This window comes from Anas acuta, chromosome 27, assembly GCF_963932015.1.
Source record: "Anas acuta chromosome 27, bAnaAcu1.1, whole genome shotgun sequence".
Taxonomy (NCBI): domain Eukaryota; kingdom Metazoa; phylum Chordata; class Aves; order Anseriformes; family Anatidae; genus Anas; species Anas acuta.
Genome location: NC_089005.1, coordinates 1,533,086 through 1,602,324, shown reverse-complemented (window position 1 = coordinate 1,602,324; position 69,239 = coordinate 1,533,086). Strand labels below are relative to the sequence as shown.

General features: G+C 53.1%; 2 protein-coding genes and 1 long non-coding RNA gene across 7 annotated transcripts; 1 reads left to right on the top strand and 2 right to left on the bottom strand.

Annotated features, from left to right (window-relative positions):
- Window positions 1-18,038: 18,038 nt before the first annotated feature.
- On the bottom strand, window positions 18,039-30,261 carry LOC137845191 (uncharacterized). Of its 5 annotated transcripts, none has more exons than XR_011090122.1 (3): window positions 29,824-30,258; window positions 27,686-27,794; window positions 18,039-19,630 (listed from the first exon to the last, which is right to left on the bottom strand). It is a non-coding gene; the product is annotated as an uncharacterized lncRNA (long non-coding RNA). The 5 variants fall into 5 exon arrangements; XR_011090120.1 differs by lacking the exon at window positions 18,039-19,630 and adding an exon at window positions 21,757-21,922 and having other exon boundaries at window positions 29,824-30,255; XR_011090121.1 differs by lacking the exon at window positions 18,039-19,630 and adding an exon at window positions 24,508-24,822 and having other exon boundaries at window positions 29,824-30,257.
- Window positions 30,262-38,979: 8,718 nt separating this feature from the next.
- LZTS1 (leucine zipper tumor suppressor 1) lies at window positions 38,980-53,989 on the top strand. The gene is made up of 4 exons (XM_068662153.1): window positions 38,980-39,139; window positions 49,229-49,719; window positions 49,934-50,755; window positions 51,523-53,989. The coding sequence occupies exons 2-4, from the start codon at window positions 49,369-49,371 to the stop codon at window positions 52,189-52,191; spliced, it is 1,842 nt and encodes a 613-aa protein (XP_068518254.1). The 5' UTR covers window positions 38,980-39,139; window positions 49,229-49,368; the 3' UTR covers window positions 52,192-53,989.
- Window positions 53,990-58,257: 4,268 nt separating this feature from the next.
- ATP6V1B2 (ATPase H+ transporting V1 subunit B2) lies at window positions 58,258-66,958 on the bottom strand. Its single transcript, XM_068662270.1, has 14 exons — window positions 66,801-66,958; window positions 64,966-65,021; window positions 64,485-64,583; window positions 63,741-63,834; window positions 63,563-63,640; window positions 62,956-63,095; window positions 62,733-62,834; window positions 62,274-62,371; window positions 61,904-62,027; window positions 61,322-61,472; window positions 60,871-60,953; window positions 60,667-60,771; window positions 60,066-60,195; window positions 58,258-59,943 (listed from the first exon to the last, which is right to left on the bottom strand). The coding sequence occupies exons 1-14, from the start codon at window positions 66,916-66,918 to the stop codon at window positions 59,801-59,803; spliced, it is 1,521 nt and encodes a 506-aa protein (XP_068518371.1). The 5' UTR covers window positions 66,919-66,958; the 3' UTR covers window positions 58,258-59,800.
- Between the last annotated feature and the right edge of the window lie 2,281 nt (window positions 66,959-69,239).

The window sequence follows — 69,239 nt, the reverse complement described above, 5'->3', positions numbered from 1 at the left end:
TCAGGCAGAATGCCCCCATTGCTCCTGAGTGAAAGGTGAAACAGTCTCAATATAGTGAGATTTTTGGTGGATTTTGGGGGGTTTCAGACCTCGGTGCTGCTCCTCTCCCATTTCTCAGCATTGGCTGGGCCCTCAAAATACGAGAGGAATTTATGGCAGGCAATCCATTACCCAGCTGTAACGACGACTCTTATTAAATATGAATTGTGAGATAATGAACATTTTAATTTTATGTATCCCTCTCTTTCTCTCTCTCTCTCCCCCCCGCCCCAACTTCTTTTTAAATAAATATTTAAGCATCCTTCAAACTGCGTTGGCAGCGCGGCGACGAGCAGGTTGATTTAATCTGCAGCTCCCCCCCCCTCCTCGCCAAGCAGGAAATCTCTCATCTGCATCTCACAAATCTCTGCCGAGGGAAGGAGGGGGGATTAAAGCACGCGAGGAGCCCATCCAGCTCTTACCTCCTTTCTCACGTTTTTTGGAAGTCCTTCAAGGAGTGCTATGAAGATGTGATTCATGCTTTTTAATCTCTCTTGTCCTATTAACTCTTCATAACCTGAGCCTGATGGAGCTGCCCTCGATGCTTTTTTGCAGGGTTTCCTTGCAGGAAGCATCCCCCCAAATCCCACAGTTTGGGGCTGCTTAACCCTGAGCTGGCACGGAGCCCTGGGGAGCAGGAAGAAATTAAATCTCTTACAAATCTCCCATTGCAAAGCCTGGTGAGCACTGGGGGGGGTCTGGAAAGGAGCCATGGGGGCCCTGGCTAAGGTCACCTGCAGGGTGGTCCTGAAGGAGCAGAGCTTGGGGCTCAGCACCGTGCCCGGAGAGGTCTGTGCCTGGGAAAGGTTGCACTGAAGGAGAATGATTTACGCTTAATCCTTGCAGTGGAAATAAATAAATAAATAGATAAATAGCAACGGCAATAGCAAGCTCTTTGTGGAAAGAAAAAAAAAAAAAAAAAAAAGGCCTGGAGATCCGTACAGAATAAACATCAGCGGAAAATCTAAATAATAACCATGCGACTTGAAAAAAGCCGCTGGAAAGCCCTAACTCAGCAAAGCCCTTAAGCCCTCAAGTGGTCGGCCGAAGCCATCCGGATGCTTCGTGAGCTGCGAGCTCCTCTGTAGTGCCAGCCAGCTGCCAAGCCAGGATGAAAGCAGCGCACCTGAGGATGCAATGCAACCTTCCAAGCTATTTCCTTGGCTTCAGGAAGCCTTCCGGAGAACTGCTATCCATTTTCTCTCCAATTCAGCCAAACGTTTTTTTTTTTTTTTTTTTTTTTAATTTTACACTTACAGGCCTGACCTGCCTGGCTCTGTCCAGAACTGGAGGATCCGCAGCCGCTCGGAGCCGTGCTGCAGTAAATTGGTGCCATAAAGCATCGGCTGCGGTGCTCGTGCTGATATACGGCTCTCCTGATTCTCAGATGGAGAGCAGACACGATTTCCTGAGCAGAAAGCTCCCCGCTTCCAGCTGGGATGTGCTGAAATCGGGTTTGGGGAAATGTTGGAGGGAGCATTTCCCAGCCTGGGCATCCCCCTGCAGAGCCACCGCGGGCACGGGGAGCTCTTACACGGGGATTTGGCTCCCTCTGTGGTGTGGCAAGTAGGAAAAGGAAAAATCCCTTTCTTTTTGCTACACTTTTTTAGGGTGAACCCGCATCACACCACGCTGAGATTTTGCTAAGGCCAGCCCTCGCCCAGCACAGCATCGCACTTTTGGGTTAACAGCACCAAAACAATGGGGTTTTGTGGCCCAAGCTGCAACAACTTGATTGCGTTCGGTTGTGTGTCCGTATCTGTAGGTCGTTTTGGTTTCTCCCCTTGTTTAAGAAAAAATATTATTGTGTTTAATACAAGTTATTTCTTCCTTTCAGTTCATGCTGATGAGTTCCCATTCAGTTCCTGTGGGTGCTTTCGCCCAAATGAAAATTACAATATCAAAATCAAAATCAGCTAATGTGGGAGAATAAATGGCCCAGAGAGCATCAAAGAAAATGTACGAAGAGCGAATAATAAACTATCATAATTTCTCAATTCTATCTGTCCATCCATCTAATAACTATCTGCTCGCCAGGAGGAATCTCAATTAGCTGTTGGGAGGGTTTTTTTGGGTATTTTCCCTGCCCCAAAGCTCTCACAACTCTTCCATACCAGCTAAGCAGCCAGAGGGAGACCTGGCCAAGGAGAGCTGAGATCCTAACAAGGGGCAGGAGAGCAAACGGAAGGCCCTGCCCGTGGGTTCTCTGGAAAAAAAAAGAAAAAAAAAGCGGGTTTCTGCCCCAAATCTCATCTTCACCTCTGATCTCGAAGCATCCCCCTACCCCCATGTATGAAATCCCCCCGGCAGCCACGTGGGCTGACCTCCTGGCCCCAGCTCCCGCTGCTCAGAACCACCAAATGCCCCAGGCAGCTGTAATTAAGCAGGATTATAACGAATTTACCACATGCCTTTTCACCCACGCCTATCAACCCCCCCGATTTTTTATTTACAGTCCCCACGCAGACGTGTGTGCGCACGAGGAAGGGACACAAAAGGAAAAGGCTTCTTTTTTTTTTGGCCATTATTTGTGTCAAGCCTTTACATCAGGGCTTTCTGTCTGCAGCTGATTATAGGCGTCGAATTGAATCCTAACGGGAGACAGAGAGAGAAATTAAACCCAAAAAAAAATAAAATTACAGGGGCTGTAATCCCCACCGAACAGCCTCGCTGGGATCGCCGCGAGATGAATCCGTCCTGGGCTGCCATTCCTGGCTTTTTGTTTACCTAGCAGGTTGACAAAGCATATTTATGCAAATTGGAGCCCGGCTGCTTTTTGCTGTTTATTAATTAGCATCTCATTCCGGCCGTGCAAACCGGGCTTGGGGAATTTGTCGGATTTGATCAATGGTTTGATTTCCCCCCCCCTCTCCATGCGCACACACAGGTCTTTAACAAGGTTTTTAGGTTGAAGGCGAAGCACCTCGCGTAACACGGACCTCGTGGGGCTCCTGAGCTTGCTTCGTGCCACAAACTTTTTATCTCAGGGGTAAATTTTTGCCTTTTACAGCAGAGCCAGGTCCGTTTTGGGCTCCCAGCAGCCTTCCCCTTCTCCCCATGCCTCTGCCTTCCCCTGATTCCTGCAGGGATGTCTCCTTTTGCTCGATTTACCCGTGTTTTTACCAAGACCTGCTGCCTGCGGGGACACCCCTCGCCCACCGAACACCCGCACGCCTTTCCAGCCGCCTCCCCTGCAATTTCTGCACACACGCGGCCCCGCCAAGCGGGCCTAAACACTGCAATTTGCCAACCGCTTTCAGCCCAAATTGCCGGCAATTTCCCCGCGGCACCAAATTGCAAGGCGAGCATGAGGCCGGGGTGGGAGCCGGGGATGCTGCGGGTCCCGGGCGGTGGCACCGTCCCCCTGCCACCCATCCCATCCCATCCCATCCCATCCCATCCCATCCCATCCCATCCCATCCCATCCCATCCCATCCCATCCCATCCCATCCCATCCCATCCCCCAGGTGCACTTTGGATACAGCAAGTCTCCCCGGATGGTGCGTAAAGGCGGCTTTTTGCGGTGCCAAAATAAACCAGGATCCCAGTTTAAACTGGGACGCTTACTGGGCTCAGTGCTACGGCTTCCAGGCTGCTTTATCCTGGCATTCAGGCTCCCCTGAACACCGATTTTGTGATATTTGTCGTGATACTGCCATGGGCAGCCCTGCTTGGGTCCATTTTATTGCCCTAACACCACTCATCCCCGTCCCTCTCCCACCAAATCAGCCTGGTTCTTCCCCCGCACCCTCTGCAGGATGCTCCCCTCAGCCGGTGCTGGGATCCTGTGATTTATTTCACTTTATCACAACTGGCCTTGCTTTCAGAAAAAAACACGCTGCAGTCGGAAAGAATGTATTAATAATTACAGAGCGCATGATAATTGCTTCCAAGGCAGTCTGAAGGAAATCTTTTCTCCCTCCTGCTCTGATTACACAGTTATTTCACCAGCAAGTGGAAAAGTCAACAAGTGTCAAGTGTGGTGGTTAATTCCCGGGCCGATAGCATTTATTAAAATTGCTAATGAATCTAATAATTAAACACATAAATATAAGTTACCTCAGGTATTAAATCTAATTACTGGGACGGCAAAAATCCATTTTTGGTGCATATGCATAATAATGTATGGGCAAAGTTAATTAGAAATGTCCAGATCAATATTTGAATAATTCTTTCACCAGTGGAATCCCTGTCTGAGGAGCGGGGCTGAGCCCTGCAAATAAGTTATATTTTAGGAATGAATGCGTTCTCCTGATGGAGTTTGTCCCGGTAAATTAATAATACTCCAGTAAAGCTGCAAAATAAATGACAAACCTGTTTGCCTGAACATTGCCCTCGGGGAAACCATCAATATCCTCGGTCGGCAGCCTTGGAGGGCAGACCCGAGCAGCCTCGTGGCCAGCTCCTGGGCTCACAGCTTTGGGGTCTGGGATGGTTTTGGGGCTGCATCGTGGCATTTCGGCACAGGCAGTGCTGGCACAGGTCTGTTTCAGCACAGCCCAGCTTTTCCTGGAAATACGACCTTGGTGGTGATCCAAGAGCTGTGCGGGTGGGAGCCGGTGCTGATTTACACCGCTCCGGTCCTGCTCCGACAAAACCAGCTTTAAACTCAGGGGTGCAATTCCCAGGGAGATTTTCCAGCTCCAGCAGAACATCCTCACCGGTTTTAAGGGCTGGGACCCCGCTTTGCAAGGAGCAGGAGCCATCCAGAGCCTGATGCTCAAGGGAGGGCACAGGAGGGGATTTTATCCCCCCATATCCCATTCATCCACCCGCATCAGCCCCATGCATCTCCTCTCCTCTCACCAGCCAAGGATCAGAAGGAGAGAAAAGAGCAGAGAGCCGTGTTCTGCCTGCAGCAGCTGCCACACGCCTTGCTCTCCGCGCTGCTAACAGGAGCCTCCACCTTTTCCCTCGCCCCAGCACGCTCTCCCCTTGATTATTCATCTCGGCTGACGGGAGATAAAACAGATGTAAGTCGGCGCAGGACTCGAGCACACATCTTAAATCATCTTGTCTGCTCGGCACACGCTGGCAGAGCAGGAGCGATGCTCGCAGCGCAGCCGGCCGCGCTGTTTCGGTGCACATGAGTGATTTGATTGCCGGGTTTCTCCCGTGTGTTACTGGCCCGGCGAAGGGAAAGTTATTCAGTCATGGGTGAAATCGTTATGGGTAAATCTCTGCTCTGAATTACACGGGGGTAAACCCATTGAAGGGTAACTCAATTGAGATCAATGGCCCAAGTTTTTCGCTTGCCTTTTCCTCCCAGTAACGGGCTGTGTAATATTGCTGAAGTCACAAGTGATACCGCTGATGCTCACAGCTGACAGGCAAATCTGATCCACCGCCTTCCCAATATTTTGCACCATGCATTTTACGAAAGCGGCGCTTGGGTGAGATGATTAGGACCTAAACCATCCCCACCACGGTGCCAGAGCAGCACCAAGGGCTGGATCTGAATCCCTGCTGCCCCCTGCGTGCCCCCAGCACGGCGCTGAGCACCCCCTGCCAGGGGTTTCGCCCAAGCACGAGCATCCCTGCGATGCCCCATGGCCATGCAGGGACAAGGGGGACAGCAGGGACCTTCTGCCTTGTCATCGCGGTGGGAAAAGTGATGTGAGGACTGCTGGAAGAAGAGAGCCACCTTCCCCCTGAGGTGGCTGCTCAGCACCTTTTTGGTGTGAGATGGCGTTTTGTTTTTAGAGCTGTGCAGGAAAATAAATAGATGAATGAATAAATAAAGAAAACCTCTCGTCCCACAAGAAATATTGCGTAAATAGAGAAGACAGGCAAAGACGCAGAGGGAAAAGGAGAAGCAGCAGCGAAAAGAGGTGCCTAAAGTCGCCGAGCTGCAGTTTCTCAGGTCCCAAAAAGAGGCACAAAGCGAGGGCCTGGCAGGCTCTGGGGACACGGCTCTGTATGGGGTCAGCACCCGTGTCCCCAAGCACTTCTCCCTTGAGTGCCACTCGCCAGCTACGTGGCAGCGATTCAAGCCCGGTGCTCATTAAGAGAGAGGAGCGAAGGTGGAGTGGAGATGCTGCTAATTGCATTAAGCCCACGGAAAGGGGTGGTGGGACACTGGAGACTGCTAAATTGGAAGCTGTTTGGAGTGCTAAGCAGCCTGGAAAGAGCCAATTGAGCAAAGCCACCAGAAAACGGGGGTAATCCAGGACCGCTTTTTTTCTGAAGTGGATTTTATGTGCTAATCAAAGGCAGAGGCACAGCTGCTGTGGCTCCGTGTAATTACAGACACAGGAAGCAGGTAATTCACGAGAAAATTGGAAACCCCAAGGATGTTCCTGCTGCCAAGTGGATATCATGGGGGCTTGGGGGAAAAGTCTTGGGGAAGGGTTTCGGGGCGAGCTGCAGGCAGGCCCAACCCAGGGTCGGAAGTTTAATTGCCCGTTTTGATGACAGATCATTGAAAAAAAGAGCTACGAAGGCAAAACCACCCCTGCACGGATGCGCCAAGCACGCAGGAGGCACGAGCAGGGCGGTGCAGGCAGCCAAGGGGACAGAAGCTGTTGAGAGGTGACAAAAAAAAGCCATGGGGTTTGAGCCCTGGTAGCCCTTGGGGTTACAATATCTTACCCAATTTGAGCCAGGATCCATCCCCAGCCCCTACCCGACCCCTTCCCTGCAGCGAGGGCAGCCAAATTCGGGCAGAAACCAGGCGGGATTTCTGGAGGTGGCAGACAGCGACCACCCCGCTCCATCACCGCCGCATCAATTCGACTCCAGAGCTCGAGAGAGCTTCCATTTAGTTGTAAATTTATATGTTTTAGATTATACGCTGCAAGTGCAAATAAATTCCATGTATTACCCAATACTCTTTGATTTAGTCAACAACGAGCAGGTATACTTCAAAGCAATATGCACCGCGAGAAACAAGAATTATGAACAGGTCTGCGGCTTTCCTTTTTCTCCTTCTTTTTTTTCCCTTTTTAACCTGTTACAGGCCATCCAGACACCATTATCTCCTAATAAATATCCCCCCTGACACAGCCATCACGTAGCTCATTATGGCCCCCGCAGTGCATGAATTACACGGCCGAGGTTCGTAGGACTATGAGGATATTTATGGCAGGCCGTAGCGTTTCTTAGGAAAATATCGATTTGTTAACAACCGAATGACTGGCTGCCCATTAAATCAGAGCGCTCTGTTGCACACCCCCGGTGCTCGCAGAAGCACAGGTTTTACTTTTTTTCCAGTTTTATGCCTATTTTGGTTGTAAAGTGCTGCTGGAGGGAGGGGGGGGGGGAGAGGAAGGGCAGAGGCACAAAGCGGTCGGCGGCTCCTGGGGTTTTATCCGAAGCCCGTGCAGGTGATTTATTTGTGTTCCTGAAACCCATCAGAGATGAGAGGTGACGTCCCCCATTTGGGACAGCAGCGGTGTCACAGAGATGCAGAGTCCACCCCATCAGGACCACGCTGATTTATGGCAGCGGGGCTGCTCCTTGCCCTTGCTGCAGCCCCCCAAAATCTCCTTGCAGGACCCCAGGTTTGTGCAGCTCTAGGGGAGGGAAGAACCTGTCCCACCGGGGATTTTTTTGTAGATTAGGAGAGACAAGGGGCTGGAGCACCATCTCGGGACTTTCCAGCTGCTAAAACAAGCTTTGCATTCATTATTCTCACGCTGAGGCCTCGGATAGAAGCACAGGCAGCCGTGTATTTTTATTTTTTTGGATATACAGCTTTCTCCTTTTATTGATTGCTTGCTTTTCATTTTATATCCTTTCCCCTTGCCTGAAATGAGAAGAAAAAAAAAGCCCCTGCCACCGGCCTTAAACTTTATACTCCTTCACTCTTCTCCTTTACCTAACGCCAAGGCAGCCGGAGCTGGCACCAGCCCGAAATAGGGGCAGGGGGACGGGGCTGTTCCCAACCTCTTTCCCTCAGGCAGCCTCCTCCAGCCGAGAGCTCATAAACGCCGCCAGCAGATATCGCAGCGCGGGTATTGATCTCTGTTTGGTGTTCTTCTCAGATCTAATTGCTCCCCTTGATTAAGGCATTTCGTGCCCGAGTGTGCCAGGAGAGGGACGCGACTGGCATGCAGAGCAGTGCCCTGCTAAAATCCCCAATGCTGCCCAATCTGCCCACCCCCTGGGAAATTGGGGGGGCTCGGGGCTGGGAACGGGGGGGAGAAAATGTCCTTAGGGGGAGGACAGCGAGAGGACAGAGCTGGATTAGCTCAGCCCTGGTATTTACCTCTGGCTACTGGGGCATCGGAGATAAGAGCGCACCCGCAGGAGGGTGGGCAGAGGGGGGGGATATTTTGGTGCTAAACACGAACCTGACCCCAAAAATCCCTTCCCATACAGGTAACCCTCAGTGACCCGCTGCTACACACAGATGTGGGAACCACGGGCATGGAGGGGATGAGCGAAAATCCCTGCTGGGGACAGGGAGCTCTGCGGGCACAGGGAAGGGGCCAGGCAGGATTCCCCAGCAGGGCAGAAGTTGGGAAAAGCAAACCCCAAAATGATCCCGCTTTGTTCCCCAGCTCAGGGATCAACCCCACAGCTCCGACTTGCCCCCCAAGTTTTGGGAAGCAGCTGCCCAAGATGCCGAGCACGCTGAGATCACTGAGATGCTGAGCACCAAAATCACTGAGATGCTGTAGATGCTGACAAAGGTCAAAAGTGATGCTCTGCAGGGTTCAGACTCCCTGGGGTCGGGTTTGGAGCTGGGCGAGGGGCCGCACATCCCCGTGCAGAGCTCCCACTGCTCCATCACAGCCAGGCTTTAACCCGACAGCGATGTCAGCAGCACTCAGAAGTGAAGTTTTCCAAACACGCGCTTAATTCAGAATTAATGGGATGATTTTTTTTCCCCTCTAAGTTAATTGAAAGGAAAAAAAATGATTATTAAACGCAGAATTTGAGCTTTGACAACTAGGTAGTAAATATCCATCCAGCACATGGCTGCTAATTCCCAATAAATATGTTTCTTTCAATAACCAGCTGGTTTTAATTTAACAAACAAATAGCTGTCTGGTAAAATCCAAATTAATTGACTGTTTGGAGACCTTAATGGAAAATAGCAGTTGTGTTTCAGCCCCCACTCTGGCCTGCGTGACCCCCCCCCATCACAGCACAGCAGAAATGCGGGGTTGGATGCTGGCAGGGGAAAGCAAAACCCCGTGGGTCCCCCCAGAGCCCTTCCCGATGGCCACACGTGGCTCGTGTCCATCTCACGGCTGGGAGCAGCAAAGCTCTTTTTGGGTGCTGGCCAAAATCAGCTTGCTCACACCACATTGTCTCTTGGTCTCATTTCTGGCTGTTCCATGCTTTTGGGCAACGACAACGGGAGAAAATTAGCGGCGTGTGATTTGCAGGGACCCTGCCTCGCTCGGGAAGCCACGTGACGGTTTGTAGGTAAATAGAAAGGAATAAAAAAAAAGCCAAAACGTGAGTTATTTCCCATAAGCTGATAGTTCTCAGGCTGTCCCTGCGTGGATGTGGCACCTAAAATCTGAGCAAGTTGCCAGCTCTGGTGCAGTGCCTCCACCCTGACCCCTTTTGGCCCCGAGCAAAATTGGGGACAGCGTCCATCTAGAAGGACAGCTGGTGCAGTCAGGATGATTTAGATCAGTCAGGGATCTCTGAGCCCTCTCCAGATGATTTTTTGACTTTCCCTCAGTTTTCCCACTATATTTTTATAGCAGCCATATCAAGACCTGTTGATGGGCCAGCACCACCAGCAGAAGCAGCACGAGGCGCGTTGAGCCCTGGAAGATATGCACAGAAGAGGATGGAGGAAAGAGCCCAGAGCCGAGGTGACCGTGGTAATTCTTCGTAATCCTCCTGCTGATGGTTTGGCTTCACCTCTGAAGCTGCAGCAGAGGTGAAAGGGAGGGAGAGATGGGGCTGAGTGCGCCTCCCGGCCTCTCTCGCTGCTCCAGCACAGGATCAGCGGATTAAATGACGGCACAAAAGACTTGCCAGACATCATGCAAAACTGTTTAATCAGAAAATTGCCTCTTGACCAGCCCGAGACTTTCCAGCTGCCATGGAGATCCCCCTGCCTTTGTGAAAGGGCTGCGGCAGGGCAGAGTTAAATATCTCTTTATTAAATCCTAGTGGCGAGGATACAGTGCCAGCCTGTTTGCTTATTGCACAGAACAAGCCGTGACCCCCGAGGTCCGGAGGCAGTGACAGAGCCGAGAATGAATTGCAGACACTTCAGAGAGGAGCGATGATTAGATGTGGGGTCAGCCCGCGTGCCCCCGCGTCCTCCCCAGGCTTTCGGCTGCAGGGTCCCCACGGGTGCGAATGGGAAGGGTCAGAGCCAAGGGACCTCCTCGGGGCTGCTGTGCCCAAGCTGCTGCTGTCAGCTGCAAACCCACCAGGACACGCTGCCTCCTGCCCCAGCACAGAAAGGAATGCTTTGAAAGAGAAAAGCTTCATGGTTTTTCTCTAAAATCACAAGAAAAAGGAGAAAATTGCAATTACGTTACTGATGTCCCAGGGAGGGGAAAAAATCCCCCATTTCCTTTCCAGTTTCTGGAGGTGAGCTGGTAGAGGGTGATGCACAGAAACACAAACCAGCCCTCACCTCTCTGCAGGTCCATACGGACCTGATCCCGGCCAACAGATCGGGCTGGTCGGCCACAAAAACTCCTGTACCTCCAGCACAGCAAGGCTTGGAAACCTGGTATCTGGGAGCAGACCCCAGATTTAATCACATCCCGTTTCACAGCTGCAGTCAATTCCTGCCACGGCTAAACAAGCAGGTTGCAGCAGCCACGAGTGCGTTCTGTTAATTTTCCTCGGGAAAATTGAGTTTTTACTATCGTTTTGGCAGAGATGCTGATCAAAACAATTACAATGAACTGGTGAGAAATTGAAAACGCCTGCAACGAAACTTTGGGACAGAAGGACACCACTCTGGACACGTCCAAAACCATGCTTTTCGGCAGAGGTAGGTGCCCTGTTGTTTTTTCTCTATTAAGCATTGGAAAAAGTAGTTCAGAAGCAAATCATCTGAGCTTGTGGAAGGCTGAGCTTCCCCTTACGTTTCGGTATCCCGACAGTCATGCAGCCAGGCAATTATTCAGAGCAGGAAGGAGAAAAAGCCCAAAAGAGAGTGAAGACGCTTCTGCATTAGAAATAATGGACTAATGCATAAAAATAGGAATTTAATTCCCCCTTACCTATTTGACTTTGGACAGTGCCCTCAGGAAAGAAAAAAATAAGTCGCACTGCAACAAGTTCGGCGCTGATTTATCTTTCTGTAATGCAGTTTTATTTTTTTTCCCACCTTTTTCTTGTCTGGAAGCTTTCGAGCTCCTGGTGGTGCCATACACAGACATAAGGCCTGAGGTAGTGGTGCCTGAGCTAAATTAGCCCGAGCTTTATTATAACAAAATGAATTAAAATAATTGCTTGTTCCCTGCTGAAGTGCTCATTCTGGACTAGCTCAGTAGTTACACAAATGCCGTTCCCACTTGTTTTTCATCAGAATCGTGATATTAAACATCCACACAGCCGTACACCGATACACCAAATGCCTTTTTTTCCTAGAAAAATCTGGTGTTTCCATGAATTGTTCACAGTATAAGGAATTTTCCACATCTGCTGAGCCTTGTCCCTGCCTGGGGGACAGGAGGAAGGTCCCGTTTGCATGGCTGTGGGGCTGCAGAGCACCGCATCCCACCCTACTCCTCCCCACAGCAGCTTAAGGCTCATTAATGGGGTCCTCATTGAAATGAAACCCCAGTGACTGGGATTCAAACAAACTCAGCGGTGAAGGCTCGGAGTGATCAAAACAAATCAGTCAAGACACGAAAGAAGAAAGGGCAAAGCAGAGGTGTGGCGGTACATGAGTGATTTCCGTGCTTTACTTCCCCCCCCAATCCTCTCCATCATTCCTTACGAGATGATTAAGTTCAGTCAGAAGCAACATTGTGAGTTTGATGGCTGGGAGATCTGAGGTGTGGAGCTGTCAGGAGACGCTCTGCATTTAGCATCTGTAATAACTCGCAGGCACCGTGACACGAGGCTGCTCGGCACGCGCCGGTCCCCGAAAAGACGCCGACTGCTTGTCGAACACGGGGACGCTTCTGCAAGAGCAGAAAGCCCCGGGTAAGGGCAGAAGACCAAGGGTGAATGAAGCCTCACCAGAAGGACAGACAGGTAGGAGCCGAAGCGTGAATTTGCATCCATCTAAATGCAAGCCTGGCCAAGATTTTCAGGAGAAACAGGCAGAAATATGGAAAAAACAAGGACGAGGCGCTGCCTTGGAGCCTCAGCACTGCATCAAGCAATGGCCAAAGCCCTGTCTGGGAGCCGGGCCAGCTCCCCAAGCAGACACACGCAGACACAAGCTCAGGTTTTCAGCATTCTGTTCACACCCAGCCCCTGTGAACATCAAGCAATAACATCCACTGCAAGCAGGAGCAGGAAACAGGCTCTGCCGAGCGGGTCCTGCAGCGATTGCCTTCAGAAGATTTACTCTATAGAAAGAGGCTGGTGCATTGGCTTTACAAGCAAGGAACTGACCTCGCCGGGATATGAATTTAATGCTGAAAAAGTGCAGACGTTCCCTATAAGCTTTTTCTGGCGGTCAGACCTTTTGCTCACCTGTTTGGACCCCAGAAAGTGACTCTTAGCATGCATTTACCGAGACACAAAACCATTACCGCCACCACAGCTTCATTCCTCCGAACAAACCAAGGTACACGCACAGCAGGACCGCACACGAGGAGCTCTGCTGGGACAGAAACACAGCCTAAAAGAAGAAACGATGCCCTCTGCCAGCACCAACATCCCAGGTTTGTTTTAAGCACCATGTCCCAGAGGAACTCAAATCCTTCCTTTCCTCTCCAAAACACCTCCTCGTAGGCAACAGCTGCAGGAGCGAGCTTTATGGACCCATCCACTTAAGATGCAATCTGGTTTATTGCCAAAATTGTCCTCGGCACTTTGACAAAAGTAGAACTTGCCCGTTTAGTGTTGCAGGAGGTGAGCGAGCACTGAAGCTCAACCGCTGCCCACCCCGTGTCGGGACCAGCACCGCGCAGCCACCCCACGGGCTCTGCTGCAACACTCACCTGCCCCGTGCTGGGAAGCAGGGTTGGAAATAACCCCAGGATTTAACAAACCATCACCCCCAAGAGCGTGCCCATGGAGGAGACGTCCCACTTGCAGGTGCCCTGGGTTGCTCCATCTCTGATCAGGACCGAGGATAAATCTGAAGGATAAAGCTGAATGTCAAACCAGTCCGGACAGAAAAAAAAACAATTACAACACTTTCTAACTTCACTTCCTTGGCACCGGGTCATCTTTGGTGGCTTTTGAAGAAGGCAGTTATTTCATCACCCCATCCAAGCTGGCACTAAACATAAACTGCTCTTTTCCTACAGGTTTCTCAGGTACAAATCAGCAAAAGTGCTTTGTAATTTATTTGAAAGAAAAGAGTTATCTTATTTTTTAATGCCCTAAACAGCATTTTCCCCTTCCGCAATGTGCCAAATAGCTAGGATATTATTTATTATTTTTTTTTAATTTCAGAAAAGAAATTAATGCATGGAACAAATGGTTATGGTTATGGGCAGAGTTACGTTTAGGATTGTTTGGGAAGAGCGAAGGCACAGAATCCATTTTCATGTTCTGTTACATGAAGGCTCCCCAGGGGAGTTCTGGTGCATGCACCCCCAGCCTTGGTGTCCTGCAACCCCTGGCTCCCTAAAATCCTCCCTGCTCTCATTTCTCACCCGGGCAGCAAACAGTCCCTCGCCTTGCGCGTGGAGCTGGGGATGCTGAGAAGTCTTTAGGCTCTATTTATGGCTCTGCAAATGATTCAGTGAGTGACCTCGAGGAGAGTCCTTCCCCCCAGTGTGAGTCAAATCCTGTGCGCACTCACAAGTGCATCTGCCATCAGCATGAGTGCACTTATCCTGCGCCCGCGCTGGTGTAAATATGAAGAGAACTTGGTTCTCCTCTTCAGTCCTACCCTCTACCCTGCTATAAAATGTGACTCATACTGGCAATTCTCCCAGCGGAAGGTTGTAAGGCTAAATTAATGTGTGCAGAGTGTGTTGAGATGCTGAAAATTGTTTTATGAATGCAGGGTATTAATAATATTAGTGTAGTTACCGTAGAAGAGGAAGGTGATTTAGTGCTATTTGTGTCTGAGAATTGCCATGCACAAAAATGATGCCATTACCATAATGAAGAGGGGAAAAAAAAAAAAAAAACATTATCAAGATTTATATGTAGCAAAAGGTAGCAAGGTGTCCTCACAAACTACCTCTTCCTCGCCCCTTGTGATTTGCACACCGGAGTGGTGCCAGGAAGCCCTGCTGGAGACCGGAGCCCCGGTGGGCTGAGTGCTGCGCAGGCGTTTGTGAGGGGCAAGCTGCTTCAAAGAGCTGATAAAAGGCAGTGACAGGGCTGCACATCGTGCAGTTCGGTAGCACCTCGCTTTCCAGCCATGCCCAAGACTGCTGAGCAGGATTGCTCCCAGCCCCGAGCATCACCCACGCCGCTGATCCTTGAAACGTCCTCGGTGTCTGCCCCGGGGGGGGGTCAGAAGGTCAGAAACCCCCTGAGAAGCAGCTAGGGACTCAGAGCCACGTCTTTTGGCCAAGGATTTCACTGAGAAATCAGCGTTCAGCACCAGAGCCAAACACAGAGCCGGGGTCTGCCGGGTGCCCACACCTTGGGGATGCGCAACCCAGGCTGCGGGAGCGCCTCCGGCTCGGCAGCTCTCGGCTCGTGGGCGCAGCTCCTGAAGGTTGATACCAGAGCTAAAACCTACCCACACCACCAAGAGGAAGCAGCTTTCTGACCGCAGAAGCCGTAGCAGCTTGCTGAAAGTTGGAGCAAACCACCAGGATGAATCAGCTGGGGAAGTTTGCCCATCAATAACGGAGAGCGGGAGAAAATTGAGCCAGGAGATCCATCTCCTCGTAGCCAGCTGCTTCTGCCCGTGGCCTGGGGACTGCACAGCAAAGAGGAAACGTGAGCTCACATCATCTCACAGGGGAGCAGCGAGCCATTATTTATCAAAGCTGAGCGAACAAATACATTTGCATCCATTAATAGTTCCGTGATCAATTACTGATAAGAACAAACCGCTCCATCCTTCTTGATCTCCGAAGGCTCGCTGCTAATTTGGTCTATAGCACATTTCAGCTAATGAAGCCAAGCAAATATGAATCAGTCCACTCAGGGAAACAATAATGCCTAGACTTAAAGTGGAAAAGAAAGAAACCTCTTCTTCTCGATATGCTAAATTGATCATCTGTCACTTCTGAGGAGGTTCTTTGGAGTTAAGGGGATATGGCAACGCATCCCGGTACCTAGCGGTAGCGGAGGAGCAGCCTCGTTCCTAATTATCTCCTGTGGGAAGATGGAAGAAAACAGCAGTGTAGTAAACACTTAAAAACTACACACATTAATTTATGCCGGCTGCTGCCTTTGTATTTTGGAACAAGTTGGACTTTTTTTTTTTCCCCTAATTGCTTGATGAAACATCCCATCAATCCTGTCGACACGAATAACGCCACTCAAGAGTGGGTGCCCACGAGCCACCCCGCGTGGCAGGGGTGCTCCTAAGGGGCTGCCAGCACGGTGCAGGGTGCTGGGGGAGAGCAGAGGGGAGAGGAGACCCCCTCCAGCCTTGGGGGCACTGCACGAGTGCAGCAAAATCACCTTTTTCTGGGTAAACTCCAGCTTTTGAAGCAAAAACACCAAAATTCTCCCCTCCCTCCCTATACTTCGAACAGCAGACAGATTCCCATTTAACATCTTTAATCCTAAAGGAATACCCTTAGCTATTTTTTTCCTCACTTAGAAAGGAAAAAAAAAAAAAAAAGCTAAAATATCTTAATAAAACCAACAAGGTTTCTGGGTATATTTCTGCGCTGCCTTTGAGTACCTCCAATTGAAAGGGGATAATTCATTAACTTGATGTCTGTATGGTTGAATTATTCCTTATTATTTTGGCTGCAGCTAATTTTTGGCAGCAAGAGTGTACAGGTTTGCTGCTTTCTGAAGAAGGTAGACCAGAGCATTCTCCTTGGAAGCAGCCCTGAATTGATTTGTCATTATTAACGGGGTAATTTACTCAGATGCAGGCAGGCCCCCTGCACTATGGGGCTGTCAGTCCTGGCTCAGGTTCGCACACCCTGATAAGCAGCATCAGTGGGGACCAGCAGGGACTGAGCACTGGGAGCAGATCGAGGAAGGTGCAAGGCTCAGACCAACAGGGTTGGAGGGGAAAAGTGATGATCCTAAAGCCTGACGTGCAGGGGATTCAGCCCCAAAGCTGGTTCAATGCATCCATCCATCCTCACCCCCTGGGTCACTGCGTGGAGGCATCCTCCTGCCGAGCATCTGTGTGGGACAGTCCTTGCGACCCCAAATCAGAGAAAAAATGAATCCTTCAGGCTTCATTCAGCTTTGCTTGCCTCCGATTCTGCAGGTTCGTGCCGTGCAGGCAGACTGTGCCCGCAGCCCTGTGCTGGGGGTGCAGCACCAGCTCCACGCACGCAGCCGTCAGCGCCCTCATCCATCACCTCCGCCCCAAGGCAGCCCACGCCGAAGGTCCCAGCTCCAGCTCCAGGCGGTTTTCATCCATCAGGCTGCTTCCAAAAACCCTCTGAAGGCAGTGCAAGGCCCTGTCTGCATTCAGAGGGAGCACAACCAGAGCTGGGGGTGGCCCGCAGCAAGCGGGCTCATTAGGAAGAGCGGCGGCATCCTCGCTCCTTACCTGTGCATCATGCTGTCACCCCGACAGGAGCCCACAGACTCGCACGTGCACGTAACAGAGATGTTGTTTAGCAGCTTGTCAGCAGCTGTAAATTGGCCGAGGAGCGGAGCTGTTTGCATTCTCCACGGGGCTTGAACTGAGAATTAAACAGTGGCAGCAACCGCAGCTGCTGCCTGGTGGAGCAAATCAATTCTCTGCCTCCCTCCCAGCCTGGGCTCTTTGCAGCGTCAGCCACGCAGGACAACATTAGGCAGAGACCTTCGGGGCCGGCAGGAAAAGGCAGTGAGAGATCACGGCAATTAGCCTGAAGGGTCCCCAGGGAACCGAGGAAGAAGGAGAAGGGGGTAAAACTCAGGATCCGAGCCCTCCATCTGTCTGCACGCTGCTTTAATTGATCCGGGAGTCAATCAAAGCCGCCGAAGCTCTTACTCAGCGCAGCTGAACTCAGTGCAAAGCAAGCAAATAAAGGGCAAAAGGGCAGGGTGGGATCCTCCAGCAGCTCTGCCCATCTCGATGAAAGGTCTGGCACGGGTAACAAATCACTCAGCAGATGGGGAAGGCAGGACTCCACGGCATCCCCCCGCTCACCAGCTGATGACAAGGTACACCAAAACCAGGATTACAACGACAAATTCAAATACACCCCTGCACTCAGCCTGATGGGGAGCATCTGAGCACACAGCGAGTGCACAGCACCAGCCTTCAGGGATTAAAAACCTTCAGAAAAGCATCCCAGGAGGGCTGGAGCTGCCGTCCCTGGGGTGGGGGGAGCACAGGTTCCCAGGGCGAGGGCTTTCAGCCTTCTCCTGACAGCCTCTGCTACAGCCACAGCCCTTTACCCTCTCTCCAGCCAGCTCCGGCGGCTGTTCCCCAGGCCAAAAGTAATTAGGAGGAATGGTTTGTAAAGGCGGGCCATCAATAACCCACCTTAAAACGGTGACGCGTGGGAGCCAGGCAGTCCATCACAAGGCAGTGACGGATCGCCCGGCCAGCCGACCACAGAGAGAGGAGTCCTCGGGCACATTAATCATCCCCAATCCCAGGATAACCCCGGAGACCTTGCCAAACATTAGCAACACTTGCCTTCATCCCTGCCCGCTGCTTCTTGCCTTCCCCTTGCTATTTCTCATTGGTAATTTCCACTTTTTCCACTCCCACGGTGCCTCCCCAGCCCTTTAGGCGAGCCAACGATGTGGATACAGACGGGAAGGGTGCCCACAGCCCCATTTCCACACTATTCGGGTGTCCCAGAGCTCACCCTGCAGAAGCTCAGTGCCATGCTGGGACGCTGCCCTCCCCAGAGCCCCCTCCCCAAGCATTCACTGGATGCAGAACTTCAATTAGTTCGGCGCGGCCGCCTTTTGCTCAGCAACATCTGTTTTGCATGGGCGAGGGAAAAGGAGGCAAGTGGTAAACATCATCTTTATTTTAGAAGGAAGACAAACATTAAAAGCCTCTGCACTGCCCTTTCCAAAGCCCTCTGGCTGTCTGATTTCTCTTCAGAAGACAATCCTGTTATTGCAACCAGCTCCGGGGAGCTGTTTTCTTGTGAGTGGTGCACATGCAGAGAAATTACGCTGCTCCTGAAGAGCTCTTACGTGCATCGAGATGCTCCGTCAATGCCCAGCCTGGATGATTAACCCCAGGCTTTGGCTCTCCCATTCAGGCTGAGATGCTCTGTGGAGGCGGCTGCTTTCCCCCTGCTTTGGGGAGCAGAGCGCGAGACAGCTGCTTCCCCGCTCGCTCCTTCCCTCTTTACGGAAAGGTCAGCGCCAGCACTGCCAAAACGGCAGGAGGCTTCCCAGAGACTGCTGAACCCAGCTTGTGACAGGAGGTGGTGTGGGGGGCACAAGGCTGGCTGGCTGGCACAAAGAGAAGGCGTTTTGCCACCTCGTTTTCTAACCAGGAGTGGAAAAACGCAGCTGGATAACAACCTGCCAAGAACGCGTCCCGATTTAAGGGGCTCAAGATGTGGTCAGAAGGGGAAAAAGCATCAGAATGTTGTCTACAAGTGGGTTTTTTGCCTGGATATCTCTGGATCCAAGGTGTTCAGGCAAAAAGCAGCCGTCCACACAGGTTACCTCTGCCCAGGGGTTTGCCAGTCCCCTCCAGCCCCTAACCAGGATGCAACCACGCTCTGTGCAGCCCTACATCAGTGTCCCCATCCCCATGGGGGATGTACCTGGGACAGCCTCAAACCTGGCAACCTCTAGGCAGTGAGGACCCTGATAACTGCAGGTTATTGCAAGAGGAAAGGCTGAGTAAAAAAATAAAATACAAGAGGTCTGTCTGTGCCCTGTGCACAACCACCTCTCCTGGCCCCGGAGCAGTTTGCAGAGTTCCCAACCTCCCAGGGAAGCATCAGGTTTAGAGATTAGTCTGCATCTAATTCCTTCCCGGAGGAAACATGTGGCTCGCTGAAATAAACATCGCATCAGCGGCAGATAGAAGCCTGGATCCTGCAATGTGATTCCTATCGGGTCTAATCTCATTCCTCAGGCACCACGCAGCTCACATGTGCCTCCTTCCCAGCAAAGGATGTCTGCAAACTCCTGCGCGGCTCTGGCTTTGCTTTTCGGTGCGTCCATCCGCACAGAGAAGGCTTTTGGGGAGGCTGCAAGGTGTAAGCAAGGGGCTGGGTCAGGCAGGAGGTGATGGCTGGAGGTGATTTGGCAGGATGTGGGGTGATGGCAAGATCAGGCTTGGTATCTGGATGCTCGGTGCTGTGCTTCTGACACGGGTGCTGGGAACATCTTGTTCCACCACCGCTGGTTAACAAAGATCAGGCAGCATTAGAGGGGATCACTTGGCACAGCGAGCCTTTGAAGCCTGGATTAGTACCCGTGGGTTATCTCCTCTCCGTTCTTCAGGCTGGGATGAGAGGAACAACTGGATCATTAGCAGTGCTCTCTAATTGTGCTGTGATGAAAGTAATCAGTGCCTGGCACCTCCTGAGCACCAGGAGCAGGGGACAGGCTGCTCTGCCAGCTCCGTGCCCCCAGCACAGAGCAGCCCCAAGCAGCCTCTCTGCCCCCAGACCCCGGCACGCCGAGCCACAGCCTGGTGTTATCCCTCTCCTTATTTACTTCTACCTAAAGAGGCAGAGCAGCTCTTCATCTCCATCCCAGGAGGAAGCCTCAAAGGCAAAGAATTTGAGGGAGAAAGCGTTTCTTTTCGTCGTAGCTACATTTGGCACCGACCTCCTCTTTCAGGTGCTCCGGAGATTGATTTCTGCATCAGCCGTCTCTCGCTCGGGTTTCTGGCCCGACAGTGCCGCAGCACCAACTACAGACAGGTTACAGCGGCGCTCGATAGGAAACCCCATTAGGGAGCGGGATGTGACAGCTGCTGCCTTCCTGCTGCCTGCAGCTGCCGCCTGCCACCCGCAGCAGCTCCGGCAGCGGAGCCACGGCGAGATAAAAGTTACAAGGCTCGGAGCAAGGCAGCATCGCCGAGCTCCAAGCTCCAACAGCTGGCGTTGCTGATCCACAGACCTGCCCAGGCAGACAGCAGCTCCTCCTGATCCTCTCCTTTATTTTATTTAAATGGAGAATGGGGTTGTGCACGTCTGTACCTACCCTGGATTTAATCGTATTAATGAGAAGCACGCAGTGGTAGCCCCTGCCAAAAGCTGCAGCGAAACCCAGCATTATTTCGGCTCAGGACCACGCCAGTGACCCCAAGTGAGGTGGGGGCACTGGTGTCTGGCCCCCATCTTCCACCAAAAGCATCCCTCAAAGCAATCACAGACACCCGAACCATACGACGATGCCACATCCACGCCAGCACCCTAAGCACACCCAAAAGCCGAGCCCAGATTTGCCAGACAAATAAACCCATCCCTCGCCAAGCCTTGCCAAACCCCTCCATCCTTGAGCTGGGCGTCCCTGGACTTCGGGAAGGGTGGGAACAGTCCCAAAATAAGGATGGAGGAGCCAGTTTCCCCACTGAAGGATTCCCCGGGCAGAGGGAGGCTCCTGCACGACCGACTCCTGCCCCCTAGCGCTGCTCCAGCCCCGGAGGAGAAGGGAGAAAAATTGGGAGAAATGCCTCGGCTTGAGGAAAAAAACTCCGAGGAGGCCAGGGAGGTCAGGCAGGGGGGCAGAGGTCGGAGTTAGAGGGTCTTTGTGCCGATGTGAAGCGATGCGGGGATGGAGAACAGGGGCTCTGTCTCTGGATGCTGCAGGATGCGACCCCAAGGCAGGGGCTGTCCTGACCCGGGTGCCCTCCCGGGCAGCTCGTTTGATGTGGGGGCAAAATGCGCCTGGAGGAAAGCCAGACAGCAGCCCCCGAGGCAGGACCCCAATTTCTGCTCACCCCCCAAGAGCCCTTACATGGGGCTGGGACCAGGGAGGTCACAGACCCGGAGCAGGGAGGACCCAGCACACTCCTGCCCCTCTTTAATGCCCCCTTTTCATGGGCACAGCTCCAGTTTTGGGGGTTTGTTGGCTGCATCCCCCATCCACCTCCTGTCCTCAAGCCCTACAGACCCCCTCACCTCTCCCCATCCACCCCAAACCCACCCAGACATCCCTACCCCATAACCACGTAAATCCATCAGTCCCTCAGATCACCCAGAGATGCACCGGGGAACTGTGCTCACCGGGACAGGGGGCTGCACCCCTGCACCCCATTAATTCCCCCACGAAGCTCCCAACCCGTGCTCTGGGCTGCTCAGCTCCTTCCCTCATCGCTCCCCATCACTGCCACCTTGGCAGAGCGTTTCTCCGAGTGCTGTCGCCGCGATAAGCAGAATTATTAGGCAAATTTGTTATTGACTGGTTCATATTAGACTACTTTTTTCATACTTTCATGGCAACACCACTAATAAAAATGCACTTTCGGGATTTATGGGTTCGTAAAGCTGCTTTCGTGTACCTCGGGGAATCAGGGGATTAGAGCTGTATTAAACATCTCCAGTGAAAATGCCACTCAGGTGAAAAAGGGGAGGGGAAGGGGGGGGAATTCAAGGGCAAGGAACAAGTGAGAGCAAACCCGGCAAAAAATATGGTTTTAATATATTATCTAAAGAATAAAAAGCCCATAAAAAGTTATCGTCAGGCAGGAGGAATTCATATCATCACCGCTCGTGAATTCTGCCTGGGAACTTCCTCCGTGGATGAGAGTCATTAAGTTAAAGCAAGACGGCAACGTGCAGCCTACCTGGATGGAGAAAGGAAGGAAAGGGGGGGACGTGGGGTCATTAGCAGGAATCCTTCCTCCCTCCACAAAGAAATTAACGCATATCAAAGGCAGGAGCTGTTTCCCGTGCTGCTGGAGGGACTTTGGGGGATCCAGGTTTGGGCTGGGAGAGGGAGCAGAGCGGTGACCTTGCACAGCAGTGACAAACTGCCGCGGGTGTCACCAGGGATTACCCAGAGCTGCAGCCCGTTTGAAGTCGGTGTGACACCTTATCTCGGAAATTTTGTCTCGTACTTGAGATAATTTTGCCAGGGGAAGTTATCCAATTCCAAATATCGCAGACTTGTGGCCAAAAAAAAAAAAAAGTCAAAGTAAAAAAAGAGGAAGTTGTTAAAGCTCTCTTTTTCTCTAAGCAATCACTTACTGAAAAGTCATCAATACTGAGGCATCTTCACAGAGCCTTTGATCCCAGCAAAACTACTCTTTCCACTCCGGTTAAAAAAAATAAAAGAAATTCAGGCCATGCCTCCGTAGGTGATCTAATCATCAATTCCGAGGGGTTAGTCAGGATTTATGCTGATATCAGAGCAGAACCTACAGCGCTCGCTACAAAGTGCTTTAGGATCTGTTACCAGCAGAGCTAAGCCATTAAGTTTCTTTATTTTTCAGCGAGATTTAGCAAAAGTTGCTACTTCTTCAAGCCCTTTTGGGCCTGAATCTACCATCGGTGACACAGCCCATGCGGGCAGGGTCCCTGCCCTGTGCCCACCTTCAGAGCAGGGCCCAGCCCCTGCGTCCTGGTGCTGTGTTTTCTCCTCTTTTTTTTGGCAAAAAGCCTTGGAGGGAAGTTGCCCTCAGCAACCACTCGGTTTACAAACGCCACGCTCTCGAGACATCGGAATCAGGGGTATACATTGCTGTAATTAATCCTCCGGGGGCACTAACGGCATCGGCAGCGCTGCCGGTGTTAAGTCAGCTGCTGCCGAGCAGCCTGTGCTACCCAACCAAACATTTCACACCCTGCAAACATCCCCTGCGATGGGTGCCGCTGAACGGACCATAAATCTGCCCCCACCTCCCTGCACGTGGACGAGCACAGGAGCACGTCCCAAAGCACAGCCCTGTCCTGCACCCCGTTTCAACCAAAATCAGCATTTTCCTTCTCTTTTTCCCCATCCAGGGCAGTCGCAGGCTGCATATCCCCAACACATCCATAATTATATGACAAAAATCACTGCTCCACCACCAGCACAGATGCACCCAGTGGCTGAAGGAGCGTGGTTTTTGTTTGTTTGTTTTTTCCCTACAGAAACACTTCTTTCCCAGACTGATGCTTATCAAGGAACAATCACCCTTTTCCTCAGACACCCCCGGATTTGGGTCCCCGAGGGTGCCAACACCATCATTTCACTGGGATCTTTTCCCAGCCAGCGAGTGTCTCGGCAGCGATCTGAGCACAGCCTGTGTGCACAGCTGGGTGCTCGCAGAGCTTTCCAGAGGTGAGCTGAGGCTCAGCAGGCCCTTTACAGATCCCAGCTGGGTGTCTTCCTTTGCCTTCACCTGCGAGCAGCACTGTCACGGCACTACAAAGGATGTCCTAGCAAGCTGCAGGACGCAGCAGGACCGCCAGCCCCGCTGTGCACTGTGATCTCCCCAAGAGCTGCGGCTCCCCGCATCCCGTGGAGGAGAAGATTCCCTCGTTCTGTCTTTTTGGAGGCAGAGCAAAAACAAAAGACCGTACTGTGCTTAAACCCCACGGTATAATAAGCTCTGTGATGATGAAAAGCGGAAAAAGCAGTAATATATGTGATACCAGGTGAGAAACATCCTGTCTGAGCTCAGTTAATATCACTTATGTGTATGACAGCCCTATCATAGCAGCCACAATAAGATGAACGATAGCAGAGATCAGTAAATATTATCTTCCTCCTGCAGAAAGGGAGCGCGAGTCCCAGAAGCATTTAAGCAGTTTACCGAGCCCCAGAAGAGAAAAACCTGATGCAGGATTAGCAAGAGGAGCTTCCCAGAGCACACCGCTGCATCCAGCTCCTCCGCGCTCCCCCCACCACAAGGCTCGGTTTTACAGCAGGGAAAGAGAGGCTCGAGCAGGGGGCTGCAACAGCCACCTACGCTGCTGCTGTCAAGAAGTATCGTGCTTTTTTTCCCTCATTTATCTGCTCCCCAGCTGCACGTTAAGAAAGTCCTTGCCTGGCCCATCTGCAGGGACCAGATTGTGCAACGGGAGGAGCCTTCCCCCACTGCTTCCAGGAGGGGCAGGATGCTTAAATACCTTAATTAAAGCCGATCCTGAGCTCAAGATCAAGAACTGTCATGCTTAAATACCTGAACTAAAAGCTGATCCTGAGCTCAGGATCAAGAATTGCCTTGTGTTTACGTGCAGTCTTGCCCTGGTGGATTATGATGAAGGAGGACCCAAAATGGTGAAGGCTCCGCGGCACTGTGTGTGGACACACAGCAGTGTGCAAGCTGCAGGTGGTCATCCCCTCGCTTGTGCAGGCACTTTTTGGAGGTCACAGGAAGGGAACGACCATGGCAGATGCACCGGAGCTATGGATTACATTAAGGGAGACTTTGTCAGCTGTTGGAAACAGGGATCTATTTTAATGGCACAGCGCTGTTTTACACGGAGCACCCAGCTCAAACGCGTCAGTTATACATACGCAGACACAAAACACAGTGGATTAAAAATCACTAGGGTATTGATTTTCATGTTCCAGGCCATAAAAGCCTATCTGGAATGGGAATTAATAGCTCCCTGCCCAACTGTGCTGGTGTCAGGTGTGTTACAGTGCACAGGGGAAGGACCGGGTCCTGTCCCCAGCTCTGACCACTGATGGAGACGGTCCAAGACATCAGCCACTGCTCTGGCATGGGGCAGCAATCCCCACGGCTTAATGCTTCTGAAAAAAAAAAAAAAACCACCTTGGATTTGCAAAAACCCTCGTCTGCACGTGGAAACAGGCAGAGAGCTCCCAGGCCTTTCACACGCTGGTGAGAGGCAGGCGAATGCCAAATGCGGCGATAAAAACTGCAATATGCAAATAATTGTCATCAACTATAGGCAATCAGCCGTGCTGCCACAATTCTGCTCAACTTCCAAAATAGTTTTCTCGAGTCTCTCATTTTCTTTCCACAATTACCTTTTCTTCCTGACAATCAGATACTTGCAAACAATCATCCAGAGGACTCAGGAAAGAGCTATGCTAAACACAGGGTTGTAATAGGAGAAATTTCTCGTTAAAATATTACATTGCTTTTCAGGCATGTACAATGCCACTGAGAAATTTTTTAATGCAGCAACACACGCAGCCCAGGATTACAGAGAATCAAATTCTGCTCTCCAGATTACCGTGGTATTGCCAGACAGAGTCCCTCCATGTCTCTGTTCTGGTTTATAGCCCAATTACCCTGGTAATACCTTTTCTCTGGACACACATTTAACTGTTTCTGAAGCCTTCAAGTCGTACAGTGCTGCGATTAGGTAAAGGCAATTCTATTTCGGGACTTTGGTAGCGACGTGCATTTTAAGTACAAGTCTTAAATGTTTTCTCACCAGATGGAGTTTGCTTGCATTGCCAGGTAGGAGGGTTTTGCTGAGCATTATTTTAACTAACATCGAGCCTATTTGAGTCCCTTGCTGCTGTAAAACATTCTGCAGTTCCCATGCATCCCCCTCCTGCCTGCCTCGGTGGCAGGACCCAGCTGGGCACCGTAACCCTGCCCCAAGCACAGCTGCAAACGCGCTGACCAAGCATCCCTGGCACACAACAGCAGCCACTTTGCTTGGGAGATGCATTTTCCTGCTGTTTTCCCTTTTTTTTTTTTTTCCTAAGCAGGCCAGTGAACAAGACCTGTGATTAAATGCCAATAGGGGAAATGAAAGCCTTTGTGGGTGTTAAACCTCCGTCACTGTTCATAAAACCAGGGAGTCGGAGTTATTTGCCACTGGGGGGTAAGTACAGAGGAAGGAGAGCCGGGCAGACCCAGGCGACAGCACACTGAAGATAAAGACGATGGAAACTCTGACTGTCTCCAGTGACTGGCAGGGAACTTCCCCGAGCTTTTCAGAAGAGAGGACTTCTGCCTCCGGGAGCTCCCTTTGTCAGCCTCCCAGGCAGGAGGGGAGGCTCTGCTGGTTTCTTCTGGATTAAAAGGGCTGCTATTGCCTCCTGGAGGTGCCTGAACAACTGTGCTTAGACACAGCCTCCCTCTGCCACACATCTTCCCCCTGCCTCTGCTTCAAAAGGGAGGGAGAGGGCAGGATGCTGATGTTCACCGAGCGGGGACTCTGCCTCCCTTTCGGAGGATGGCTGCCCACTGGTAGCTCCTGCTGGAGCCCAGCCTTTTTCCTACATAAACCGTTCTGCCTGGTTTCAGTTACACTTCCCAAACCCTTTCATGCTTTCTGGGAGGATAACACTAAAACTGAAGCAGCCCCAAGATTTCAAACCTTTGCCCCAGGATTTCAGCGTGGCACACAAATGTGAGGGGGCAGCCAGCACCCTGCAGAAAGCCATCCCAGGGACTTGAGCCCAAAGCATCCTTCAGGCACCGAGCAGAGCTCATCCCCATCCTACCACCAGGCTCCCAAGAACCGCCCGATAAAGCCACAGCTCCACCACCACGTGCTGCTTCAACCGAGCGCTCCTCCAAATGCTGACAGATTGATGGAGCTGGAAAGGAGAGGGGTAGGAGCACCCGGAATACATCATCGAGATATTAATACAAGAGATGTCGTAGTGATAACTTTGTCATTATTTCCACGTTATCGTAATTTCACGTAAACTTCTCCTCACCAACACTGCTCCTGCCTGCCTCTACACTTGTTCTGAGCTGGATCTGCCCCCCAGCGATGCTAATAATGGCTTCCGGATCATTTTTATTCATTTTGTGTGTTTCTCTCACAGTACTTCATGTGACTTATGTATCCCCTGAAGCTCATATTTCTATTTGAATTGCAGGGCAAGTAGTGGGTTTTAACATTCTGACTGCACACGCATTCTCCTCTCCCTCAAAATGAAAGATCATTTGAACTTTGAATTGCATTAGCATGACATTTTTCTACTAAATTACCCTGGCTGCACTCAGTCTGAAGAGAAAACCCCCTTTTTAACTTTGTGTAGGTTATGTGAACATCTAAACACCGGAGGCAATGCACATGGGAGAGAAGAGGACGGGAAAGGCCTGCAGCACCGCTTGGCATCCTCACCCCAGGAGAGGCAAAGGCCGTCTGCGAGTCCTCCAGGTCTGAGCCAGGGTTTCCCAGACCCCTTCCCAGGACAGACTGGGAGCACTGAGGTCTGAACATCACTCACCAGCAACCCTGCTGCCAGCACAGCTGGGATGGATTCATTTTCACTCTCCAGGAGGAAAAGACTGGCTTCTGCAGGCCACCCACCCCTTGCACATTCCTCCTGGCCACTGCAGAATTACCAATGTAAGCACCACCAATATTTTGAGTCTCTTTTTAAAGCCCACTACATGAGCAGCATCTCTGGTAGTTAAAAAAAAATAAATCCCTGCTCTCCCTGGGTTGCAGGATGCCAGATCCCACTCAGACCTCTGCATACACAGGAACAAGGATGGGATCTGACCCCCAGAGTAAGCTCCAGTCATTTTTAAGACAACCTCGTGCTATCAACAGGTGAGTGATGTTTTAGGCCTGCAGAGACGCTCCTGCTGCCTGTGCTACCTCAGCTCACAGCCAGATTTATCCCCCACCCACCAGTGGTTTTTGATGGAGTGATTCGCACATTTGCCTACCTCAGCTTGCACTGAGACCCTTTTTCACACCCAGCCGGGCTCCTCACAGGGTGAAGCTCCTGGCTCTGCAGACCTCTGCCTCTCCCATTTACAGGCAATGCATTTCCATCTGAAGAGGAATTTAAAAACTATTAGTCAGGGAACATAGCAGATAGTAACTATAGCAATGCATCACTCACAGCATGGTAATTACACACCACCGGGTTGCCTGTAAAAGCTGGTCTACCTGGCAGAAAATGGCAGTAATCAGCCTATTGGCAGCAGACAATACAGCATCATTTGTAATTCTTATGGCTGCATGTTCTTCGTTTCACAGGGGCTGGATGCTAATCAATGAGTTGCCATGGTTACCCGACATCCACGGCCATCAATACACAATGAGATGCAAGGAAATTAGAGGGGCTTTCAGGCACCACTGCTGGGGGGACCCGACTGGCCACAGCCTCCCCCCGACACCATGCCAGGGGTTGGAAGCTCGGTGCTGGGGCAGATGGTCTGAGCTCTGCTCCTGGCTTCCCCTCGGTGACCGAAGTGACACAGCAGCAAGAAGCCAACTTTTTGTTCTGAACAAAGCCACCCTCCAGCTCCAGGCATTGAAGAGGGTCCCTAGGAGAGGATGAGGGTGGCAGAGCCAAAGCATCGCCATGGAAAGACAAGGGGTGTCCCCTAAAAGGGAGCAAGGAGCAGCCTCCATCCTGCAACCTGAGGCTGGAAAATGGAGAAACAGGGACTAAGTGACATGGCCAATGTCCCACGAGGAATCGGGAGCAGCAGGCAGCACAGCCTGCCGCTACTGAATGCCAGACCACAGGCTTGGCCAAAGTCAGGAGTAAAACCTGCCCCAGCTTCAGAGGTGTTTCATCCGAGGCAGGCTCGAGTTCCCAGGAATAGCAAGGCTTTTTGCTAATAACCTAATTACTTTAATATGCAGCAGCATTAAAAAAAGCAAATGACATTTGAAGTTTGCGAAATGCAAGTCGAGCTCTGAATCAATTCCTTCGACTGTTCTTATTAAAGTAATTAAATCACCTGTTGCGTGCTGGAATCTCCTGGGAAACCAGGAGAGCTTTTTCTCTTGGGGGGCTCACAGAGGGGACCTGCTGTGGGCACCCAGCACCCAAATGCTGGCTCAGGGTGCTGCTGGCCACAGGGCTGGTGGTCCCGAGCCACACACACGAGCACCAGGGAGCCCCCTGCTCCCTGGTGCTTGTGTGCCACGTGCCGCTGAAGGGCCATCCAAGCTTTTTGAAGAAAGCCTCTCGATAGCAGCGAGCCTTTTCTGAAGGCACCGAAGGATTATCGCACGCGGCGCCGCCTTTGTGTTTGTGCACAGCCACACAAAGGGGACGCCGAGCCTCGGATGCTCATTTCGTTTTGTCTCCGTTCCCTCTCTGCTCCAATGCGCAGGCACATCCACGGCGACTTAAAAGAAATGTCCAGGGGGGTTTCACAGGCCGGGCACGCTGAGTTTCATGGATGAAATGAGATGAGCAGGGCAGCAACAGCACCGAGGGGCAGGCTGCCTGCTGATTACAGGAGGACATGGGCCTTAGGCCCAGTAGGCCCTGGCCCAGCACTGGGAGAGCACAGAAAACATCCTGAGCAGATTGTAGGAGAAAAGAGACACCACGTGTGCCATCGTCTCTGAACTAATACGAAGGACAAGCTCCAAGGAGCTGCTTGCCATGGGTTGACACAAGCAAAGTGCTGCTTTACAAACACCAGGCCCAAACCACGCACATGCAAAATGCATGAGCTCCGGCTATTAGCAGCGCTGCTCTCAGGTGGCTCTCAGCAGGCCCCCTGGCACAGAAGGAGGTTTGTTGATGTGCAATAATACACACGGTAAACACATTTTAGCATGCATGAGAAGCAGGACCACGAGCTCTCAAGGAGAGGACCGGGACGGACAGAGGGGAGCTGACCAGGCTGCCCTCAGAGCCCCCCTGTGCCCACCAAGGGCCTCCCTTTCCTCTGGCTAAAATAAAGCCTTTCCCAGCTGCTCAGGGTTTCAAAAGGGATTTTTCTTCACTCTCTCACAGCGTTTGCTATAGGTACACAGCTCCCAGATCCCCAAAACTCTACAAAAAAGAGCAAAATGGGACAGCCAGCACCAACATTCAGACCTCAGCACATACCTGCTCTCGTTTGCTCACCCCAAAGCCAATTCCCTCTCTGCACAGGAGCATCTTGGCTTTTTCTCCGGGTCCTGAAGCATTTCCCTCATGGGGGCTGTGTCCTTGAAGACCCCTGCAGGGCTCCCCTGTCCCACCCCCCAGTTATCCCCCACCTGGAAAGGGCACAGCCCCTCCCGCAGCTGGGGGCAAACAACTTCTTCCTTGCCTTTTTTTTTAGTTGTTAATTTTTGAGAGTGAGATTATTAAAAAAAAAAAAAAAAAAAAGAAAGAAAAAACTGGCAGTAGGGACGCTTCCAAACAGCACCAGCATCCTCTTGTGGGCACGGCGAGTCCTGCAGCAGGAGCTGGGGCTGCCTGCAGGGAACCAGCCCGGATCAGACAGGGAAGGTTTGGGCAGGGAAAGGCAGTGCCCTCAGCTCCAGGTGTAAAAATAAAACTAATAAGCATAAAGCTACAGAGCTAACCATTCACAGGATGACTACATCATGAACCATCCGCAGGATGACTACATCATGCTCAGCTCGCAGATGTGATGCAATTAACCGGGAATTACACGTGAGAGACCTTGCATTAAAAGGGCTTCACCTGACAAAATCACCTGGTGACTAAGCAATTACAGCAGCTTTCTGACAAGATCCCACCCTCCCTGTTGCACTGCCTCGGCTGAGCACTGATTTAAGTCACTGCACACAGATAAGGCAGGCGATCTTGTCAGGAATCCCATTTTTCCCCCTGGTGTCTGCTGCTCAGGCACAGCCGTGATGTTATCTCCCAGCACGGACCACTGAAACCACCGCAGCCTGCTCCGGGCTAGCCGAGGACTTACTCAGAGCACTGCCTTTCATTTGCCTCCTCTTATTAAGCACAGCATAGACACAGCAAGAAATGGCCCACAAGCACATTAAGGACTCTGTAGATGAGAAGGGGGGTTGCCAAAACCATCCAAACCCAAGAACTGGGCCAAAGCCAGCAGCATAATCCCCTCATTTCACAGCGGGCACAGCATTGCTAAATCCCACTCCCTCTCCAGCCAAATTCTGCCTGTTCCCACCTCCACAGCCCCACATCATGATCTTCTCAGCTTTGGCTTCCTAATTCTGCTCTTTAAGAAAGACAGACACTCCAAGAGGACACGGATTGCTGTACAGTGAGCCATCGTTGGAGGTTTTAAGGAGAAGGATCAGGTCAGGGAGGAAGCCCAGACCTGGAGCTGCAGGAGCCCCAGCAGTGCCATCACAACCCTTCCTTACAACCTGTTGGGCCTCGAGACTGGTATTTGGGCAAAGTTATCTTCAGCGGCTGTGCAAAGCCTGCCTCCCCAGCCAGGCTTAGCTTAAATCAAGGTAAAACTGGTTTAAACTACTCTGGAGGAAAGAGAGAGAAGAATAGCTGCTTCGGGTCTTGTTCTGATTTAGTGAAACCACTTTATATTTGTGTTTATGCAGGGCTTGCCTCAATAAATCCCTGGATTACTGCCTGCGTTTATAAGTGATTTAAGTTGGTTTAAAGGATTCTAGCTTGCGATAGTGTAGCCAAATTGGTAATTCACACCAGGGCAAAATAAATAAGCAAATGGCAGAGAAGGGCTCTTAGACCAGGCTGACACTGATTTCCTGTGCACTGCCTCCTGCTCCTCCCTGTTTCTCACGCACAGCCGTGCTGAATCCCCCAAACCATCCCCGTGGGGCCTTTTAACCCAGTTCAAACATCCTGCATTGGAGCTTGCACAGAGAGCGGGGTTAACCAATGCCTAGAAAGTGCCGTGAAGCCCCCCAGGAGCCCAGCACAAGGCAGGGCGCGGGGTGCAGCCGTGGGAGCAGGCGAGGGGAAATATTTGGGCACCAAACAAGCAGATCTCCATTCCCCTTGAAGGATTGCTGCTATTGCCTCATCTCTGCTAAGGTCTGAGCACTCCTGAACCGGGACTGTGCTGGAGCAGAGACAAGGTCTGAGTCATGATTTAAAATAAAAACTTGCCTAAAAATACTTCCTGGCAGCGACTCCCTCCAGCACGTGGCAAAGTAACCCTGAGCCCTCCGGTCCCGACCCAAATCTCAGCCCAGGTGCTTTGGAGCTCCATTTCGTGGCAGGGCAGATATAGAGGGCACAGGAAGCCCCCTGCCCATGCCAATGCAGCTCCCATCTCTGGATCCCTCCTGTGCAGACCCCCCCTTGCTGCTGGGTGCCCCCGACCCTGCTCACCCTCCTGCCGAGGGACTGACGTCTCCGCAGGACCGAGCCCTGCTCGGCTGCTCCCGCTGCTCTAATTGCATATCTGCGAGGTGGAGAGCTGCTGTAACCACAGCCCTGGCATGCTATAAAAGCAAACGGAGAGCCGTATGTGATCATTATGCAAAGGACTCGCTCCTTTATGGGGTTTGGATTATAGTTTGTAATATACGAAGCTAAACTGCAGAGTGCGTTTGGTTTTATGGGCGCCATAAACCCAAGTGGCTGGGAGGGAGCGAGCAAGCCTGGCAGCAACACGAGGGCTTCTCATACCCATCACGGGGCAAGTGGTGCCAGGAAAATCCCCAAATGGGGATTGTGCCCGAGCCCCTTTGCCAAAGGGCTGCCTGAGCAAGCACTGTGCCAGGGTATGGGGTGAAGGAGCCCTGGGCAGCACCCCCAGAGGAGTGGCATGTCCCATCCTGACTCATGTGCAGAGCAAAAGTGCAGGAGGAGGGGAAAGAGCACGGCTTCCCCGTCTTTTTTGGGGGATGAATATTCCCCAGGGCAAAGCCCAGGTGCCCAGGAGGCTGGAGAACCCCCCAGCTATGGAGGAGGGTGCCGGTGGTGTCAGCCCCCCTCACCCCGGCTGCAAATCTCCTCCTTTCTTGTGGTAATTGCCAATGCTCCCACTGCCGTGAAAATCAAATTACTCGGTGCAGAGATAAGGGAGCCCCACGCCGGGGGCCGCGTGGCAGCTGGTTATCACAGGGATGCAGGGGAGAAAGGGATGGAAAATACAAGGGGAGCAGCTGGGGGTTAGGTGATTTTTGCCGCCTGCAGAGTGGGATATTGCTGGTTGGGGAAATTAAGAGGACCAGGGAATAATCATTTTTTTTCCTTGCTCGAGCTCTTTCCCCTCCTCTTCCTCCCCGCTAAATGCTGTCACCTTCAGCCCGGTGTGAATCCCAGTCCTGGCCTGGAAGGATTTGGTAAATATTTAAGCAAAATGCTTTCAGCATGATACACGTGCGGTGTGTGCTACGGCACCGAGGCGCAGGGGGATGGCTTGGTGCGGGCACCACCTCCGCAGACGCCCTTTGCAGCCGCTCTGGGTTAATCATCGCGGCTTTGCCCTGGGAATTTTTAATTTAAGCAGCCCTTTGGAAAGCAGGCACATATGTCTGCTCGGCCGGCTGCTGCCGTGGTTTGCTCGAGGATCCCCCGTGGGAGAAGTCGTCTCCAGCCGGCGGGCTCTGAGAACCCAACCCGGGGATTTCGCACGCGGCTGCTCCACAGCTCTGACCACAGCCGCCCTTATCTCCAACCCCCCCCAGAGCACAGGAAACAAACTGAAATAAACCAAAATAATTTCCTTTCTCGTTTCCTTTCCCTCGGCCTCCCGGGGATGGGAAGCTCTTGGGGCCTTCAGGAAGGAGCAAGGGAGCGTGGAGCAGCCGAGGTGCGCCTTCGCTCCCCGCTCCTGGGAAGCCCTGCCTGAGGTCAGGCTTTGCCCTGAGCTTCTCCAGCTGCTGGGGGCCAGGGAAAAAAAGGCAAAGGGAGACCCAGGAGCCCCCAGCCCTGTAGGTAGGGGCACGGGACCCTCTCCCCTCCAAGCCCTCAGTGCCAATTCTTGTCTTGGCTGCGCCAAGCGGAGCGTCTTGGGCTGAGCAGAGGAAAACTGCCCCCATAAATTTTTTGGGGGGGAGCCACCAAAGCTTTGCTCTGATGGGAGATGTAACCGCGTTTCCATCTGCAAAGATCCAGGATGAATTATTTAGGCCTGTAACGCAGCAGCTCTGCTGAATTATTTAGGGGGATTTGGATTTGTAGGCCAATGAAGCAGAAGCGAGCGGTGCTGAGCGGCGTGGTGAATAGTCCCAGGAGAAAGCCGGGTCCTTTTTCTTCTTCTTTTTTTCCCTTGATAAGCGTTACAAAAGCAGCCTGCACAATCTTCAGGGCGAGTCCTGGGAGTGAGTAAGACAAACTGCCCTCACAGCTTTCTCCAGCAGAATATTTTTGCTGCCTGACTGGTTGCTGGCGTGCGCAGGGCCGGGAGATAAGCGTTGCACAACCCAGTGCGCAGCACCCAGGAGGGGAGGAGCAGGAGGGGGAGGCTGCTGGTGGGAAAACCTCTGCTCCTCTCCAACCCCTGCAAACCCCACATGAGCTGTAGGGTCGGGACAGCGCAGGGGCATGGGGGGGCTTAGGTTTGCAGCAGATTTCTGTTTCTGACCCCAAATAAAATATCTGGCTCCAACTCATGCTTGCAGGCTGGGATTCTCCACCAGTGCCCCCCAGGTGCCATTGATCAGCTCCTTCCACAAATTATAAGCATGGTTTGAAGAACTGGGTGCTCTGAAAGATAATATATCTGAGGGTCTGCGTGCATTTACCTCTTGTCTCAAATGCCCCAAGGAGTCACATTTTCCAGCTTTTCTCTCTGACCCTGAGGACTAGAAACTTTGTTTGCTATCGGAGCTCCTGCAGCGAAATGACGCCAGGATGATGCTTGAGGAGAATTCCTGGTTGCATGCAATGACCTGGGCTGGAAAAGCAAGCCTTTGTGGTGTGACCGGGGTGTCCAGCTAACAGATTAGCATCGCAGATCAATACCCAGAACCGCTCAGAAACTTATCGCTGTTTTGCAACTCCGCTGGGCAGGGAGGAAGCTGCTTTGTTTAGCTGCAAAAGCAAACTTTGCTTTGAGGCTCTGGGGACATAGTCTGGGCTTGTCTCTATTTTAGCATCCAGCAAAGGAAGAGGCTGAAGAGCTAGCACGGAGTTGAGAAATGGACGTGCTCCTGTCATTAATTTTAATGGGAAAGGAGCAGATGAATCCCAGAAGTGGAAGAGGAAATTTCAGCCTGCCTTCAGAAGCTCGGGTGCGATGTGCTTTTCTCATGACCTTTTGTCTTTTATTTGCTGCTAAACTGGCTGGGACTGAAACCCTCCAGCACAGTGCTGTGAGAGAGGGCTGGTGGGGTCCAAACTCCCAGCTGGGGATGGGGGGGGGGGTTCTGGCTGATGCTCGGGGCTCCCCAAAACCGAGCCAAGAGCAGCGCCTGGCTGGTGCAGGCTTGAACTCCCCACGCTGCTGCTATGGTGGGAAAGCCACGTGGAGATCCCTGTTCATTCCAGCTTTGACTGGCTGTGTTTTACCAAAAATTAGGGTAAATTTTAGGTAAAAGCAGAGCAGAGAGCACAGCAGTGCTGGTAAGTGTCCCTTGGGTTTGTCACCAAGCCCTGCCAGGAAGGGCTGGAGGGGTCAGATCAGTGGGATCTCACCCCAACCCCAACCCACACAAGAAATGCCCACAACACGGGCTGCAAAAGGCTTTTTTCATCTCCCCTGACACAGCAGCCTGGCAAATCTGGCAGCACAGCCCCCTTGACACAGAAGCAGCCACCACGAGCATCGGCTGGGATCCTCCCTGGCTGCAAACAGAAGCTCCTCTTGCCACCTCGCACCTCGCTGCCGTGGTGTTTATTTATTCACCCCAGGACGCTGAAGCAGGCTGCTCTCCTCTCCTGCATGCACATGTCCCTGCAGTTCCACCGTAATTATGCTGAGCAGGTCCACGGGTTAATTGGCATTTGTAATCCGCCTGCCCAGCAGAAGTGATCAAGCACCAAGCACTCGCTTTTTGCTGCTGTTTCAGCTCCAAATCCCGGGCATGGCCACGCACGGAGCTCCCCTGCACGCTGCCCAGGTGGCCCTGTGGTGGCTGCAGGGCCGTATTTTCAGCTCACCTCTTGCTAAGGACTCGATTTGGGGCAGTAACAAGGGTGGATGTTCCCAAGCACAAGGGCATGCCCATGAAGCCAAGTTCCTAGAGCAAGGCTCAGACTTCCAGCAGCCCCCTGATGACAGTCAGGGCAGATTTCCAGCACCACCACTTGCAAAAACATCGATTTTTTCCCCTGGAGAGCTGAAGGGCAGCTGGCTTTACCTGCTGCCTCTTTCTCCTGCCTTGGCTGGGAAACACCCGGCCGTGTGGTTTGGGGAAGCAGAGCAGGGCGTGTGCGGGCACAGCCTGGTCCCCTGCCCGGCTGCTGGCACCGGGGCTGCCCCTTCCCTGCACCTCCAGCACTGCCCAGCCCAGTTTCCCAGCTGGTGCCTGCTTTGCTACTTAAAATTGACAAAATTAAGGTGCTGTCTGACCGGTGAACAAAGGTATTTTCTGGGCAGCATCCTCACCCCGTCCCCCCCGGTGCCATTGGAGCCCCCCAAGCCTCCGGAGCATCCTGTGGGTTCGTTTCCTTTTCCCAGGCTTGCCTCACTTCCAGTGTTGCTTCCTAGGCCCGTAGGGAGAGAAGCCATCAGATACACCCACTCCTTGCTTTTAGCACTGGTCTGATTCTCCCGTAATTCCCCTCAATTGGTATCAGCTTAGTTTAAGCTATATCCAATTTCAGTGCGTTTGTAAATAATTTGTTGGCAAAAAAAAGGGGGGAAAATATCCCACTTTTGTCATTTCTGCTTATAGTTTCACTTGAAAAACGAGGAAAATGGTACTCTTATTCAATTTATTCAATCTACCCATGCAAATCCACTTAGGGCTGGGCCAGGGTGCCTACGCAGAAGGCTCAGCACCCTGCGGACGGGTTGGGCGTGCACCCTGAGCTCTTCCACGAGCCGCAGTGCCCTTTGCTGTTCTTCTCTGGGGCTACCCTGGCCTGGGAAAGCTTCCAGGTGGCTGGGGAGCGAGGTAACACCACGAGTCAGACTCGTTTGAGGGGGCGAGGACACGGCAGCCGGGGCGAGTGCTGGCTTGCATGGGATGCATGAGCCGGGGAGGATGAGTTTCAGCCGAGGAGGAGCTGCAGGGCCCCTGGGGCGGCCACGCCGGAGGGGACAGCACGGGGACACGGCGGGGCTGGGGCACTCGTCCCCATCCTGTCCCCAAAGCCAGGAGGGTGCTTGAGCTCCTGAGCTGCATCCCTGCAAAATCTGCCCGCGTCGGGACAGTTCCTGAAAAGCTGCAGATACAACCGCTGGCCCATCTGGTATAAATAACTTCTTGGCTTTGCTGCCGTGTTTTGTTATGACTTACTATAGAAACACGAAGCTCCATTTGAATGAAAATGAATCATAATTTTCTGTATGCCTTTTCCCCTTGAGTGAAATCCTGTTAAACCATTCCTCTACACTCACTGGAATACTTTTCTTCGTCTCCTTCTCTTTCTCCTTCTCCTTTTCTTCCTCCTCCTTCTCTTTCTCCTTTTCTTTCTCCTCCTCCTTCCCTTCCTTCTCCTCCTTCTTCTTCCTCTCCTCAATTTTTAGGTCCTAAAATAGCAAATTCCAGCTGACTGCTTTCAAGGCAACGAGGCACCCGCAGGATTGTGGGAGCGTTGCTCAAATCAGCAGAGAAGCTAACTAAGCTGCCAGGAAACAATATTAAAAAAAGACGGGGGGTGGGGGGGAGGTGGATCTCGTCCGCCGAGCGCCAGCTCCATAAATCAAAGCGCTGCGGTCGGAGCAGAGCCGAAACCTCGCTTCTGCCCTGCTCCACCCCGGCGCAGCTCTTTGTGCTCGGTGTGGTGTGGGGCAGGGCACGGACCTGGCCGCTCCAGTTTGCAGCCCCGCACGTTCACACGGCGCCGCTCGGCCTCCTGTGTGTGAGCCGGTGCCCAGCCTGTGCTGCTCGCCTCGAGTTTGTGCCAAAGGCAGACGTGGAGAGACACGAACCCAGTCCTCTGGGGACCTGCAGATGGGAGCCACCGTGCGCAAAACCAGTTTGAGACCAGTTCGGTCCCCGTTCCCACAGCAGCAGCGATGTGCTGGCTCGTTCTGCAGCTGCCAAATCCCCCAAACCCTTCCCCAGGTTGATGCTGGGAGGTGCAGGAGCTGGAACAGGGCTGGGGAGCCCCCGCCTTACCCCCTCGCCGGGTGCAGGTGTGTGCCGGAGCCGGAGCAGCCTCCCCGGCCACATACCTGGCGGGGACGTGGCCGCGCGGCACCGCACGCGGGACAAGTCCCGATGTGCTGCCAGCCACCCTGCGAATTCCTGAGCGCTGCGTCAGCCGGCGACGGCAAACAGGCCTGCTCGGCACGGGCAGGAAATCTGCCCCCGTGTAGGAAGAGATTAACGACCAGGCGAGGAAGGAGGAGGCGAGCGGATCACCCCAGGGGCAGACGTACGGGCAGGGGAGGGATGTGGGAACGTAACTGCGCCTCCAGCCAAGCTGGGAGCAGCGGGACATGGGAGCACTGCTTTTGGTTCCCCCTCAGCTTCCTCCTGGTGCTGGCAGAAGCACACCCCAAAACGTCTGCCCCATCATGCTGCAGTCCCACAGGCAGTCTGCAGACCTCAGCCCGCTGCATTTGGGACATTTTTGCTACTGGCCGTGCACAAACTCCTGCAGGGCCCGTGCACAGGCTGCAGAAGCTCAGCTCCCCTGCGCCCTGCGTTTATTTGCCTTTCCAGCTGATAAAACCATGCACTCGGGGTGTGTGTGGGGGGGTTGTTTGCAGAGCCAAAGCCACTTCACCATCAGCCTGAGCACAGCGAGGCTGCCCCGCTGCCGGCAGCTCGGCTGGCTCCACAGCAGGCCCAGCTCTGCAGGCACCGTGCCTCAGTTTCCCCACTGCCCTTTGGATATCTCTCACCACGGCCCTGCAGATCAGCTCCCCGTGGTCGGAGGCTCGGGGAACGTGGCTTTATTTCTGCTGTGTGCACGAGCCGTGGCCCAGCCCAGTGGCTGCCCCAATTTGGGGTACCGGAGGCTCCATTTCCACGGTGCCAAGCATCCCCTGCAGCACCCCTTGCTCTCCTTCAGCCCCATCTACGGCCAGAACCAGACGCGGGGGGGCTCAGCAAATCCCCTTCCCCAAACCACAGCGGGCACCCGGTGGTGCTGGGGGGCTGCCTCCTCGCCCCCCCTTGCCAGCACCGCGCTGCGGGGCGCTGCTTGCGGCAGCCGGGGAGGGAAAAGGGAGCTGCGGGCGGGGCTGGGGGGGGGCACGGCCGGGACACAAAGGCCGGGGGCTGCTCCGGGGCGGGCCGATGCGCGGGGCTCCCGGCTCCAGGCTCCTCCTCTGCCGCCGCCGCCGCCGCCGCCGCGCCGGGGATGCTGCGGCCGGGAGCGCACCGGGAGCCCCGCGGAGCGCAGCGCAGCGCCCGGCACCCAGCGGGCACCCGAGGTGGGCGAACCCCGCGGCTTGGGGAGAGGGAAAAGGGGGGACAGGGGAGGAAGGGGACAGCTCCGGGGGTGGCCTCCCGCGCTGCTCCGAGGCGGCCGGGGGCGAGGAACGGAGCGCACAGCCTCGCCGGGGGGGTGCCGCGCACCGGGAGGGGGTACCCGGGGCGCAGCCGGTGCCGGGGTGCTCAGCACAGCGCTGGGACCTCCTGGAGACGCCGGTGGCACCGCTCGGAGCTCGGGGACCCGGAGCGGGGAGGGCTGCCCACGGTTTGGGGGGGTGAGGACGGGAGCCCCCCGACCCGGAGGTGCCCCCGGAGCATCCCAAAGCGAGCGCGGCCCCGGCTGCGCGGCCCCGTGGGGAGCGGGGCCCGCAGGGGCTCGGCTCTGCCCCTTCGCTCCCCGCCAAGTCTGGGAAACTTCTTCTGGAGGCGGCGGGGAAATTCCGCGCCTTCAGCGCCCGGCTTGGGGCTGCTGCTGCTTGCACAGAGCCCCAAGTCCCCGGGGAGGGAAAGAAAGGAGCGGGGGGGTTTTGGGGTGCTGCTGGCACCCAGCCTTCTCCAAGAAAGGGGACTGCGTGCCCGTGTCAGGAATTATCCACCGGTGGTGCCCGGGTGCGTGGGGCAGGACGGGCAGCGAGCGGGTGGGTGGGAGAGGGTGCTCTGGGGGTGGGGGGCACCTCTGGGTGCAAGCCCCAAGGGTTTTGGGGTGCTGGCGTGGCTGCGTGTGAGCGTGCAGCTGGGCATTGCTTCTCTGGCCGTGTTTCAGCCGTTCCTTGGGCGCACGGATGCGTGGCCAGGGCTGGTGCTCGTGTCAGTGCCTTGCTCGCTGTGTGTGCACGGAAAACACACGGGGAGAGGTCAGGGCTGCCCGCAGGACGCACAGCTCTTGGGTCCTGGAAAGCCAAGGATTAGCCTCAGCCTGTGAAAGCAGAGCTCCAGCGGGGCTGTGGCTGTGGCAGGGCTCAGCTCCGGGCTGTCACTGCTCACTGCTCCGCACGGCTGCGGCTGTCTCCTGCCCTGGCACAGCTTGGCACGGCACGGCGCAGCACGGCACGGCACGGCAGGGCTCCCCTCTTCACTCCGCTGGCTGGGGAGTTTGCACCTGGCCATCTCCAAAGGGAAACTGCAGGGAACACCTCGCTTTTCCTCATGGTTCAGGAGTTTTTGGCCACAGGAGCAGCTTCCCAGCGGGGTCCAACACGCACAGCTTGGCCCAGGCTGGTGGAGGAGCCCCCAGAAGCTCCCACCCGGCCCCACCAAGCACGGCCGTGCCCACACACCCCAGTCCCAGCTGCATCGCTGCTACGAGCCCCTTTTCCCCTGGGTCTTTGCAGTTGTTTTTTTGTCACCCCCTTCTGCTAACACCCCCGGAGTTGGTGTCAGCCCCTTCCAGCTGTGCCATGCCCCCAGGAACCTCTTCACGCGAGGCTGTGGGAGCACCCCGGTGCCAGGAGATCTTCTTGCAGTGCTCACGAGTGAGCTGAGGCCTCTGCACCCCTCAGACGTGTGGCTCGGGGTGCTCAGAGTGACGGGAGCAGCACCCAGCCCACCTCCCCGAGCAGCTCCCGCGCCCGGCCGCATTCCTCCGGAGAGCCCGGAGAGCTTGTTTTCCTCTCCGAAGGCTGCGGCGAGTGCAGAGCAAGCAGGAAAAAAAAGAGTCCTCGCGAGTCTCCGCTATCAGCCCTCCCGATAGCATCGCTGCAGACGCTGATTAACCTCCCTTTGAAATAATTGCCAGGGGAGACTCTGCCCAGCTGCTCCCCGCCTGGACCCAGCCTCTCACACCGGCCCCGCAGCACCGACCTGCCCGGCTCACACCTACACGAGGGTCAGGCACCTCTGAGGGTCTGCGGAGCCCCCCCCAGTACCCATTTTGTGGTATCCCCCTTGCAATTAATCACCAGGGCCGTTAATCAGTGGGACAACGGCTTGTAAGCGCGAAATCGTCAGAGTGGGGGCAATTAATGGCAGCTGCAAAAGTGCACTCGGGAGCAAATCGCGTGCTGGGGGGGGGTTGGCAGCCCCTGCCGTGCCCCCAGCTGTGCCCGTGCCCCTCCTGCTCCCCGGTGACCCCCTCCTCCTGGCCCCGCGGGCTGCTAAATTGGTCCCGAGCCGTTCCCTGCCACCCACCCCTTAGTCACTCCTCCCTGGCAGGCAGCGCTGCGGAGCGGTGGGAGGCAAATAAATGTGAGACTCGGGCAGGGAAAGGAGGTTTCAAGCAAAACCCTGCGGGTTTGGGGACCTCCAGGGCAGGCGTCCTGTGCTGAGGGTGCAGGGGGCAGCACATCGGGCACACGAGGAAGGAAAAAAAGGGGGAACCCAGCCCACACAGGTGCAGGGATGCTGCCCCAGCCGGCTCCTGCTGCTCTCCTGTCCCGTGCCTCCCTCTGATGATATCGTGTCTCCCTCGAGACCATTCAGAAACCCGTCCCCGCCTGCAGCAGCAAGATCCCAGCTCCAGGCACGCTCCGCGGGACGCTCGGTCACCCCCGGACACCCCGCGGTGCGAGGAGCTGCGTGGCCAAGTGTGAAATGATAGTAGCACCGCTCCAAGCTGCTGCTACCGCCGCTTCCCAACCTCCTGCGCTTATAAATATTTTTCCTGGAGGTGGCCGAGCCTCCCCCCTTGCCTGATTTTCCTCCCGTTGCCTGCTCATGGGGGTGCCCTGGGTGCGTGGTGGGCTGGCTGCAGCTGCAGCAGGGCGCACGGAGCAGGGCACGGGGAGCAGCGGTGCGGCAGGAGTGGGCAGGACCTGCGTGGATGGTTGCCATTGGGGATTAGTTAAAAATAGCAGGGAATGCACAAAGATTTGGCACGTGGGTCACCGAGGCTTTCCTGCACGGCTTGTTTGCTGGCGATGGGTTTTTGTGCACGTTGATGTTCAGAGAAGCCCCCCTCGGGTACGAAGGCTCAGTGGGCTGGTGCTGGGGAGTGCTGGATGTGCGCACGTGTGGCCACTGCCTGGTTTTGGAGAGCAAAATCCAGGGCAGGGGGCACCCCGTGGCACAAGCAGGGCTGGGATTACACCAGAGCTGTCAGAGAGCCCCGTCCCTGCCCCGCTGTGCAGCTGGAGCCTCAGGGCAGCAGCAGCACCATGGTCTGGACCTTCCTCTTCCTCTTCCTCGCACGTTGAGTTCTCCGTTGAGTTCTCCTCCAGGGCTGGACAGGGATCTCGTTCACCTCCTCAGGCCTCCGAGCAAGTCGGCTCCTTCCAGCAGAGGGTAGCACTGCGTGTGCCTGCTCCCCTCCTGGAGAAAGGGGCTCCGAAATTATTTATCCCCCTCTGCCAAACCTCTCGCCCTGGACAAGTGGAGTTCCTCTCCTCCACCGGTGTTTTTTAAGGCATTTATTGAGTTTTCCTGCACGCAGAAGGGATAAACGTGGCCACTGGCCATATTGCACAAGCCAAGGGAAGGATGTCAGAGGTTGGAGCTCAGAAGTTGGAAGGAGCATGTCGGTATTTCATCGCCTTTTAGCGAGACTCCAGTGGTAACAGCAGCAAAACCAGAACCACACCAACAGAAAGCGGCCCCGAAACGCAAGCACCCGTGTTTATTTTTTTAAAGAATTACACGGCATCTCCATAAGCCAGTTACGGACGATCTCGTTTAAAGGTTAATTGGATATTCCTCGCAGCTTTGATGCACATTTTCTCTTCGGAGACACTCGCTCCGTTTGGCAGCCAGGCATTAAAGGGGTGGTGTTCACCATGGGCCAAGGCTGAAAAAAAAAGAGGAGGAGGGAAATAGGAAGCGAGAACTGAATTTGCCTTTTTGTTTTTTGTTTTATTTTTTTTTCCCCTTCTGTGGCTGCTGTGCTGAAGGGCTGAGGACTTTTAACACTCTGGAGAGCAAGAGAAGGAGGTGAGGGAGGATGAGGAGGCAGCGGCAGCGCAGCAGATGCTCTCCACGGCAGGGACCGAGCCTGGTTTTTCATCAGCAGGCAGAAGTTGCCTTTTCTCAGCTCCCTCTTGGCGGAACATCGCGCAGGGTACAAAAATACCCGGCATTTAGGCACATCACGGCACAACTGGTGTCTCAGACGGGGAAGGACAGCGCCGAAATATTGCCTGGCTCCCTTCTGGGGCTCGAGAGCTGTGAATCCAGGCACGGACCTGGCCTGGAGAGGTTCGGCTGGGTGGCAGATCTCAATCGAGGTCTTACCTCGAGGGCAGGAGCAAGGAGGGCCATGCTCCTGGCTGCTTCTCAACCGCCTGGGAGAGGGGGGGAGGCAATAAGAGGCGAGAAGATTGCCAGCGGAGCCCCGTCTCCATGGCAGCCCCGCAGCTCCACTTCTAAATTTTCCCCTGTGCACGGAGAGGATGCTTCTCCTCCGTGTGCTCCGGGGGGGCTGCGGCAGAAAGAGCCTCACTTGGGGTGTTTTGTGGCAGCTGGGGAGGGACTGGCTCGTGGAAGAAACCTGTGGCATTAGCAGCTTGGTGTCACCTGGGGGGAACAGGCTCCCCATCCCTGCCCGTAATTAGGGGACAGGGGAAGGGACGTGCCAAGCCCGTGGAAGCAGAAAGCTGGGAGGAGAAGTATCTAGGGCACGTCTCGAGTTACGTGGAGTTCTTGCTATTTCTGGCTGGACCCTTTGCATCGCCTAGACCCCGATGAAAGCGCGTGGGAGACGTGTAGGACGCCGGGGGCTGCAGCCCCTCGATGAACTTGGGCACCCCACAGGCTTTGGGGACGGTGCCTGCAGCTCCCCAGCCCCGCTCGGAGGCACCTGCAGGACGCACGGAGCCGCTGAAGCTGCCTCGGGCACACCGGCCCCTTGCAACCATCCTTTTTGGCTGCCCCCCCCCGCCCCCCTCCAAATCCTCACACCCTGGCAGATTGTGTTTTACAGGGTCGGAAATAGACGCGCGAGAAGGGGCCTCGCGGATCCCAAGTGAAAGCCGGGCTCAGCTGTCACCCACCCCAGCACCAGCTGCCAGCCCCAGACGGTTCCCAAAATAAGCAGCACCGTGGCGGGGAGGCGAGGGCCCCCCCCTGAAGGCACGGAGCGGCCGCTTCCCACCTGCCAGCCTCATGGGGACGGGCAGCGAGGGATGCGATCGCCTGCACGGTCTTTTTGGGACTGCGAGCTCCAGGGGATGCTAAAACCCTTCCCAAAAATTGCCCCGATAGCAGAGGGGTGCTGCCAGGAGCCTCGGTGCGGAGAGGGTCCTGTCGAGGTGCTGGTCCCCAGGCTGCAGGAGGTGCCCAGGTGTGCAAAACCTGCAGGAGACACCCCCCCGAGCTTGCCCGAGTTCCCAATTAGCAGGGCTTTAATTGCAGTATTAGTCGCTCGTTAATGGCAAAAGCCAGATGCTCTGAAGTAAGCTGCAAAGCTCTTTCTCCCCAGCCCGGGAATATTTAACCGCGTCTCGTACAAGTGTTCCCTTTGTGCCGGGAGCACGACTGCTCTGCCTTGCGTGGGTGCTGCTGAATCACTGACGGGTGCCGAATGGGTGCGAGGCTGCTGGCAGGAGCGGGATGGAGCCGCCAGGAGCTCGGGGAAGCTGGGGGGCCACAGGTGCTTTTCCTGCGCACGGAGGCAGGAGAAGCTTGGAGCTGGTTCCCTGCCGTATTCCCGTGCAAAAAAACCCACGCAGCCCTGAGCTGGAGGGCTCTGGGTTCAACCTCAACCAGCACGAGGCTCTGCAGGGACGCAGATACCTGAAGTCGCGGGGCTTTGCTGACTCGCCCCGAATTTCTGCAGCTCGTGCAACCGTCCCCGGGCAGGGCCAGGAGCCGCTGAGGGAAACGCGGCGGTTTCCCCGCGCAGCGTGAGAGGAAGCTCTGCACAGCGGGCGTTGAGTCAATCTCCTCCAAAGCTCGCTCTGCCAATATGATTCACTGTCGATTGGAGAAATTCCTCTTTTTCTAGCACTGGTTTCCCCAAACGTAGCTTAAGCCAGGTGCCCACAACCTCACAGCGCCGCTTTGCCCTGCTCACCCACAAAAGCCACTTGTCCAGCTCAGGACCGGGCTCTCCCTCTCCAGATGCCTTGCCCGGATGGGACACGGGTGCATGAAGCTCCTTTGAGCTCTTACCAAACCTGACATGGAGTTTAGCAATGATTTTTTGGCTTTCCCAGCCGGGCTGGCAGGAGTTAGGGGTGTGGGATAAGGGACAGCCGAGCCGTCCTCCCGCAGGGGCTGGGTGCGAGGAGGCACCGCTTGGCACTGCTGCTGCTGGGTTTCCAAACGGGTACAGATCCCCTTTTGTTGCTTTTCTCCCCGTTGAGCAATTGAACCTTCACCTCCAGGGCCCAAACGGGATCCCGGTAAGAGCCCAGCTGCCAGGGGACAGTGGCAGGCACGGCCCAGCCTCCGACTGCCGCACTGGCAGCGAGCCCACCCGAAACTCTGCCAAACCCTCTGCCGGCTCCTCTAACAAGCCCCAGCCAGGGGGTGTGAATTCTCTCAGTGTTCATTGAAATAACATGAAGTGTGATGGACTCCCGGGCTATTAGAGTGGCTGTAACATGTAATTGAGGCTGGTTATTCTTCGTCTGGAGTGTCCCCCCTCCGCTAATGGCAAATCAGGGCAGAACACATGGCGCGCGCTTTGTGAGCCCCGATTCAATTCACCCGCTGCCTCCGATCAAAATGATCCCAATGAATGTCAGTGAATGAGCGTGGGGACAATGAAAGGGAGTGAATGAAAGCCTTGTAATGGGGCCCTGCGCCCGCACCGAGCCACAATTGAGCACCTCGAGGACGGCGGCTGCTTGGGCGGCGTTTGAATTCGTTCCCATTAGCGCCATTAGGGCGAAGATTACGGGGTTGGGGCAAGGTCGGTGCCTCCGATGGGGCTCTCCAAACCTCGTCGGTGCCATTTCTTTGGAGACTGAACTGAGCAGGGCTGGAGGAGGGCACGAGGAGCAAGGGCTGAGCAGGAGAGGCCGAGCAGGGGCACGGGGATGCTCCTGGTTAATCCAGCAAATCCCAGTTTTGATTCCAGATCCCAAACCCTGCTCAGTGGGCCTGCTGCTCTCCAAGTTTTGGATTAAGCCGCCTCTTCATAAAATCGTTTAGTCAGATGTTCCAGGTAGCACGTGCATGGCTTTCCACTGTGGAAATGCCCACATTTTTCCCCTGGGGCCACGTTCTTAGCGTCTCAAAGCCCCAAATCCTTGAGCAAAACAAGGGCACATCACCTGGCAGCGATCGAGGGAAAGAGGAAGGAGACTGCTCCTGGATCCAGCTCTTGGCAGCTGCTGCTGCCTCTGTGTTATCTGTGCATCTCCCAACAAACACCCAAATGTGTGGGTGCATCTGCACAGAAACGATGAATAATAATGCAAGAGGGAAAAGGAGTAGGCGAGAGGGTGCAGGGGAGAAGGAAGCTCTCACATACCAGGGGGAGAAGAACAGGATCAGCAGGGAGGGAGTTTTGCTGCAAAGCCCGGGAAGAAACGAAGGCTCCCACTGCGGTGACCTGGCTGGGGAGAGCAGAGAGCAGGGAGCTGCCTGTGGAAACTTCACGAGGAAAAGGGAAAGGCTTCAAGGGAGCTGCGCCGCGAGGAGATAAGATTAAATTCCTGCAGCAAGGGCAGCGACGGGAGAGTTGCTCTGCGCGTGATTGCGGGCCAGGCATGATCGGATTTGGGAAGGAATGTGGGACGCCGCTCACTTTTTCCCCTCTTGCTGCAAAAACAAGCGTGGGGCCAGCCCCGATTCCCCCTGCCCAGGCAGCCTGGACCTGCTTTTGTCAGCAGCCTGTGCCCGGGGGGCTGCATGGTGCACCCACCACTGCTGGGGCGCTTGCATCACTCCTATTTTTGTTTTTCCACCCCCATTTTACACTTTGCAGTGTGCCTAACCCAGCTGAACCCTGGGGCTGCTGCCAAGCCTGCAAAACCCCTTGATATCTCTCTCTATGCATATGCATACACACATGCATAATTATATATATGCCTATATGTATATAACGAGTAGTTTTTGGTTCAGCAAACCAATCTGGCTCCCTGCAGCGTCACACGGTCACTAGATCTGACGCAGGGGAAGCCACGAGCACACACGGAGGCTGAGCAGGGCAGGGGACAAATCCAGGCCCCTTTGGGAGCCCCAACCCGTGAGCTCCCAGCCCCGCTGCCTCCAGCACCTTTTGCTTTCTGCTAAGGCTGTACGGTTGAATGCCAACTCCTCCACGGCTTTCAAAGTGCTCATTTTTAAATCGAAAGAGGGAAGGAGAAGAAAAAGACGTGCCCGGCCCTCCCAGGCATGCGTAGGAGGGCTGGGATTGATTGAAACGCCTCCTGCCAAGAGACTGGAAAGTCCCAGCTCTCCCTCCCCGGCGTTTCTCCCATCTTCTGCAGGCACTCAAAATAAAATAAAATTAATAATAATAAAAAAATCAAGGAGGCAGCAGCCTGAGGGACACCCACGGGGTGCTCAGGAGCCGTGGACCTGCACCGTAGGGCACCAAAGCTCCCCAAAACCTCATCCATCGGTGTGCGTGGACAGACCAGTGCCTTCCCCTCGCTGGCTCCCACATGTTGAATGCTGTCTCCGAGATGCCAGAGCGCGAGCTGGCAGCTTTTGTGCTGTGACACTGCCTTTTTTCTTCGGCAGGCAGATACACACAGGCACGGTGTCGGGAACACGCCGGCAGAGCAGCCTTCTGTGCCAATTATCCTGTTCCCTGCAGCGCTTCCTCCCCCTCCGCGCACACGATGCCTCTCACCCTGTAGAAATGAATGAATCCGAAGTCATCGATCACTTTTAACACAGCAGCAGCTCAGGCCCCGCTCCTTGCTTGCTTCTCTTAATCTCTCGAAAATGGATTTAGGGATTAAAGTGGATATTCTGTCTTTCTGGGGCTTTTGTCTGACACTTGATCAATCTGGGTCCTCGGGGCACGGAGGGAAAGGAAACAAATAAAGGTGAGGGATGAGCACGGGCTGCAGTTGTCCTGCTCAGGGTGCAGAGGAGCCAGCAGAGGATCCCGACAGAAAATCAGGAGAGGAGGAAACGTGGGAGCAGCTCCCCAGGGCTGTAGGGTGCAAGCAGGCAGCACCCGACCCAAGCATTGACCCCATCCATCCTTTGGGTGCTGAGCCCGGTGCTGAGCCCGGCAGCACGGAGCAGTGAGCAGGCAGCGGGGAGGTTTCCGATTGTTCCCGCTCCCCAAGTGACTCAGCCACCAAACAATTCCCCTTTTCTCTCCCGGCTTCCTATGCAACCTGGATTTAGCTCACTTCGATTGTGCTCTAATTTCTGCCTACCAGCAGCTCAGCCCCCTTCTCCCCACCTCACCCTTTAATTACCCAGCTGGAAGGTGCATCTCCATTATCTTCCTGACACCGGGAGCCCAGCACTGCACAGGCCACCAGGAGCTGGGATTTTTTCTCTCTCCCCCCCCCTGCTAACAAAGAGAATTAATGCAGAGCCCTGCATACCTCCGAACCGTAATCACAGCGCTCAGCGCACACACACACAACGCCTCTCCTCTCGTCGTCTTAAGTGCTGCACCGGCATTAAGCGTAATTAAGCCTCACAGCATCCCTTTTCAGGCAGGTTAAGAGGAGCACTGGAAATTGGAGAGAAATCCGGGAGCCAGAGGCTGCTGCAGGAGCAGCTGTGACTGCGCTGAGCGTGGCTGTCGGGAGACCACATCCATCCAGCAGGGCACAAGCCAGTGTTGAAATCAGCCCTTGACAGGCACCACAGATCGCTGTGAATCCCTCTCCTTATTTTTAGAGCTTGCTGTGCAGCCCTACGAGGCTCCTGGTGTGCCATGGTGCGGTGTGGTGCACCCGGCAGCACCCTGCCATGGGGCAGGAGGCACCCAGCTGTGCCACGGTGGGTGCCAGGTGGTCTTGGGGAGGCTCCTGGAGCTGTCCCCATGCACAGGTTTAAGCCCTGCTCCTCCTTCGGCCCCTCTGTGAGCATCCTTCTCCCTTTGCACGCACCCAAGGTGCACGCACACCCTTTGCACGAGCCCTTCCAGCTGCCCGTGCCAGCTTGCACCCAAACGCACGCACTCACTTTGCACCGATCCTGCTCAGCCCATGGGTGCAGGATTATCCTGGGGGTGCAGAATCCCACCCGTCCCCCCTCCCCTGCCCTGCTCACCCCTCTTTTTACCCCCGCAGGACCTCAGCTCCGGGCTGCAGCGAGATCTTTGCTATGATTGCAGCAGCGGCCGGCTCTGCCCGCCGCCTGGACACCTCCCAAACGCGCTGCCCCGCCGGGCCCCGATCCCCACCCCGTGTGCCCCCTTCCTGGGAGCAGCATGGGCAGCGTCAGTAGCCTCATCTCCGGCCACAGCTTCCACAGCAAGCACTGCCGAGCCTCCCAGTACAAGCTCCGCAAGTCGTCCCACCTGAAGAAGCTCAACAGGTACTCGGACGGGCTGCTGCGCTTCGGCTTCTCGCAGGACTCCAGCCACAAATCCGGCTCCAAAAGCAGCAAGAATGAGGACTTCTTTTACATCAAGGTCAGCCAGAAAGCGCACGGCTCCCACCGCCCGGACTACACCTCGCTCGCCGGCGGGGAGCTGGGTGGCCAAGCCGGCACCAGCGGCGTGGATTTCGGGACGCCCACGCCGCAGAAGCTGATGCCCTTCCCCGGTCAGCTGGACGTGGTCAGTAGGGGAGAAATCGTCCCAGATATGGGGGTCCCTGCCCCGTGGTGGCAGCAGTTATGGGGTGGGGAAGTGCATGGGGCTGGTCTCTGATGGGTTTTATCACAAGACTGCAGCTGGAGGGGTCTCTGTGCTTTTGGGGGAGGCAGAAGGGATGAAGGAAAGGTGCTGACGTGGTGTGGGTTTGTGCCGACGGGCTTTGCTCTTCCCACAGGGCGCGGAGAAGCCCGCTGCACGACCCACCGCCTTCAAGCCAGTGCTGCCCCGCTCTGGTGCCATCCTCCACTCCTCCCCGGAGAACGGGGGACACCTTCCCCAGCAGCTTCACCCCCCGGACAAAGGCAAGGAGCAGGAGCTGAAGCCGATGCCGTGCTCGGGGGGGCTGTCCGACTCGGGCAGGAACTCCATGTCCAGCCTGCCGACGCACAGCACCAGCAGCAGCTACCAGCTCGACCCCCTCGTCGCCCCCCTGGGGCCCATCAGCCGCTTCGGGGGCTCGGCGCACAACATCATGCAGTGCGCCGTCATCCAGGACAGCAACATGATGAGCCTCAAGGCCATGTCCTTCTCCGACGGGGGCAACAAGATCCTCAACCCCGGCAAAGCCCCCAGCCACCACGCCGCCGAGAAGACCACTTGCATCCGCTCGCCCATCTCCACGGACGAGTCCACCATCCAGGAGCTGGAGCAGAAGCTGCTGGAGAGGGAGGGAGAGCTGCAGGAGCTGCAGCTGAGCTTCGAGGAGAAGGAAATCAGCTCCTGCCAGGCCTACGAGGAGAAGCAGCGGCGCTGCAAGGAGGAGCTGGAGGGCCTCAAGCAGAAGTGCAACAGCAAGCTCAAGCAAACCTCGCAGAAAACCCAGCGGACGCAGCAGGTCCTCCACCTCCAGGTCTTCCAGCTGCAGCAGGAGAAGAAGCAGCTCCGGGAGGAGCTGGAGAACCTGATGAAGGAGCAAAACCTGCTGGAGACCAAGCTGAGGTCCTACGAGAAGGAGAAGACCAGCTTCGCCCCGGCGCTGGAGGAGACTCAATGGGAGGTAAGCGGCTCTGGGACAGGGCCGAAAGCAAAGGGTGCACGGGGGAGGAGATGGCTCCAGGACCAGCAGCAAACCAGGAGCTTTTCCCCATTTTATACTCACACCTTTAGCAGCACGGGGGGCTGAGCAGTGCAGGGGGAGCATGCAACCAGACCATGCCCTTTCCATACCCAGGAGGTGGATATTTAAGCCTTGGAGTGCCCCAGTCTGTCACCCGGTGGCTCTAAGCTGTGGCTCACTGCCCCTTTAGCCCCTCAGTGCTTCACATTGTATGAGGAAAAAACTACTACATTAAATAATAATAATAAAAAACTCAGTCATTAAAATAACTTCGTGCTTCCAACCTCCAGCGCAGGGATTTTCAGGCTGCCTGCCCCAAGGGAGCAGCAGGGGGCTGCCGTCCCACAGACCTCGCTGTGGTCATTTATTAAAAAGCAGTGAAACCTCCCACCCCACGCCAAAACTTGATTTTCTTACTGACTGGGTGCCAATTGGGTGTCAAAGACACCCCAAGTTATAGGATATGATCCTAATCCCTCCCCATAAGCCCTGCCACCATCCCACTGATGGGGTCCCACCAAGAGCAGCTGATGCTGACACCCAAAAGCCATCCCTGGGATCATCAGTCCCAACCCTAATGGGGCAGAGGGGGGAGCTCAGTGGGATTTCCCTGCCCTGCACCCATGGGTGCCCCATCCCGTGGGGTTCAGCCCCACCGTGGGTGCTCCCCGAGCACCCTAACCCGGGTGCTGCCTCCCTGCCCGCAGGTGTGCCAGAAGTCGGGGGAGATCTCCCTGCTGAAACAGCAGCTGAAGGAGTCCCAGACCGAGCTCAACACCAAGACCTCCGAGATCCTCAGCCTGAAGGCTCAGCTGAAGGAGGTGAGGGCCAAGATGGACGGGCTGGAGATGAAGACCCAGGACCTGGAGGGCTCCCTGCGCACCAAAGCCATGGAGCTGGAGGTGTGCGAGAACGAGCTCCAGCGCAAGAAGAACGAGTCCGAGCTGCTGAGGGAGAAGGTGAACCTGCTGGAGCAGGAGATCGTGGACCTGCGGACGGAGCTGGCCGTCCTCAAGGAGCAGCTGAGCGAGGCCCGGGACGGGGCCAGGCCCTGCCCGGCCATGGCGGACGATGCTCAGGCCCTGCAGGGAGAGGTGGAGAGGCTGCGGGCCGAGCTGAAGGCCGAGCGGGACAACAACGAGCAGATGACCTCCGGCTTCCAGCACGAGCGGCAGACGTGGAAGGAGGAGAAGGAGAAGGTGATTCACTACCAGAAGCAGCTGCAGCAGAGCTACCTGCACATGTACAAGAGGAACCAGAACCTGGAGAAGATGCTCCAGCAGCTCGCCGCGGGGGAAGACGGCAAGGAGCCCATCGAGCTGGACATACCCGGCGCCGACGTCCCCTACGAGGACATCATCGCCACCGAGATCTGACCCCTTCTCCTCCTTGTACAGTCGAGATGAGCCATGTATTTATTAGTGGAGCTGGCGGCCTGGCCAGCTCCTCTCCCTCCCCAGCGTGCCCGCCGCTGCCTGTCGTGTTGCAGAGGTGAAGAAGCCATTCGTGCCAATGGTGACGTGCCAGCAGCCCCCCTCATCCCCCCTGCCCCCCGGTAGGACCGAGAAGCTGGTGACGGGGGCGGGCAGGGCAGCAAAAGCTCGGGTAACAAAACGATGCAGGACCCCCGCGGTGGCACGGCTCTGGGGACATCACCAGCTTCGAGAGGAAAAGCCCCCAGCACATCGCCACCGCAGCCTGGGGAAAGCACGGAGCTGCTCTCGGGTTATTGATCTTTCACCAGCTGAGGTTGGGCACACCGGGAGCCACGGAGCCAGCCCGTGTGCCCCAGCTGAGGCTGGAAGCCCTGACCCCTTCCTCCTGTCCTCCAGCTCCGGCAGTGCCTCGGGAAGGACCCTGCACACACACACATGCACACACGCACATGCACACTGATTTGCACCCATGGACGGGAGCAACCCTCAGCATGCCCCGTGCACAGGGGGAAGCAGCAGCTCCCGGAGGGACTCACGGCCATCAGCTCGCCCGAGGCACCTGCCCGGAGGTGCCCGGTTCCCAGAGGTGCCTCTCGGGAAGCAAATCGCCTTCCAGCTTCAGGGAGCAGAAGGTGGAAGTAGCCAGAAATCAGCAGGGCTTTCTATTTTTAAAGAAAACCCGGAGTGAAATGCTTCCCGCCTTCTCTGTATCTTTTTAGAGTTGCAGCAACCAAAAATGCAGATTTTTTTCCCCCCTATTCTCGCCTCACAGCAGTCACTCCTGCCCCAGGCTGAGCCAGCACCCAGCACCAAGCCCCTTACACCCACCACCCACATCGGCATCACCTCCCACCCACGACCACCGTGCACCCGCACGTCCCTTGTCCCCATATCCTCACCCGAAGCCCCCCCAGTCCCTGCTGCGGAGCTCAGGGACCCTCCGGCGTGCCCACAACACAGCTCAGTGCCCCTCGCCCCCCTCCAGCCAGCCGGCACACACAACACACAGAAACCAGTCCGTGCCTTCTGTACCGCCCCGGCACATCCCTGCTGAGCCCAAGCCACGGCCCGCTGGAGAAGAGCAAAGCCCAAACTCCAAATCTGGCCCTCGAGATGCAGGGCAGGGATGGCCACAATGTCAGGATGGCCACCACATCGTGACGGCCACCCTGTGCCCAGTTTTGGAGAGCCAAAAGAGCAGGGGACGAGGGATGGCTCCCAGTGCCTAAAGCACCGGCTCCGCACCCGCCTCCTCTCCAGCTGGGATTTTCTGCATCACCCAAGCCATATCCTTGCCCCGAGCGGCTCTGTCCCCCCCCAGCACACCCCCCAGCCGAGCCAGAGCCCCTCTCCCACGAGCTTTTCCCGTGCCAAACGCACGCAGGCGGGCGCGGAGAGCCCTGCCCGTCCACCCAGCCCCGTTCCTGCCCGTCCCCGTCCCCGTGCCCCCGTCCCCGTGTCCTCAGCAGCCAGCGCTGTACGATGTGATCGCCCGGAGGCGTCGCCGTGCTGCCTTTGCACAACGCTGTGTGTGACCGTATGCATCGCAGATGTGTCGCTCCCCGGTGTGAGTAGCGGCTGCCCTGCCCCGCGGCCGCAGCCTGTACAGATAATTATTTTTTTTTTCTGCAGTTTTTTTTTGTCGTTTTCCTTTTTTTTTGGATGTTATTTCTGGTGACTGATGTAAACTACTGGTAATTTTATGGTTTTATTTATAAATAAATTTTTTTAAAACTTCCCTTGGGCTCTCCGAGTGCCTGCTTCGGCGGCGGTCGGAGCGCTTCTGCCACCGGTGAGCACCCGAATTTCCCCTCTCCAGGACACATCACCCCCCCCAATCAATGCACCATCTATCACGGCAGGCACCACGATCCCCTTTGGGGACATCTTTCCACCTGGCCCTGCTCGTTTCCAGCCCTGCCAGTGCTTTCCTGCATGGGCAAGCGGCGTTATCTCTGCTTTGCAGCTGGGATAACCGTGGCAAAGCAGCGAGCGAGCGTGGGGGTGCTGGAAAGGAGGAGATAATCCCCCCTCATCCTCCCAGCCCTGCAGACGGGTCGATTTTTGTCCCTCCCCGGCGATGGAGCCAGAGAAAACAATTCCAGAGATACAGGGAAAACACCTTAGCAAAAGCCGGCGCATGTTTTGACTGTTTAACACTGTTTTTACCCAAAACTGGGAGCACAAAACAAGGGCAGCACTCCAGCTGCAGACAAAACCACTCGTCCTGACCCGCCAGGCTGCTCCGTGCCCCAAAACCACGGCCGGTACCGGCCCCAGCCCCGCTTTCCAGGGAAACCTTGGCATCGCTGGCGCTGCCTGGGGCATGAGGCAGGTTTATTTTTAGAGCCTTTGAAAACTGCCAAGGAGAAAGCAGCGAGAAAGCCGTGCGTGCGAGCCCGCTCTTCCCCGAGCAGCACCTTCTGTTGCAAAACACCTCCGGGTGCCACCGGCTCAGCCGGGCTTATCCCCGTGTTTGGGTTTAGGGCAGCGGCAGGGAGGAGTCCCCGGGCCCGCTGCTGTCCCAGCTCATCTTAAATTATCCCAGGGAAGGTCCCCAGCCCACAGAGGACACAACAGGGACTTAACGGGGCCACCTTTGTCCCCATGTGGTGCCGTGGCCCCGCTGCGGTGACAGCCCAGCAGCCAGGGCAGGGAGAGGGGAATGGGAAAGAGCTGGAGGGAGCTGAGATCTCAAATATCCAGGACGCCCAGGAGGAGTGTAGGAAAGAGCACAAAGCCCTGATGAGATGGGAAAAGCCATTTCCCATCCCGTTCTGGACATGAGCAGGGCAGCACCGGGGTGTTGAGCACCGAGCACATGGGGTGCAGCTGGCTCGGGAGATGGGGGCACAGAGAAAAGCCCCAGTAACTCCTGCATCACCCCACGGGCACTGGGGTTCCCTGCTCCACGTTAGGGCTGCTCCAGCTGCCCCAGCCCAACCCGCAACAGAAGGAGGCTGAATTAGCTGTTGAACTAATCAGCGGATGCAAATCAGCTCGGAGACAGAGGAAAGCTGATTTGCATCTTCTCTTAACACCCCGGTGCCACCGCACCAGTTTCTGGCCATAGGGAGGAGTGTGGGGGGGGGGGGCTGAGTCGGTCCCAAAAATCTCAGCAGGGCCAGGACCGGAGCTGCCTTTGAAAGAGCAATTAAAGCGAGCCACCTTGCACACACAGGGTGATGGAGGGTGGGAGGCAAAGCTGCTTTTGATGTGCAAATAACCCGCAGCGAGCTCTCCCCACCAGCCCCTGCCTTGCATCTGCCAGGCGGGCTGAAAACCCAAGGGGCAGGGTGGGGGGAACGGGGCCCATATTTGCTCGCCTCCCTTCCCCAAGCAGACGCCAGCTGTCGCGTGCTGCTCCGGGGGACCCAAGCGGCTGAAATCGGGCGGCGAAGGGGGGGGATAAGGCCCGCAGGCAGTTCTCGTTAGTCATTACTCAGAAAACAAAAAGCAAAAAAAAAAAAAAAAAAAGGGGGTGGAAAAAAGCTGTGTAAACGCACCAAGGCAGCAGCTGTGAGATCTGCACGTCCCATTTAGCACGGTACCTGCTGTCTGCGTGCGGTGAAATATTGCTGTTTGCTCAGCACCCTCACCTGCAGGCAGCCCAAAGCCTTGTTCCCTCTGTGGGGTTTCTAAAGCTCTCACCCCCCGGGGATTTGTTGATCCTGGACCATCGCCACGTGCCCGGGTCTCCCTTGCTCGCTGGTGGGGCGAGCAGGAGGAGAGCTGGCGGAGGGCATCACTTTAGGGACAAGGGAAGCTCATCCAGGCTGGGGGACACCCCCATTTCTATGCGCATTTCTGCAGCTGGTGCCACCAACTGCAGCCTCTTGTCCCCATTTATCTCAGATTTAGGGTGCCCAGAGAGGCTTTGCCCACTCTGAGCCATCAGCCCGCTGCTGGCTCACAGAGGGACACCCCAAAAAGCCCCTTTGCGCTGCAGGAAGGGCCACGTTCCCAGCGCCGTGCTAAAATAGCTGAGCTGCAAGCCCCAGCCTGCTCCCGGGGCCTCTGGCTGATGCTAGCTGGAGCTATTTTCGTCCTTCCCCTCTTGTAGGGCCCCATGCCAGGCTTAGGATGTTCGCTACCTGCAGGACAGGCTGTGGTGAGCTGGGGGACCCGCCGGTGAGGTCACAGCGATGCCGTGCCCGTGCTGGCAGCCCCATCTCCTCCAGCAGCTGGAGCTGGGAGGAGAACAGAGCTCTCTGCCCAGTTTTGTGCCTCCGGAGCCAGCAGGGAGCAGGCTCAGGTGTGCTCAGCCCTCCTGGCACAGAGAACAACGAGCAAAGCTGAATCAGGTCCCCCAGGTAGGAGCTGGAGAGCCCCAGCAGGCTATTTTAATGGAAGAAAAAAAAAAAAAGAAAAAAAAGAAAAAAAAAAGCCCCATTTAGCCCCATTTCCAGGTGATGCAGGACCCGAAGCAGCCCTGCCCCTGTGCAGGAGCTGCAGGCAGCAACTGGCTCCGTCCCCCCCCTGCTCAGCCAGGCAGGGCAGGCAGTGCCGCTGCGTGGCTGCCGTGCTCCACCGCAGCCTCTCCTGGCGAGCAGAGCGCTCCTGCATGCTGCAGACCTCGCAGGGGATATTAAGATAAAAGCAAAATGCTTTTCATTTCGCTCTGAGTGTTTGCAAGCACCACGCGTATTTGCAGGTATCTTGTGAGAGGCAGCTGCCTGCTGCGCTCACCCACCCGCAGGAATGCCCGCACAACCTTTGTCCCCGGCGCACGCCACCCAGAAGGATTTCAGGAATCTGCTGGACTTTGGAATTTCTCCTCGTCCTCCTGTTCTGAAAACCTGGGCTAAGCGTTCAGCGTGCTGCCCCCTGCTCATGAAGTCAGGCACAGGCTTAACCACAGGTCTCCCTCAAGAGAGAGCCACAAGCTAAGCTGGTGAGTGGGTAGAAAACATCAACTGTGCCCTGATTTATTTTGTTTTTGAAGCCATCACGTCTGTAGGATACTACATCCTCCTTCCTCTTCCTCCACGGCTTTAAACAACCACCTTTCAAGCTGCGGGATGATCACAAGGCCATTATTAATGCCAAGGACAGGGGATTTGTAACGTAGCATCACTCTCAGTGAAAAAGCTACTGCCAGAACCAGCCTGGACGTTTAAATGAATTTTTAAAAAAAGAGGTAATGTCTTCATCTACCCCAAAGGACTTCTTGTACCGCCACCCAAGCAACAGCTTGAGCTGTAGCATAGCAGAAGAGTTAATAAGAGAAGACCCAAGACAGCCTCAGGCTTTTATCACTCAGAACAAACTCTTGTTTACAGAGCTGGTGTCAGAACTGCTCAGGAAGTCGGGGCACAATTCTTGAAAGATGAATGGCAACATCAGCGGAGAGGAGAGGCCCTCCTGCCTCATCTCTCAGGCAAGCAGATGCAGAGTTTTTGATGTGTGGGTTAGCCCCAGCTCTCCGGGTTACATCAGGAAGAATCCCAGATCTCCCTGTTTCACGCTGCTCTTACACCTCTCACCTTCGCCAGCCTCCAGCAGGGAAACACCTTAGGCAGTTAATTCACGTAAAGGGACTGGCACCAGGGATTTACGTAGCTGTGCCCAACACCAGAATAAACCTACCCAGGCCACAGCTCCCCCTCACCCCTAGTAAAGTCAACATACCCCCTAAGATCACTTCCAAGAAGCCTTTTAAGGTTTCTTTTAAGGTTTCCCAGCCTCCTGCAGCACAAACTGCCAATTGAGATTCATGCGGAAACTCTGGGATCACGCTGTGATTGCAGCAGCCACCCACTCAGCCAGTGCAAAGCGTTCAGTCCTGGAGCTGGAGGCCAAATCCTGCTCACCAGAAGCCACCAGCTCCAGTAATAACGCGGCTTGCGGCTCAAGCAGCCCTCACTGCAGACAGACAGAACTGAAAAATGTTGGGTTTCAGCAGATTAAATATTTTCATTTGTGTAAGCAGGTGACAAAGGACATTTTAGCCACTGCAGAAAGACCCCAAGTTGTTTTTAACCACAGAACCACAAGAACTTCTGGTTTGTTCAACACCTTTCATATTTAATTTATTTAGATATTCTCTACATTAAAGTATTCTCATGCCAACACTTCCAACCTCCCATCCCTACCTCAAGAAAAATAGACTCGACACAGCTTTAGAGTGGAATGCACTGGAATAAAGTTGCTAATGCGTCCAAGTTACAGAGAACACTGAACAAATCATAGGAAGAACTGCACATAGGAAACATCAGGGAAAGCTGGAATTAGCACACTATCATTCAAGTCATGTTAGCACCTTCCCAGACAAGCACTGAAGGCATTTAGAGAGGTGTAACATGCTTTGGTTAGCTAGACCAGCGCTTAGACTACATTATGCCTGGAAAAAAGCACGAAAGCCTGCCAGCACTGGGCTCTGAGCCTCATCTGAACCAGTTTAAAATAAAATAAAAATATCACACTGAAGTGGCTAGCCAAGCTTGCTGTGTTTGGGAATGCTGAGCTCTCCTGACTAGCCAAATCTGTGCCTGGAGTGCAAACCACAACAGTTTCAAACACGACTCAGGACCCAGTGCCACCTAGAGCATGCTTTATAGCAGAATTCAAAATATCCATTCATACGGCAGGTTGCTTTCTCCTGCTGCACTGTTTAGTATGAATGTTTTAAAAGCCGACCTCCCCCCAGTACAACTGCGTCAGGTGTAAGAGCTTTCACATCACATAATACCCTTCAATAGCAGCATGAAGCCTTGAATTACCTACAGACCTGCCCGCTGGGGGACACTACTGATTTCAGAATGCTTTAGCTGCTCTTCCACATCTCTGGCATTTCCAGAATTCAAAAAAAAAAAAAAAAAAAGGTAACTAGGAAATTTGCTCTGCAAACATCAATTTAAAACCTTTAATTCAGCAACTGAGCCTTAGCATGCTGCCTTCAGGTAGCAACCCACTGGCCTGTGACCTCTGAAAAAGACCCTTTATTAGTAGAAAAGCGCCTGGTGTGCCCACTAGTGTCCTCAGTTCGTGCATACCTCTACAAATCTTAAGCCACAGCTAAAAAACAGCGACTTGCATGTTTCAGAGAGGCATACTGTTGTGCACCACACTTTCCACATACTACCCTGGTCTTCAGGCACAACAGCAGGACAGCAGAGTACCATCTGCTCGATCAGCAGCAAGGCAACTGCACATGATCAGATAGAGCAGATGCTTTGGACAAAGGAAGTCGCATTTGCTCTTTGATGCTTTCAAAACCACGTGCTCCTGGTTTGAAAGCAAAGATCTGCAGTTTCTGGTAATCCTCAAGACATTCCCCTGAAATGTCTAGAAAAGGTCCAGTTCAAAAAAAAAAAATGCTTCGTGATAGCTATTGCACATTTGTAAGAGCTGGCCTAAAGGTTTTCTTGAAGACCCAGGCTTTGGAAGAAGGGATATTTTAAAAACTGGTATCAGTGTACGTTGGAACACTGGCACAAATGTCACCTACTCTTGGTTTTAATTATAAGGGCAACAAGTAAACACCAACACATGAAAAAAGAAAACAAACAGCATTTCACAGAGCAAGGAGCTAGAGATGAAGCTGTGGCTAGTGTTTTGCAGTTGAATCTCGAGGATAGAATTCAGCCAGTGTTGTCTGAGGAATTCTCTTCAACATCTCCTTGGGGAAGATTCGCAAAAGCTGCCATCCAATGTCCAAGGTCTCGTAAACAGTGCGATTTTCGTAAGGACCTACAGAAATTAACCACAGACTGAAATATGTGGCAGGAAAGTATCTCACTAACAGGGAGGTCTGCAACCAAGACCTTCTAGGTGTTAATGCAGACCACGATGTTCTTGAAACAGATTCTTACCCTGAGCAATGAAGTTCTTCTCAAACTTCTGCAGAAACTCCAGATAAAGAAGATCATCTGAGGTAAGAGCTTCCTCACCAACTACAGCCTTCATAGCCTGTACATCCTTCCCGATAGCATAGCAGGCGTACTGAAAAGGAAAGAAACATTAGTGCTTTTACTTTGGTAACTAAATTACATCCTTAGTTTAACAGCAAAAGAGGTGCTCATTTGGAAGGATGACGTTTGGGGTCCTTCAGTTAGCTCAGTCTCCTGCCAACACAGCATCGTTATCATATTGCACAGTGACCAACACACTACGACTGAATCTGCCTACATTTAATACAGAAAAGAACAATTTATACAACAAACATCCTCAGCAGTTACTGCATACCCTACAGCACACAGATTTCGTGCTGCAGAGAATCTCGTGAAGGTGACTCACAAGGCTCCACAGCACCCATGCAAACATTTCTGTTCCAAACCCAAAACAAGGGTCCCACTAATCACTCCTTGCTTTGAAGTAGCCTCAGGAGCGTTCTGGGCCCAAAGTGTTTGGCTGAGTAGTGAGAGAGGTGCATTCGAAATATGCCTCTGCTTTTCTGAAGGGGTTTTTACATACCAGTTGGTTGGATACATCTGCGTGATCCTTCCTTGTCATGCCCTCTCCAATAGCTGACTTCATCAGTCGAGACAAGGAGGGCAAGACATTAATAGGTGGGTAAATCTGAAAAAAGAAAGAGACATCCCCCCCAAAAATCAGTAATAGTACTTCAAAAAAGCATAGAAATGATCTTAAGCAGGTTCTAACCACTGTGGTACACACCTGCCTGTTGTGCAGCTGCCTGTCCACGTAGATTTGTCCCTCAGTGATGTATCCAGTCAAGTCAGGGATAGGATGAGTAATATCTTTGGGGGAAAAACAGTTTGACAGTTTTCAGATCTTTTATATTCATTCTAGCAGTGATGTGCCAGCTTTTTCAAACACTTAAATAACTTCAAAAGTAAAATGCCATCAGTTAGTACCCCCATAAATCACTAAGAGCTCTTATGCAAGAGCTGCAAGTACTCCTGACAGAGCTGGAGAACAGTCCTGAAGTCTTAAATGGGCAAAGTATTTCTCTTAACCACACAGAGGAGACAGCCAACAAGTGCACTACCCAAATGAAAAGCTAAAGGCCACAGGACCTACCTCGCTGTGCATCAGCAATAGGGCAGTCTGCTCTAAAGGAGACCTTTAAAGTGCTGGTTATGAAAACCATTTGAAAATTACTCACCGTCATTGGGCATGGTAAGAATAGGAATCTGAGTAATGGAACCATTTCTGCCTTCCACACGCCCAGCACGCTCGTAGATGGTAGCCAAGTCAGTGTACATGTAACCTGGGAAGCCACGACGGCCAGGGACTTCCTCTCTAGCTGCTGAAACCTGAGAGTCAAGAGAAGCATTTGAGGAAGCCAGCTCACTAGCACAGACCTGCCATCTCCCCTAATTAATCCATACCAGTCACTTAAAAGGACCTATTCCCGTGGCTGATACTGAAATACAGCCACATAAGCCCCTATAAAGAGAAATATGTCACCCCAGCTGTGTATGATGAGACAAGATGCCAAGGCAAATCAGCAAGTATTAAGCTGCTGAATGCCGCTAGTCAAATAAGTTTAGCCGTGAAAAAGGCAATAGCCTTTTGACTGCTGAATACAATTCTAGGCAATAAATGAGTAACTAAAAGCCTCACTGGCTGATTTAAGAACATTGTAAGGAATACTAATTGTAACAGCTTGAGCACAGATTTATATTCACTTTATACTATGAACCCTTTGTGCCAACACCCAGCATACAAGTTAATAAATGCGTACCTCTCGGAGAGCTTCAGCATAGGAGCTCATATCTGTCAGAATGACCAGCACATGCTTCTCACACTGATATGCCAAGAACTCTGCTGTTGTTAGAGCTAGACGAGGTGTGATAATGCGTTCAATGCTGAAACAGAACAGCACGGCCTATTTATGACAGGTGCTTTAAGGCAGCAAAGTAACAGTTTGAAGTTATATGCATTAAAACCCTCTGAAAATTCTGCTACGTGCACTGACTGGAGCACCAGCATTGCCAATTCCACTGAGCTGCAAAATGTCAATCAAAATGACACCTGGCAGGTCAACAGCGATGCTCTGGCTTCCAGTTTATTTGCTCTTCTCAGCCTTTTCCCAGCCAACACAGGTAACTTACGTTGGATCATTGGCCAAATTCAAGAACAAGCACACGTTGTCCATGGACCCATTTTCCTCAAAGTCCGATTTGAAGAACCGAGCAGTTTCCATGTTCACCTGAATTATAATATTAAAGCATCAGTTCCAGACCAGGTTTTAGCATCCTTCAGGTCTAAACACCTTATTACTAAATCCATAAGCAAAGCTCTTCACACCACAGACTCCCCTGCAATCCCAACTGAATGAGTTATTTCTACAGAATTCCACCCAAGGGACGAAGTTTAATATTTTACTCTGACCAGAGAATCACTTTGGCTGAAAATCCAAAATAGATGGTAGTACTTTAACATTCAGCCAATTTACTATTTAGTTACACACATGACCTACCCAGAGAACTTTCAAAAAAAAGTAATGTCCAGCTACTCACAGCACTGTCTCATTACTTGAACATCATTTTCCTCCAACAATATTGACTTACACCCATAGCAGCAAACACGATGGCAAAGTTTTCTTCACTGTAGTCCATCACATCTTTGGATTTCTTCACCAAGCCAGCTTGGCGACATATCTGAGCTGCAATCTAAAGGAGAAAGCTTATTTGTCCATCTGCATATTTGATTCAGAATTTAACCTGCTTACTTTTTAACCCCAGTGAAATGCAAATTGCTCTAGCAGTTTTAAGAACAGCACTGAATACCCACCTCGTTGTGGGGCAAGCCAGCAGCTGAGAATATTGGGATTTTCTGCCCCCTGGCAATACTGTTCATACCATCTATAGCAGAAATGCCAGTCTGGATCATTTCTTCTGGATAGATTCGACACTGGGGGTTAATTGGCTGACCTGTTATGTTTTTAAGAGAACACACATTATTCCATACATGTTTGAACCTTGATCATACTATGACTGATTTTCAGTACTGATCTAAGGCTCATGTCAGAAGCTAGAAACCCCACCTTTAGGCCCACATATCTTTAGATGCACCTGGTCAAATCTGAGCCTTTTGCTGATCTCAAGACTCTAGCATTCTACATTCATGCGAATGGTAAGAGTGCTTTCAAGAGAAGTCTGTCAGTTTACTACCTTTTTATCTCTAAGGCTATATAGTTAAGAGTCTACATACACTTCTCTGAACAGGTTTCAAGCACTTCTTCTACCCTAACCACCTGTACTTATATGAATTTGATTTGAGTTTGATGCTACACAGAAAAATAAAGATTAAACTCCTTCTAACATTTAGAACCTACGTTCAAAAACAAATCTATCGTAACATTCAGATGCAAATAAATACCAGAAATGGACTAACATACCCATAATGTCAAGGAAATCTTCAGCCAAAACAATAGGGCCTCTGTCTATAGGTTTTCCTGATCCATTAAATACTCTGCCTACAAGAAACAGCAATAAAATTTAAGTGTAAGTTACTGCAAAAATAAGTTAGTGGGTAGTAAGTTTGTTCACTCTTCAAAGCAAGACTCAAGTACTTACCAAGCATATCTTCAGAGACAGGGGTTCGAAGAATATCCCCAGTAAATTCACAAGATGTTTTCTTCGCATCAATACCTGAAGTTCCCTCAAATACCTGTCAAAATACCAGGGAAAAAAAGAAAGCACATGAAAAAGTAGTATTGTGCTCTACAAAATAATGCACTGGAATGCTGCTTCACAGCTTGAGAATTTGATCAGCCGGAGGGAAGAAAAGCAAGGCAGTCCCCTGCTAGCAGAGGATTTCAGAAGCAGTTCACTCGTACAAAACATGACATAAAAACCTACTTTAAACAAAATTCATGAGGTGTATCAGCAGCAACCAACAAACCCAGTGCCATTCTTTTGATCTCAAGTATTTTCCTTTGCCAACAGGGTAAAGTTCTTCAGATAAGAAGAATTGTTATTAACAAGAAACAGCTGCCTAGAAGACAGACCTGCATCTGCATATCAGAGGAGCTGATCCTGAACCTAACACTGTACAAACATAGTACGATTCCCTTAATCTAGCTGCAAGGGAAACAGGGTGTTGAGGGAGTGCAAATAAAAAAAAGTCATTCTCCGCTCCAGTTTTCAATCTTTTAAAATTACTTATACAATTTACCCTTCTAGTAAGTGGATTTTTATTTATTTTTTACTTACAGTACAAAAAAATGCATCGCAAGACATCTGACAAAGTTCAAACGCATACTGATTAATAAAATATTTCTCTGTTGCATCCAGAGACAATACAGTCCCCAGTCTTACCTGAACAACAGCTTTGGAGCCACTGACTTCCAGAACCTGTCCGCTTCTTCTTGTGCCATCAGGAAGAGTCAAGTGGACAATCTCTGCATATCTAGGAAACTGAAAATGAGCAAGAAAGATCCATTAAATCTGTGTATGGTTCCCTTTGAAATGGCACTATTATAATAACTAAATCAAGAACAGAGTGATTATATATGTTTCTTCATTTAAATTTGACAACATTGGGAGAGTTTGGTAGAACTGGAACGTTTCCTTTCCTTCTCAACAGCTTCAGCTACTCATCCCTTTCTGCTGGCACTGGGACAACTCTTTGGCTTTAATACCAATGGGCTTATTTTCTTTTATTTCAGCAGTCAAAAGCATATCTAGCATTTAAATTGCTCAGGCGACCCACAGATTTCACAACAGTCTGCATTTAAACTCTCACAACTTATCCTGGAAAATATCCCTCAACAACTTCATTAAGAGTCTTTGTCTTTACCTTAACTTGATCCAAGATAACCAGGGGACCATTCACACCCGAAACAGTTTTATAAGCTGGAAGAAAGAGCCACAAGTCAGGTACTTCCTCAAAACATCAGAAATATCCCACATCAAGTTCTCAAAGTCTCGTTCTTATCACCAGCCACAGTTTTGCAGATTTTGGGCCCAGCTCTGCATTGCTTTTCTGTTTATTATGAGCTCCACAAGAAGGATTCGGTGCTGAGCTGCATTGCCAGCATTTTGCCACCACTCACAAAGCAGTGGAGGTAACTTTAAGATACACAACTCTGCCATTTTCTCGTCTGTCACAAATTCATCGATGCAAGCATTGTATCTGGGGATAACCAGAACGCTGGTGAAGTTCACCCTGCCACCAGAAACACCACTACAACGTAAAGCTGTCATTTTAAAAACAAAACAGTTCTTTAAAATAAAACACTTCTTGAGCTATTCTGTGTTGACTTAAGGATTGACACCAGATACAAGGCCATGGCACACCGGTGCACCTCTAGGCTCATGCTTTAAACATCAGCAGCTCAGGTATAAGCACTAAATGCAGCTTTGCAAGGCACCAGGGTGCCCAGAAGTTAGAATTCATTACTCTGATATCAGCACTGCCAGAAAGCTGTGGAAACAGTGAAAAACCCTGCCCTGCTCCAAGGACACGCGAACACCCCAGCATCACTTGATCCAGGCAGAAGTAACACAGAGTCAGAGCGTTATCAGGGTCACAAGGGAGCAGTGACCCAGAGCCTGCGTTAATCACTTGTCCCTAGGGGAAAAAACGAGCAAGTGGAGCCATTCACAGCACACAGAGACAGCAGCATGGTCCCAAAGATAGCGGGAAGGTCCCAAATCCCAGCAGAAAGGGCCAAGTTGCAGGGAATTGCCTACCTTAGGCACCCTGCAGCTTTGCCCAGCCTGGCACACAAACCTGGTGCTGTATCGACCATCAACAGAGCAATGTTTACACCTAAGCAAAGCGTTTGAACTGTTGCAATGTAATCTCTTAACTACAACAATCAAAGCTGCATCAGATAAGGTCAGTGGGTGACGAGGCACACAAGGAGGCCTAACGCTGGAATTCCTCCTGTCTCAGCTTTAGCACTTGTCTCACGTTGTTTGGCAGGATTTTGGGGTTACAAAATCGGGTTTAATGCAAAGCACAACGGGCTGCTCCTGTCACCTGGGAGCAATTCAAGGAGAATGACACAGGCTCCGGCCTGAGGAGAGGCCTCTGCATGGCCTGTGAGGGCTGGCAGCACAGCAAGAAGCGGGGAACATCCTCTTGAGCAACACACCTCATCCCATGACAGTCTTGTGAGCGTTTCTTCCTCATTTCCCTTGCTCTGACCACCAGAAAACACCCCTGGCACAAACAGCCCCAATCCCACCAGCGCAGCTCACCACTGACTTTAATCCCCATCCCCAGGCCGATCGAGCCGCACCACGACAACCCAAAAGGAACCGAAACACCACAATTCCCACATGCAGACGAAAGCAGAGGCGGTTTGGGGCAAAAAACAGACAAAACGCGAATTGTGCAGGAAGCCGCAGCGGCTCCAGCCCTGAAACCTTCACTACAGGCACAAGCAGAGCAGCTGGGCTGTGGTGGGAGGCCTTTTACGGATAGATTTGGCTTTTACACCAGATGGAAGCGTTCAGGAAACAAACAGCACGGCCTGGGGAGCGCTCGCAGCGCCTCAGGGCCCGGCTGGCCCCGCACCCAGCCGCCTCCCGCAGCACCCCGCGACGCTCCCAAACCCCGCGGCTCCCCTCCCTCCTTCTCCCCCCAGCTCCCCGGCTCCCTTTTAGAGGCCGTGCGGCACTCACTGAGGCGAGGCTGACTCACGAAGTCCCGCACCAGGACCGCCGCCTGCTCGCGGGCCCCGCCGAGCCCGGCACCGTTGGGCAGCCCCCGGCCCGCCGCCGCCGCCCGCACCGCCGCCATCTTGTGCGCCCTGCGCCGCCCGGGCTCGGCTGCTGCGCATGCGCACATATAGGGGAGGGGAGGGGCCGGCCGCGGGGGGAGGGAGCTGGCCAGGGTGCTGCGGGGGGGGGGGGGGGAGGAAGGGGAAAGGAGGGAAAAAGGGGAAATAAAAGGAAATAAAGGAAATAAAAAGAGGAAAAAATAAAGGAAAAAATAAAAGGAAATAAAAGAGAGGAAAAGGAGATAAAGGAATAAATAAAAGGAAATAAAAAAGAGGAAAGGGAAAAAAAGGGAAAAAAAAGGAAAAAGGAAAAATAAAAGGAAAAGGAAATAGAGGGAAAAAATAAAAGGAAGTAAAAAAAAAAACAGGAAAAGGGAAAAGGAAAAAAGGAAAAAATAAAAGGAAATAAAGATGAAAGGGAAAAAGGAAAAAAGAAAAAGGAAAAATAAAATGAAAAGGAAATAAAGGGGGAAATGAAATAAAAAATAAAAGGAAAAGGAAAAGGAAAAGGAAAAGGAAAAGGAAAAGGAAAAGGAAAAGGAAAAGGAAAAGGAAAAGGAAAAGGAAAAGGAAAAGGAAAAGGAAAAGGAAAAGGAAAAGGAAAAGGAAAAAATAAAATGGGAAAGGGAAAGGAAAAAAGGGAAAGGAAAAAGGGAAGAGGAAAATGAAATAAAGGGAAAAAAGAAAAGGAAAATAAGAATTAGGGAAAGAATAAAGAAAAAGAAAAAAAAAAGAAAAGAAGAATGAAAGAAAGAAGTGCTAGAGAAAGAAGAAACGGAGAAAGAAATAAAATGAGAATTAGAGTAGAAGAAGTAGAGAAAGAAGAATTAGGGGGAAAAGCCTTGCTCCCAGACCTTTGCTTTAATAAAAAGTCAGTGGTCGTAGTTTGAGCCGGCCCTGACTACCTCAGGCCACACTCATTTTGTTTCCGTACGGTTTTTGAAAGAAAAAAAAAATCATGGAAAACATTTATCATTGTTAAAATAACAGAAATACTCCAAGAGAACTGCCTGGAAAAAGCTGACGGGCATGTGGAAATGCTTCCAAAGCACATCTGAGCAAGCTTTCCCGTCAGCTCTGCAGAGCAAGTGACACGACATTGCGGTCTCCTTCAGCCAAACGAGATGGTGCCTGACCTTGGGGCCCACAGGAGAATGAGATAACAACAAAAATGTCTCCACAAGTCCCTCTTCGCCTGAAGGAGAGTCTGAAGTATTTTCTGCACAAAGCCCGAGTAGAGCTGAGCAATTCTGAGCTCCCTCAGCAGATGGTAGTGGTGCACTGCTCATCCGCTGTCTACTCTGCAGATACTTTGAAAGTAATTTCCAGGCCTAGATGCTCAATTCTCAGCTCACAAAATGTATTTAAAGGCTTCAGCTTCTTCTGTAATGCACAGCCAGGGAATTCCTTGGTGGGATGCACTATTCTCATGTTATTGGCAATAGTTTTGGGCCATGCAGAAGCCAGACAAATAGCTTCAGTGGCAGATTTACATGTCAGCAGAGAGAAGGTGAATATGTTTGGGATTTATTTTCTTTTACTGCAGTAAATCTCTGTATCCTGAATGAACGATGGTATCAGTTTGGGTTTAAAAAAGAAATGAAGGAGCTTTATGTCAAAAGTTTAAGAAGATAGAAATGATGGAAGAAAAGAGATCCCATTTTAAATAATATTTGCAGTACCTCAATCATGCACGGATATAATTTTCCATCCGGCTTTGCTTACGGGAAACCAGCCTTGTTAGTCTGAGAAATAGCTGGCTCCTGTCCCTGGAGATGAAGCAGGCAGGGTAAAAGTGCAGGGGAAGGCTGTGCTCGAAGCTCACCGCTGCCAGCATCCCTCTGGGTACAGGCAACAGCAGAATATCGGATGCAGAGGGACCACAACTGCTCAGGGATCGTGGCCTGGATCAGTGGATTTTGGCCTTAAAAATTCTTCTGTCCACTATGAACGCTTATTGTTACACTTTTCATTTTGGAAATCGTGAAGTGATGATTCGCATTGTGGACTGGGTAAAGGCAGCTTGCCAGTGCCCTGTGGACCAGCCAGAGCCTGGGGGCCAAGGAACCAGATATTTCTCTATTCCTTCAGAGGAAGAGCTTTCTCTCAGTTTATTCTCCTTCTGATGTTAAAAAACATTCAGCACAAAAAGGGAAAAAACAAGCTGAGAAGCGATCCCTTGGAGGGAGCTGCTTGTACCACCTCCCACGGGAGAAGCTCTGTACAAGCAGCTGCGGGGATTGTTCGACATGCGGCTCTTTCCCCTCCCTTTGTAGGTTGTAAAGCGAAGCCGAGCTCACTGCAAAGCCTCCACAAAACCCACAGCTGCTGCCTTTCCAGC

Excerpts from the sequence above, each read along its gene's own strand:
- ATP6V1B2 (XM_068662270.1), bottom strand. The coding sequence starts at position 66,918 with ATGGCGGCGGTGCGGGCGGCGGCGGCGGGCCGGGGGCTGCCCAACGGT. Across the intron at positions 65,022-66,800 it reads CGTGAGTCAGCCTCGCCTCA|CTTATAAAACTGTTTCGGGT; the intron begins GTGAGTGCCGCA and ends TCTTTCTTCCAG. Across the intron at positions 60,772-60,870 it reads GGCAGCTGCACAACAGGCAG|ATTTACCCACCTATTAATGT; the intron begins GTGTGTACCACA and ends TTCTTTTTTCAG.
- LZTS1 (XM_068662153.1), top strand. The coding sequence starts at position 49,369 with ATGGGCAGCGTCAGTAGCCTCATCTCCGGCCACAGCTTCCACAGCAAG. Across the intron at positions 49,720-49,933 it reads TCCCCGGTCAGCTGGACGTG|GGCGCGGAGAAGCCCGCTGC; the intron begins GTCAGTAGGGGA and ends CTCTTCCCACAG. Across the intron at positions 50,756-51,522 it reads TGGAGGAGACTCAATGGGAG|GTGTGCCAGAAGTCGGGGGA; the intron begins GTAAGCGGCTCT and ends CCCTGCCCGCAG.